Source organism: Manihot esculenta, chromosome 2 (genome assembly GCF_001659605.2).
Source record: "Manihot esculenta cultivar AM560-2 chromosome 2, M.esculenta_v8, whole genome shotgun sequence".
NCBI classification, from domain to species: domain Eukaryota; kingdom Viridiplantae; phylum Streptophyta; class Magnoliopsida; order Malpighiales; family Euphorbiaceae; genus Manihot; species Manihot esculenta.
In genome coordinates, this window is record NC_035162.2 from 13,205,416 (window position 1) to 13,265,752 (window position 60,337).

Consider the following 60,337-nt stretch of genomic DNA (forward strand, 5'->3'; position numbering starts at 1 on the left):
GCGTATATAACGAGAATGCTCGTTGTTAATTTAATAATATTCATCAATAAATAATATGTCGCACATGTCACTTAGTTTCATACTTCAGATAAACAATTTATAAAATACTATGCTTGAACATGTAAAATATTGTGAAAAGTGTAAGTATTATTTACACTTTATAATTCTGAAATCAATAATAACTGCAAAACCATAAAGTGAAAGTAAAGTAGAAGATTTTTTATCTTAAATTTTGTCTGGTTGTGACGATGATTAGTAATTAATTATTTGCAGGAGGAGTAGATTGTGGGTAAGCTAATTTTAGAGAATCATTTACAATGGCATTGTTGTAATATTTATAAAGGATTTGGGTACCTACCTCCCGGTGATCAAAAGCCACATCGACCACTTTTGCATGGATTGTGTGGGCGCGTCACTTTACTCCGATCCCACCAAACTCAATCTTAAAAAATTGACAATTTTGGTGTTTGGCCGACCTGCTGTAGTCTGATCTCCTAACTCGTGTTCTTCTGCAGTTTTCCATCGACCTTTCCCACAGGATTTCCTTCTAGAGGTTGTGGGATAATTCTCTAGCACATTAGGATCGGAAGGTGCTGAGCTGGCTGCCGCACCCCCAGGTAGATCATGCTCAATAATTTCATTTGCAAACTCTGTCTGCCCAGATAATGACCTTGAATTTGAAGTAAGCAAGTGATCATTTGAAAAACTTAATGAGGTTGGTATGCGATGAACATTTGAATGGAATTTGAAAACAGTAGATCTTGCAGATCTTTCAACCTTAGCATCTCTCACAGTAGTTTGGCCACCAAATCCCCTTCTTCAGCAATTTGAGACTTCCCATTAATCCCATTGTTACTTAAATCCAAAAATCTCCAGACTCCTAAATAGTCCAATCACCTCTGCTTTCAAGAACCCACCGGTCAACTTATTTCTGCTGAAGTTTGATGAAACGCACCGTATTAGCCAAACCGGACACGTTCTCCACACTAAGGCCACCAAGCTCACCATGGAACTCATTATCGCTCAAATCCCAATAATCCAAATTAATCAATTCACTTAACACCTCACGAACATTTCCTCTAAACTTATTGGAATGCAAATCCAATACTCTCAATTGCTGTGAATTTCTGAACGGGACTGGCAACCCAACCGGAAATCCATCTTCAAAACCATTTCTTGATAAATTTATGCACTTCAAGTTCCATAACTCAGCGATCCGACCCGGGATCGGACCAGAAAATTGGTTATCTGACAGATCCACGTGCTGGAGTGAGCTTATGGAACCCAATGTGGGTACGAGTCGACCAGTGAAGTGGTTACCAGAGAGAGACAAGTTCTGAAGAGACTCAAAGTTGAGCAAAGTAGAAAACTTGAGGTCACCGGAAAGACTCAGGCGGTCGAGGATAATGCCGGTGACTGAATTGGTGGTCCCAGAGCTTTCTATGATCTCGCCCAGAAGTTTGCCCAGAAATATTTCTTTGCAGAACATTGATTCCAGAAGCCAAAACCCAGGAAGAAAGGTAACGCTTCAAACACGGATCCGACCTCGACGAGTAATCTAATGCTGTGGTCGTTGGATTTGCCGAGCTCCTCTCTATCTTGCTATTCCGACCAACCATCTCGCTAATTCAAATCTTGAGGGCGGTCTGGCCATCTAGCCTGGAACGCGGGATTGACCTCAAACATGACTTCAACCTCAGGCGTACACCTATCCGACTTCGCGATTTCAATCCCGAGCTTGAGTCCGTCGACTATTATGCATGAGCTGATTTCTTCATGTGGTTCAATGTCCAGCCGAGCCTTGCGTAAGAAGTCGACCATCTTTGCCCAGTTCGTGGCGATCGATTCTCCCCTGGCAATTTCGCCAACTCTTGCAGCCGCGGGAGCCACTGATTTCTCAGGGATGCAAATTTAGAAACATGATTAGAAATAAATAGAGCCGCGACGACAGCGAGAACCCTAGTGTGGTGCCTGTGAAGCCAATCCCTCTCAAGAATCCCGGCAGTAATACTCGAGGATGGATCGAGAGGCGGAAGGGAGTTCTTATCAACGGAGGATAAGAGGAGAGAGATCTTAGCGATGTTAGGCAAGGCGAGGGTGTTGCTTGGGGACTGCTCAGAGAGTGAAGACTAAGAGGCTGTACTCCTGAATGTAAGAGATAATTCTGCAGCAGATCTAGCCGAGCTCCGACCTCCTGTAACTCTGCAGCAGGTCTTGCCATGCTCGCCGACCTCTTGTAACTCTGCAGCAAATCTTGCCGAGCTCTCCGTCCTCCCACAACTTTGCAACAAATCTCTAAGAAGCTGATCTCCTTTATCGAATGGGAGCACTCCTTCTTCCTTTACTAACACTCTAGCAGGGCTGACAACCTCTTTCATCAGAGAGGAGATGAGTGGTGATGAGGGAGTGGTGCTCCGGACATCCCACCAACACTATCAGGCCGACCGGCGAATAATCTTTCATTTCCTCAATAACCAATTGCGCCACTCATGCAATCTGTTCTTCATAACGTCAGTCACACTAGCCACTGGCACGTCTCTGACTTCATTCAAATTATCTAACCCATTATCCTCACATCGCAAGTTCAAGCGTCTTAGTGCTGCCTCTTCCTGCCTTCTAGATAAATAAGAAACTCCTTCGTGTATGCAGTCGTTCATTTCCATGCCGACCCACAAGGTCGCATTGCTACATGGTCGCGCAGACCTTACTTGTTGGAGCTTGGTCAGACCAGCGACTTCCTCATCAGGTCGATGCATCCTTGCTACCATCACGTCTGCCTATTGGCCCATTTCAGCGTCAAGCCGACCTCACTCGCTGGAGCTTGACCAGACCAGCAACTTCCTCCTTAGGTCGACGCGCCTTTGGCAGCTTCGAGCTCCTTCCACTCTACAGAAAATCTCAATCAAAATTTTTGCCTGGTATAGTTTGAGCTTCTTACTCAGAGCCTTCCATGCTCCTCCTCTCTAATTCATAGCAGATCTGCCCATCTAACTTTTACAACAAATGTACTGTTGATCGCACAGTTTCAACAAATATATTCATCATCTGAAGTTTCACTTCGTGAGATCTCAAAGAAAAAGGTAGTAGTAATAAGATTCAATAAATGTTAAAATAAACTATCTAAAAGACTATCAAGATATTCTTGAACCCGCTGGGTCTTTCTTTTCAGCTAGGTTGTTTAGCTGGGTTATTGTAAATCTCCAGCTTTCTTTTCTCATAAGCTTTCATACCTTCATGTGGATCTCAATGGGTGGATTTAGGAACTCCGGTGACGAAAAGATCTCCTTCGTTCCCACAGACGGCGCCATTTGATAACTCTAAATCTCCCTAGGCTCCATATCCGATAGATCTGGTTCTCCCTCGTCCCTTGTTATATGGATCTGATTCCTTTTTGGGCTCTCTGATAGGTCTGTCAAATGGCTCTCTTCATGTTCTCTTTAAGGAAAGGACCTGCAAAATAAGGGAAAAGGGGGTCAAGGGTCCACCGGGGATGCCCCGGCAGAGACCCTCCGACGCTCAAGTCAGATTTACGAGTTAGAGTAGTGTGGATAAGCAAGAGTTGCAGAGAGAAAATAAAAATGGAGTTAAGGAAGAAGGAGCAGGAGAGAGAGTCCTCCTTGAAGGAGAAGACCCTCCAGTATATAGTGCTTTCCTGTCCTTTTCACTCAGGCCCGTACGTACGGTTGTGTCAGGCCCCTGCTCCATGCGTAACGGCCATTTAATGCTCTTCAGAGCTCATGCGGGTAGGGCTGGTGAGTGATTGGGCTTACTCCCTTATGGGGCTTGTGCTCATATCTGATCCGGATCACCCTTGAGTTGCCGGCCCAGACTCGTGAAGTCGAGCCGCCTCTCGAGCGTATGATCTGATGGGCTTTGGACCTGTGACCTTCTTTTGGACCCAACCGTACTATTGGGCTAGGAAAGATCTAGAAGTTATCAGTATAAAATATAATACTTACGGTTAAATTTGACTAGAATTATTATATGGATAGTATTACAAATTCAATAGAACACCTCCTTACAAATTATATATTACAGGTTTTTTTTTAAAAAAAATTAAAAATAAAAATCTTTGTAAATGACAAAGGTACTAAAATTTTAATTTTTTTTATTATATATTATTTAATATAATAGATTATTTTGAATATTTATTTGAAATTAATACTTTTAATTTAAATTTGAATAATTTTATCTAATAAAATATAATCAATAAAAAAATAAGTGGGATGACCATAGAAAAGTGGAAAGAGAAAATAATAATGATGGATATAGTTAAATTTAGTAATTGTAATTAAATTTTTAATTTAATTAGTTAAAATATTTTTTATTTGAATATAAATTTTATTTTATGAAAAAATATAATTTTAATTAATTAAATATATAATTTTATTATTAAAAAGGATTCTTGCATAATCAAAACTCTAAATATATATTTCTTCTTAACTAACGTTTTCTCTTTTAATATTAAAAAATGTATTTATCATTAATTATCTTATCATATAAATTTAAAAATATTAATAACATTATTGATAGAGCTTTACACAATTAACAATTTCAATAATTTCTATAAAAAAAAATTTGTTGATATTATTTTATAAATTATATAGCTAATAATTATGAAATTCATTTATTTAATATTTATTTTCGATTTATCTATGATTCATTATATTTATTTAGAGTAAAAGATATTTATAATATAAATAAAAGTGAGATAAATATCTATTATTATTATTTTTAAAAAATTATAAAATTTATTATTTTTTAATTATGATAATAAAGTTATTGAATTTTAATGAATACTAACATTTAAAAATTTTAATTGAACTATTATTTAGTAATAATAATAAATTTAATAATGTCAAAATTACCTTTTATTATTGTGCAAAATATTTTAAAATATAATTAATTTAAAATAATTACATTTATATTGATTTTTACTCTGATAAATGTATGAGATAAGTATATAAAATTAAAACTGAGACAAAAATAATTTTAAAAATATTTAAATAAATATTTATTGAAATTAAGATTGAACTAATGATAATTTATGATATTTATTAGCAGGTGTCATTAGTAATCAGGTAAGTATCTAGTAGTTTGGACTCTCATTTCTAATAATTCGGTGAGCTCTTTATTTGCTAAGCTGTATTATATCTTAATTTAGATTATTTATATATTATTAATTCGGATAAAAATATAATTTTGATAAATATTTTAATTTCAAATTAAAAATTAAACTATTATAAAAAATATAAATAATTAATTTGATAATATAAATTATTAGATAATATGTTGTTTTTTCAATTATCAATTATTATATATATTTGAATATTAAAGTGAAAAAATAATATTTATTATAAATAAATATTTAAAGTTTGGTTATATACATTAATAAATAAAAATATCAAAATTAAGATAATATTATTGAAATAAATTTAATTTTGATAATATTAAATTATTAAATAAAAATTTTAAATTAAAAAATATTATAGGATAATAAACGATAATATAATTAAGTCATTGAATAATGATAATTTAATTTTTAATGAAAATATTAAAATATTATTATAATTATTTAATAAAATAGTTAAATTTATGAGATTAAAATTATATAATAGATATTGATATTGCTTTTAAAATTATTAAAAATAATATTTAAATTTTAAAGTGGATAATAATTCAACCAAACTTATAAGATAAAAATTATAAATTATTAAAGTGATAATTTAATAATATAAAATTATTAGATAATGATATAAATAATTTGATAATTAAAAAAATTAAAATATAAATAATTTTATAATATAAAATTTTTAAATAATATAGTTTTATTTTAATTATTAATAATATATTTAATTTTAAAGTAATATCAAAAACTAACCTAAAATTGTTAACCGTTTTAACTAATAACTAATAAAATTATATTTTAAGTGTAATAAAACTCATTCTCTACTCTTAGTAAAAATTTACTATATTAATTTTAAAATTTAATATTATAATATTAAAAAAATAAAATAATGAATATTTATTAAAAATAATTAATAGTATCAATCAATTTATTAAAAGATAATAATAAAATATTAAATAATTTAAATAATAAAAATATTTAATTTATAAAAATATATTAAATATTAAATTATTATAGTTAGTTTTTTATTATAATTTAAATTTATAATATATATAAATAAGTAAAATTTACAAATATTATAATGAATTTAATAACGTACAAATAATATTAGTACTCTTTAAAATTATGAGCTGCATATAAACAATGGGATTCGGTTGAGATGGTAATTAAGAGATTAAAAAGTTTATTTTAAATTACTCTTTCAATAATTACTTGGAATTTTTTTTTTTCAAAAATCAAAAATCTCTCAAACAACATTAAAAATAGGAATAATTAGATTTAATATTTGGAAAATCAGACCTCTGGCCTGTCACCAAGAATATAGAGCTGCGGACGCTGTTTTCGCCTTATCATCAAGCTCTTATAATTCCATTTCATTTTAAATCCATTTAAGCATCTCCATGCTGCCTATCGATATTCCTTACAGGACCCTTGAACCATTTCCTTGCATCCAATGCCCACCAAAGCATTATCAGTGTCAAACACACCCCGAGAGCAACTGGTGCATAGTTGAAAGTTTTCCATCGGATTGGGTAGCTTGTTGGCAATAAGAATGCTGAACAAGTATAGCAAATCCACAGGAAGGCTACCAAGCAAATTGGCCTTCTTGCTCTGCCCAAATAAAATGGTCCAGGTTTGAAGTTCTTCTCATCCATCATCAGCCTCGCTAATATTGGAACAGCGTACCCTCCAACCCATCCAATTGTACTTATTGATATGATGGCTGTGAAAATCACATCAAGCTTCAATATGGGTAGCCCAAGAATGATGCTGATGGCTGCACATAGCCACACTGCATTTCTTGGAACCTTGTATTTTGGATGTATTTTTCTCCATACTGGTGAAAATGGAATCCCATTGTCTCTTGATAGAGCATAGACCTTCAAGTTAAGGAAACAAGTCATTGCTTGAAGAGAAATCAAATGGAGAAGTAAACGTAACTTGTTAATTTCTATTTACCACTCTGCCAGCACTTGTAGTCACTGAAAGTCCACAGAAGAAGAAGGATCCCCAGATGATACATAGGAAAATTACAGCGCCTGCTGAATTATGATACCTTCCATGAAATGCATCATAAATTATCTGTGCTGGAACTAGTGCACCTCCAGTCTCATTGTTCCCATCGTACAAATAGCTAGGATCCTGCAATGAAATCAACTTTTCATGAGTTTCTCAATTGAATTCAAAACAAGATTCAGGCAAAAATTCTATCTCTGTACCTTGATACTGAAAGTAAGAGCTAAATAATAAGCCCATCCAAAAACCGAGATGATGCCAATGCTGGAAAGGATGGCTATAGGACCAGTCCTGTCAGCCCCTTTTGTTTCTTCGGTTAAATGAGCTGCAGCATCGTAGCCGTACAGGCAGTAGTTGCTGAGGAGCACAGACATAATTACTGCATAAGGTTTACTGCTAATCCCAGTTGATTCAGGTGATGTTTCAAAATGAGTGAACACATAAGAAGCGGGCTGTGTGGATTTTGCTACCAGAGGAAGCATTATTATAACAACTAAACCCCCTATCACCTGCAAGATCAATGAAACTGCTCGAAAAGACATATATATTTCAGCTATAAAGTGAGAAAATTCATGGAAAATTATAATTATATAGAAAACCTGCCACCACATGGAGATTATGTCGAGGAATGCAATGACTTCTAAAGCGAAAGTGTTTAGAACTGCCCATATCATAGTAAAGCCTATATACATACACAAGAATACACTTCTTGAAGCAAAATAGCCTCCACCCTTGTTTGTTCCAGTGGACAAAAGAATGATCATCTGCAGTGCCTGTGATCCTGAATATGCCTGAGCACCAATCCCAGAAATTACACCAATGGTCTCGAGCCAGGCACAGCACCAAGATGCAAAAGGCCCCCAACTGGGTCCAGCCAAATGAGCAGCCCAAAAGTAAAGCGAACCTGTGGTCTGTTTACATTAATTTTTCAACAAACCCATATTTATACATGTATCAGCAAACTTTTGACAAACGTAGAAAGATCATATGTAGTCTGAACACTCATGCCAAATTACATGTAAGGGTCATGAGTTGCATGTTCCCTTTAAAAAATATATATATATGAATTAATTAATACGGTCGAATATCAACCCTGCCGTCTACATACGCTACCAATTAATCAATTAGATAAAAATATTTCTAACTTTGACCGGACAGAAGAGCATGTACTACTTTACTAAACATGTTTTGACCAAGACAATGCTCTAAGGTGGATATTTATGGGTAGCCTTCTTAATCAGAAAGGGGGTGTCTAGAGTTGTGAGGTTTCGAGTTGAATATTCTCAGTTACTGTTAGAAGCCAATGAAGAAATAAGTAGTCAACTGAATGAAAAAATAAGATGCACATACTGGAAAAGAGGAACAAATTTCAGCCATGGCTATTCCAACAAACCAGGTGAAGAATGTGACCACCGGCCATCCCCAGATCATGCTTGCAGGTCCTGCATAAAGCAGGCTTTGGCCATATAGAGGTGTTCCAGTAAAAACTGCCATGCTCGAGAATGTAATTGCAAGCGTCTTCAACAAGGTCTGCATGAAATTAAAGCAAGTATTTCATTACCGTAAAAATATTCGAGAGTTGAGAAAACGAAAGCTGATCATCAAATCACCATTTCTCTTCTGAGTTCTTGCTTGTATCCGAGCTCATTTAGACGTTTCTCTCCAGAATCAATTTCCAGAACTGTAGGAGGCGAGCCAGCATGTACACTTGGAGCCATGAAGCAAGAAGATCAATAGAGAAAGAGAGAGAGAGAGTAGAAACTCTGCAACAGCCGCTGTATAGAAACGTTTCCCATGTTTGTCAGATGATTTATAGAAGAAGTGAGGCTAATTGTTTAAACGAGTCATTGTCACAAGTCAACCAGGCAACCCTAATTGTTGCAATAGTCATGAAGCTGTGAGCTATAGTGGCTTGAAAACAGGATCATTGTGGATTATTTTAATGGGTATGCGCTGTGGGACTTTCTTCTTGCCTTTACTCGGACAAGTCGTAATTCAAAAACCAAATGAAGCCTCATCAGTTGAAAAGTTAATTACTTTTTTAGTAATCACAAGTCTCAGCAGTTGGCAAATTTGAATTTAATCAAATGGACCATTTCTACAATAAAAAACAGAAGAAAAGAATTTGAATTAGGCAGTGTTTGGAAACTTTATTTCTATATTATTGGTTTTCGGATTCGATGCTTGGAGAATCTGATTAACTAAGTCAGTCAACCTGTTGAGAATCCTGCTTCAAATTGCAAAGGGTTAAAAAAAAAAAAAAATCTTTTCAGAATCCTTTGCTATATATTACCACTATCCTTGGCTAGGATCAGATTTTAATGTCAAGTAAAATTTTGTTATAATGAATTTAAATAATATACAATTGAATTTGTAAAATTTTATCTGATTTTATATCAGACTTTTTTTTTCTAACAAAGATATCATACTTAAGTTCTATGTGCGAAATATCTTACTGAATATTTATTAAATATATTTTTATATATTTATACAATTATGTTTATAATTTTTTACACATATTATATATTGAATAAATGAATTTGATTATTTTACATAATTATTAAAATTTTAAAATATGAATTAATTTTTTAGAATATTTATTATTTATATTTTTAAATTAAAATTTATAAAATCAAATATTTTTTTTAAATATAATAACTTTAAATAAATTGGAATTACAATTATAGCAAAAAGAACTAAATTCAATCTAAAAAATTAATATAAATTATAATATAATTCTTAAAATTTATATATTAATAAAATATATAATTCTTTCATTTAAATTTTATATTGAAATTAAATATGTTTTATATTTATTATATGTAATATTAAATTTATTATATTGAATAAATTCTTATTATATAAAATATTACGTATAAATAATATATATTAAAATATTTAATTAAATATTTATACTTAATATTATAAATTATGCAAATATTTTTTATATTTAAAAAATTTTACTCTTTATTAATAATATTTTAAATAAAATAAAATATTATATATTTTAAATTATAAAATTTTATTTTTTATATTTTTTTAATTATAATATATGATATTATATAAAAGTGAGAATAAGGAGTAAATAATATAATTAACAAAAAAAATAATATTATTGTAATAAAAATATATATATTTAAACATTATTTTATTAGTCAAATAAAATTTGACTATATTATAATTTATTAATAATTTTTTAAAGTTTAATTTATTTCTTTTAATTATAATTGTGATAAATTAAAAAAATTAAATTTATTATTTAAAAATTAAAACGTTGAATATAAATATAAATTCTTGTAAATATTTAAATTTTTTTATTAATATACCTAATTTTTATATAACTTAAAAATTAAAAAGTATTTTATTCAATTTAAAATTGGCTATATTTCGTTAAACTTCTGTATCAATATTGTGTCTGTTGTGAGGACCGGACAAGTTTTATACAACTTCTTGTGGCCTGAAAATAGCTTCGGCCAGTTTCATGTCTGTCCACTTCTTGTGGGCCCAAACAAAAAACCTTCCTTTCATGTTTAATATCTATAAAATAGGTAATATCAACAAATATCTAAAAAAAATAGGGTATTCTTTAAAAAAAAAACTTTCATCACTAAAATTAAATTTCATTATTTTCTTTTTTCTCAAAAATTAATTTCTTTAAAGTTTTTTTTTATGTGCAATTAATCTATAGAGATTGAATGGTCAATACTTCATAATATATATATATATATTTTCAAAAAGAGGGAGATCTAGAGAGAGGAAGACAGAAAGCATAAAGAAAATGGAAGTGCAGGCACTCTGGACCAGTTTTTTGATTGTGTTGGCTTGTTAAAAACTCCATTATTCAGTGAGCAGCATGTGAGACTTCTTCAAATGGAAGAAAGGGACTCGCACATTTGGACAACTCCGTGCATGAATATTACCCAATCACAACACAAATTAATTAATTAATTATATAAATCTATCTAAAATGAAATTTTAATTAATAGAAAATTGGGTTGACTTTTAAACATTAATGTTCAAAATTTAACTTAATTATTACCTTAAGTAGAACTTATCTTCACTCATTTATAAAAATTTAATTGAATTGATTTTTTAAATAATTTTTTTATTTGAAAAGAATGGATTTAATTTTTTTAAAAAAATTATTTTAAAATAAATAAAAATTTTACAATAATTTTATAAAAATTTATTGAAAGTTTGGTCATCAATCATACAAGCTTTATTTTCGTAAGCATCAAAACTGATTCTGCAAATCACAACCCTTACATATCTCTTTTGTCTCAGCACTCATCAGGCCCAGTATACAGCTCTGATGAAAGCAACACCAAATCTTTTCCTGTATGCCACTAATAGAAAGCATCCCCAAAATTATTTTTCTCTATTTTTTTTTCCTTTTCCTCATCATTTCCTAACTGGAGCATAATTAAGTGAAACTGTGATTTAAGTGATCTAATATAATTTATCAGAAATTAAATTTAAAATAGGGATAACTATAATTAAGTGAAACTGTGATTTAAGTGATCTAATGCATTTCTTGTAATTCAACGAGGTAAGAGATGAATTAAATTTTACACTCACATAGTCTGTTGGTAAATACATCTGAGTAAATATGAAAAATATCAAGTTTTACTCCTTCAATCCCAATCCCATTTCAAAAATAAAAAATTAATTAAATTTAAACGATAATAATTAATGTTGTATGAATGAGTATGAACATACACGGAGTGTGTTGATGTAAATTTTTACTAATTAAACATTTTAATTTTAATTGTAATCTAATAAATACTTAAATTTTAAAAAACGTTGCATGCGCTATTTTCAGTGCATGTATTAAGCCTTTGCAATCGGTCAATTCAGTTTTGAACTGAATCGTATTGAAAAAATTAAAAATTGAATTTTAAAAATATTAAAAATCAAATCAAATTGATTATTAATATATAATTAAACTGAAATAAACCGATAAAAATCAGTTCAATTCAATTGTATTAAAACAGAAATTTGTAAATTTAACACGATTAGACTTAAATTGCTGATTGGATTGAATAAGAGAGGGAATGAAAGAGATTGAGTTTGGACTGATGGCTGAGTTAGTTAAGAGTTAATATAATAATATATAGTAAAATTGGTTAATTCGATTACTCAGTTATTTAATACATTTAAATCGAACTGAACTGAAAATTGAATAATCTAAAAAATACTAATCGAACCAAATTGAATGTTTCGATTAGTCGAATTATTAAACCAAAATCGATCGATTTGATTCAATTAAAAGTGCACATACACGTGATACTTAATGTCTAATTAATTAGGCAAATAATACACAATATAATATAATAAGATGAAAATAGAGCAGCAGATCAACAAAAATGATGGGATCTGGCATGGAAACATGCCAATTATGCAGCAACCGACCATTAGATTTGTTAAGTACAACAAACATGTACAGCAATGAAACAAGATTGCCTTTCTAACATGATCATTCCTACAAATACAGCAATTTTGTAGTGATTAACATAAAATCATTTGTTTTCTAGCATCGTCACTTGTTCATCAGACGGTCAATATTGTCTGTTCTCTTCAGAAAATGTACCCTAACATTCAGACACTCTTACAATCAAAATCACAAGGCCAACTATACACATGCACTACAATGTATATACATAGCTGGTTGAGTTTACAGATCATTTTTCATAATAAAAATGCATAACTAATTCATTATTGGACTCCACAATTTATTAATATATTTTATTATAAACTAAATAATAAATTTTCTTAATTTTTATTTACTATTCATAATTAAATTCAAATATAATTTGACCTTTTGCTTTTTTACTTAGCCCTCAAACTACGCCTGCAAATCAGTGTGGTGTATAATTCAAACTTGTCCTAAAAGAGGTAGAATTTCGAGGTCAAAAGGGATTAGGGTTTACGAGATAATATATTTTATAAAGAGAGTGGTCAACAAGATTAATCGGTAGTCGGTAGAGATTTCAGTTATAAGTAAATAAATGGGTTTTTTTAAAATTTATTTATTTTGGATGAATATATGGGAATACTGCACATGCTTTGGTTTAGGATACATGCCACTGCAAGTTAAGCACGTTAATTAGGTTTAATTTGTTAATGGTAATTAGCAATTTAGTATTGATACTGATCCCATCAAGATCTGTGCAGCAGAGAGGTGACTAGTGAGAAATTGGAATATTTTGAAACATGTTTATGCTATATTTGGATAATAATATTTGAAATTAATTAATTATTAGCACTGAATTTTTTTAGTAATATAGGGGACTGTTCTGGTTCTACCAACTGCACTAATATCGTTTCGGCTTTGACTATCTTGATCCCCTTCATCGTAGGGTTGGATTAAGGTTAATATTAACGCCTCTTTAAGTTCACAGCGAAATTCGCTAGGCTTCATTTGTGTAGTCCAAAATGCTAATGGCAGATTTATGGAGGTTAAAACAGACTGTTTTTATAGCCAGATGGAGGTTAAGTGTGTTGAGATAGTGGCTTTTCAAGAGACGTTGCTGGAATAAAGAGTGCGGATGGAATCGAATTTTTTTCGAATCGGATGCTCAGATTCTTGCTGTGTCCATTAATAATGTTTTGTTAGATTACTTATCACCTTTTGGTCTTTTAGTTCAAAATTGTAAATTAATTCTATCCAATTATGAGGAACAAGATGTATTTTTATTCCAGATCTGCGAATGACGTCGCTAATATTCTAGCAATATCGGCTCATTTTGAATTAGGTTAAAAAATTTGGGTTCATGTTCCTCCTTCTCGTATAATTTCGTTAATTGCTTTGAATTAATAATATTTCTCTCCCTTTCAAATAAAAAATTGCAACATTTTACTTATTAAAAATATTAAGCAGAATGCTTATGTTGTGGGTAAGCACTAATTAAGCAGTGGTTCAGTTATTTGGTGTGGCTAATTAATTAATTAACGAAAGCTAATCAAGCATTGACTTTCACCTTGTGTTTATGAGTGTTATTTAATCAAACTTTAAACAGAAATTAAAAGAAAAAAGTTAACGGCTACTTTATAAAAAAGGAAATAATAAAAGGTAGTTGTAGCAGTTGACGGTGAATGGCGGCAAATTTATCTATAAATACACCTCTTCATCCCTCATTTGGCATCAATCGTTGTTCACTCTCTCTCTCTCTGAGCTTAAGTATTTTTCTTTGCTGCAATGGCAATTCCAGTGATTGATTTCTCTAAGGTGAATGGTTCTGGTGAGGAGAGAGCCGAGGCAATGGCTCAGATCGCTAATGGCTGCGAGGAATGGGGGTTCTTCCAGGTTTTATATATATATATATAAGAAAAAGTATTATTAATAACAAGGAAATATTTAGTATGATAAATCTATCTAAACCCGAAAACTGAAAAGGGTTTCTAAGATTTGTATCATTTTTATGATTTTTGTGGTGTAGCTGGTGAACCATGGAATTGCAGAAGAGCTCCTGGAGAGGGTGAAGAAGGTTTGCTCAGAATGCTATAAGCTGGAAAGGGAGGAAAATTTCAAGAACTCGAAAATGATGAACTCATTGAAGGATTTGGCAGAGAAAAAAAATGGTGAGAAATTGGAGAATGTGGACTGGGAAGATGTCTTCATTCTCCTAGATGATAACCAATGGCCACCAGAAACCCCTGGGTTCAAGTAAGCACCTATAACTATTACTTTTCCTGATAAATTTAGTCCTTGAAACCTTTCAATGTGTGATCTAAATTTCTGATATCCATGACAGGGAAACCATGGCTGAATACCGAGCTGAACTGAAGAAACTGGCTGAGAGGGTCATGGAAGTAATGGATGAGAACTTAGGGTTACACAAAGGATACATCAAGAAGGTATTAAATGGTGGAGAAGAAGACGATTGCTTTTTTGGTACTAAAGTTAGCCACTATCCACCATGTCCTCATCCTGAGCTAGTGAACGGCCTTCGAGCTCACACAGATGCTGGGGGTGTCATCTTACTCTTCCAAGACGACGAGGTGGGAGGTCTTCAAATCCTCAAGGATGGGCAATGGATCGACGTGCAGCCACTGAAAAACACTATCATCATAAACACCGGCGATCAGATTGAGGTAATAAGCAATGGCAGGTACAAGAGTACCTGGCACAGGGTTCTGGTCAGCCATAGAGGCAACAGAAGGTCAATTGCTTCATTTTATAACCCATCTCTCAAAGCTACAATAGCTCCGGCGACAAAACTGGTAGAGAAAGCCAATCAGGAGAAGATGAATCATCAAGAATACCCCAAGTTTGTGTTTGGTGATTACATGTCTATTTATGCAGAGCAGAAGTTCCTCCCCAAGGAGCCGAGGTTCAATGCTGTGAGGGCCGTGTGATAATGCAATTTCATTTTTAGAAGATTACAAGTATTATTAATTCGTTTCCTTGATGTTTTCCTCAAAGCTTATGAAGGCTTCTTTCTCTAAACTATACACAGAAGAAGAGAAAATAAATCTGGATATCAGTGTGTTTGTTTTCGAATTTTTTTTTCTTTTCTACTTAATGATCAAGTTATTGATTATATGGGCTTGCCAAGGTTTGCTTTCTACAATTGTTTTACTTCTCAGAAATTATTAGTTCTTCCTTTTTATCTTACCATCTTGAGCTGAGAGTTAGGGAAGTGATGTATGTGAGAATACTAGTTTCCTGTCAGATGGAGATCACAAAATTTTAAGCAAGAGAAAGAGATTTACCTCTTTAAAGTTTATCAGATGCGTAATGGGACTAGCAAATTTCTATAATGAGTCAAATATTATTTTCTGTCTGTCCAACAAAAAACTCATTGTCAAATAATTCAAACTTTTAATTTGTCACTCCTTCAATTTTGTTATTATAGATCAATTAGATCAACGAGTTTCACAGAATGAAAAGTAAAACACTTTTCTTTGTCATAAATAAAATTAAGAGTTTGATTTTCATAAATAGATTAAAATTTCGCTAGAAGCACTTTATTAAATGGGTCTAATATGAATAAAATTTAATTTCAGTTCAATGGATCGAAGATATCTATGTTTATATACAAAAAAAGAAAGCAATTGGAGAGAAAGATGTAGGGTTGAAATCCCACATCTCAAATTCACTAGTATGAGAGAAAAGTTCCAAAGGGCCAACCAAGATAAGAAAAGCAAGACACAAGACATCAGTTGTACATATAAGAAAATCAACTTGGTCACTTGACTCACGTGTCCTACTGTGCCTTCACACCCCTCAATTTCTTGTATGAAGGACCTAGACATTCGCACGACAATAAATTAAAATATCACGTGGAAATAAAAATAAATATAGTACCACATATACTAGGACAATAAACCAAGCATTGATCAGTCAAATTTAGATCTAAAATGAAGTTTGAAGATTATATTTTATAACCAGCAATAATTGAGGGGACTTAGTATAGAGGGGGTAATTTTGATGAGTCTGTGAATAATACTCTTGTTACTTTTATCCCAGGAGGATGAACCTTCAACCTTTATTCAGTTCAGACTGTGTTTTATAAGATTGTCACCAAGATTATTTTATACAGATTGAAAAATATTCTGCCCTCTATCATTGGTTCGATCTCGTCTAACTATGTCCGAGGTTGTCATATTATTAATAATATTATTATTACCTAGATAGTTATTCACTCTATGAAATCCAAACAGGGTAAGAAAGACTTCATGGCCATAAAAGCGGATTTAAAAAAGGCCAATCATAGGCCTAATTGGAATTTTCTCTACGATTCTTTGTTTGATATTGGTATCCCCGACTCCCTTATCTCGGTTATTATAAATCGTGTTTCTATTATTTCTAAATAAGTTATCTTATTTTCAAAATAAGTTATCTGTAACGATATTAAAAGATTTTTTTTTTTTTTGTCAAAATGGTTTAGACAAGAAGATCCTTAATCTTCATAATTGTTTGTGCATTGATGGAGCGCTTAGCTTATGAAATTCAGAGGGTGGTAGAGCATAACAAGTGGAAAATCTATCCAACTCAATAAGGGAGGTCCAAGTATTAGTCATCATTTCTTTGCTGACAACTTAGTTTCCTTTGCAGAAACTAGTATGGAGCAAGCAAATATTATAAGTGGTGTTCTGAAAGATTTCAATATTTGTTCTGGCTTAAGTGAACACAGCTAAATCCCAAGTCTTTTTCTCTAAAAATGTGCCTAGCAGCGCAGGAGGCAAGTGTGCAACATATATATTTGGGATCAAAGAGACTGATAATCTTGGGAGATATTTGAGTGCTCCCCTTATCCACTCTTGTGTTAACAAAACAACTTATCAATACATTGTGGAAAAAGTTAAAAAGCGTCTTAGCTAGGTGGAAAGTTTCCTAGATTTGCATGGCCGGTAGAATCGCTTTGGTCCAATCAGTTCTTTCAGCCATTTCTATTTTAACATGCAGACTGCTAGCTTGCCTAAGTCTATTTGTTATAAGGTTGAGAAAGCTATCAATTCTAAAGCAAGGGACCTAGGCTCAGTTACAGTTTTTGCATGTGACGGATCCGGCAATCCTTGTGGGTGGAGTTGTAGGCGTTTTACAGCCATAACAGATCCTTTAACCATTTAAGCGTTAGGACCTCAGGAGGCTCTTGTCTTGGCGAAAGAGAGGGTTTTGTCATTCAATACTTAAATGTTAGCCCACCACCGGATATCAAAGGAATCATCGAAGATGTTCAGGTTTTGGCCAGTGATTTTCATGAAATCAGTTTCTGCTGGGCAAACAAAGATTGCAATGTAACTGCTTATAGTTTAGCCGCCAGAGCCCTTAGGTGAGGACCCTCTCATATGTAATCCTCCGATGCAACTTAACTTTGTTAATGGCATGTGTTTCTAGTTGAATGAAATGATTTATCTTTCGTTGAAATAAGTCTTAAAAATAAAAACATTTTACACATTTAAGTATTTTTCTGCAATCATAGCAACTAGGAAGATTGGCCATGGCTACTTCTGCTTCCATCTTCCACAGTTGCTTCATGTATTCTTCACTAATTCTTTATTTATGCCTTTTCTTCTCTTTAGAAAAGGGTTCTTTTGCTTTTGAAGCAAGAAAATAGCAGAAAGCCAACATCTTCAACTTTTCCATACCATTCAAGTTAGCGATTTGCTTCAATCAACTTCCTGCGAGAACTCTACCAAAGAAAACACGGGAGTCTTGAAGGTGGTTCACAGGCACGGGCCATGCTCCCAGCTGAATCAAGGCAATGCAAATGCTCCCGATCTCGAGAAAATCCTTGCTGAAGATCAATCCAGAGTGGATTCAATTCACTCAAAGCTCTCCATAACCTCCGGAGGCAGCGATGTCAAGCAGACGGATGGTACTAGACTTCCAGCCAATAAAGGTCTCTCCCTTGGCACAGGCAATTACTTTGTCACCGACACCGTGGGACTTGGCACTCCTAGAAAGAATGTCCGACTCATCTTCGACACTGGAAGTGACCTCACTTGGGCGAAATGCAAGCGTGGCGTCGATGCCTATGACCCTACTAAATCCACTTCCCATTTCAACATTTCTTGCACTTCAGAAATTTGCCCTTATGTCACTTCCGCTACAGGTATCCTTCCTGATTGTGTCTCCTCAACATGTGTGTACGGCCTCCAATACGGTGACGGATCATTCTCTGTTGGATTCTTGGCCAAAGAAAGGCTAAGCATTGGATCTACCGAGTTTTTGACAATTTCTACTTCGGTTGTGGCCAGAGAAATGGAGGACTGTTCGGGAAAGTTGGCGGCCTGATTGGTCTTGGCCGAGCTAAGTTGTCCATCGTCACACAAACCGCTTCAAAATACAATAAGCTTTTTTCCTACTGTCTCCCAGCTTCTGGCAAAACCGGCTTTCTCAGTTTCGGTGCCTCACAATCAAAATCTGCTAAATTCATCCCTCTATCTTCTGATGCAAACTTTTATGGCCTCGAACTCATTGGAATGATCGTCGGCGGCCAGAAGCTTCTAATCTCCATAACGGTGTTTTCTAGAGCAGGAACAATCATAGACTCTGGCACTGTAATCACACGGGCTTACTCTGCTCTCCGTTCAGCATTCGAGAAAGCAATGTCCAAGTATCCAAAGGCTAAGCCACTGTCAATACTGGACACTTGCTATGATTTTAGCAAGTACGAAACAGTTAGTGTGCCGAAGATTGTGTTGTCGTTTAATGGAGGTGACGTAGAAATCGATCAAGCGGGAATCTTTGTTGCAAATGGGAAAGCGCAAGTGTGTTTATCGTTTGCTGGAAACAGCGACGCGAGGGATGTAGCGATTTTTGGGAACACGCAACAACAGAATTTTGAGGTGGTGTATAATGTGAATGGAGGGAAGGTCCGGTTTGCTCCAGGGGAATGCTAATTTAGGCTTTAGCTACTAAAAATTATGGGTAATCAAGAGTTTAATAGCTTGAGTAAAGAAATTAAATAAGTTAATTTTCAAAAAAAAAAGTATTTTCTGCAATCAAATGTACAAATAAATAACTAGTTATTTGTATATTTCTTCTTTTTTTAATTTTATTTGTACAATAATAAAAATGTTAATTCATGACCGTGATACTAAAAAATATATATATATAAATAATGAGTCGCATAATATATAAAGATAAAAGATAAACACAACTACATATATCGAGAGCCAGAATTAAGATTTTGCAAAGTGAGAGTGCAGTCTCTTCTCCCAAATCCGAATCCCAGCTACTTTTCCCCATCCCTGACCCATGTAAGGAAACTGGGTAAAAGAGCCGTCACATTTAGCAATCAAACTAAAATCAGTCAGCTCAGAACAGTTTAAAATGATCATCAATGCTTACATAACTCGGCCTTACTTAGGAGTCCATATCCCCATCTCTCCCATCCATCTTCATGCCATCACCTGAAAAGTAGTCCAAAACCCTAGAATGTAGCATCCTTGCTCACTCAGGGAAGGAAACAATGCTAACAATAACATCGTTCATAATGAATAAGCTCATGATGTTACCATGGAATCAACTGCTTTCACCTTTGATTCCATAATCTGCCAGTTGTGGCATTCAGATGAGAATGCAAAAGTTGAGTTTTTAATTCCAGTTTTGTCCCCTGTATGTTCATTTGAGCTTAGCAGAATGGAGTAGTCTCACGTTTAAAAAACTACTTGCGATTATCTGAACCAATGCATCACATTTAAAATTACATCAGGTATTTCAGCTAAAATCCTAGATGAATTTCACAGCCTAATTATATAAAATGTTACTTCACAAGCTGCATTAATCATATTATATTGGTTAATTACTCGAATCTATCCAGGGATACATATTACAATTGCTATCAAACCCTACTGTCTAATCTTGACCACCCATCTTAGCAAGGTTGATAATTGAATTGATGCAGGGCGCTAAACTTTACCTTGATAGGCCAAGAAACTTTAGATTTGCCATCAAACCTTCATCTCGGTATACAGTGTTGTCAACTGCCAAATAAATTTTACAGAGGCTATGGTTCTAACTCAGGCCATGCTACTTCGAGTTCGAACCCTATCTATAAGCATTTGCCTGCCCGACAAATCTTCTTCATAGCCAACAACCTACATTGTCAATGTGAAGCACCATCAGCAGAGTGGAATTCCATCCACCTAAAGGCAATACGCTAATATAAACACATTATAGCCATGCAATAAGCAAATTTATATCTTCATGAAACAACCAACCAACAAATTGCCAATGAGTGAGAGCATAAACCTGCGACTCTGTTTGAGTTTCACTGAACCCATCATACATTCCTCTATTTACATCTGAAGAAGGATTAGGTAGCTCATCTCTTTTCCCAGTTCTGAAAAGAACCAAAAGCATAAAATAAAGGTTAAAAGGGGTTAAAAAAGAACTACATGAAATAAAAAGAGAGAAGCAAAACACCCCAAAAAGCCAAAATAAGAAATAAGTAAAAAAGAAAATTATATTTGTCAACTGGAAAGATCAATCAAGCTATTTACAGTAATAAATTTATCCAGGTAAAAAGAAAGTATTAGAACTCATACATGTCGGATGGTGAAATAAGTTTATGCTTATAAAGTAGGGACTCATTATCATAAATCTACAGGACTAAACAGAAAAATTCAATGGCTGAGCAAACATTTGAATAAATAAAATTCAAGAATTACAAACGATAGCAATTAAAATAAATAACATCACTACCTATTTAACCAATGCTTAGGTAACCCAAGGACATGGTGAGAGCCATGGTCTTCACCAAGTACTGTATCAGATGAATAAAGCTGTTTTCCCATCAAGGATTAGACAGAAGCAGAGATAGAATAATTATATGAAGAAAAATAATAATCAAAATATAGGATACATTTTTGTCACACCCATTCCTCCCTGGTGACTTCTGATCGTGAATCTGAAATTAAATCAGACAGCATAAAGTAATCTATAAACTAAACATCAAAAAAGCAATTGAAGAGTCATCAATGGTATAACCTTGCTTGTCTGCTCTAGTAAGTCTTCAATAGCAGCTGCTACATCAGGAACACTATGAGAAGGTTCTCCATTATCATTTTTATTGTTTCCTCCAACGAGATCTATCTTGCAGATTGAATCATCTAAATGAACTCCAGAAGAAAGCAGCTCCTTTTGAACATCACTTTCCGAAAGCCTTGCCTTTTTACAATAGTCACTGGATTCTTGGAGTTCTTCCCCAAGGCTGTTAATTCTACTACCACCTGTCAGACTTGGCGCATTTCTAAGGTTTTGTGACTGGCTTTCAAATTGAGATGGATTCTCTCCAGATATCATTCGATCAGCTTGAGTAGGAAACTGGCTCACAGTGCATACTCCTGCATCCTGGTCTTGAGAAGTAACTTCTCTTGGACGAAAGTGATCCACTGTGACAACTTCATTCTGCAGCAGGTGTAGGTTGTATGCAAATATATTGAGAGGTCAACAATAAATGGTCACACAGATACACACAGCAAACATCATAAATATACCTGCCTGACACACTCATAAATCCACTCAGAAGTAATCGAGCATATGCCCCACTTACAAGCAGCCTCATATTTTGGCCCACTGGTAAACTTGCATAGTAGATGAGTGACTTTTCTCGTCAGTTTCTCCACAAATTTAGCTCCAAGAACAAAGCACAAGTTTCTTAGGAGTAGTCTATCTTTCTCTTCATACTGTGAGATGCAAAATCGGAAGCTTTCAAAACCAGGCAAAGGAATCCGGCAAGGAAGTGGAGAATACATAATATGACCACCAACATCCAGCAAGCATCCATCCTTCAATAGCAATAATATTTAGTACAATTTTCAGTGTACTGGATTAGTGGATTATCAGATATTTAAACAAATAAAATAACCATTCAACTTAAACTATAAATTAAGGAGATGATCAAGTTAAACATAGAAATAGAAACAATAGATGCAGCAGCAGCAGCAACTAAGACAAGAATACATCATTCTGGTTCTACTTCAGCTGTTAATCTTGAAACACAAGCATATTTGATGCATAACCCAAAGAATGCTCCTAGGACATATCAAATGCAAATTGAAGTTCCCTATCTCCACTCCTTTCAATGCATACTCGATATAAAGCATAAGCCAAGACTAAGAAGAGTTCCAATAGAAGTCCCAAATTTTAGCCATTGCTCTCACATCTTGCATTAGAGTTTTTACAAATTCCCATTATAAGTTCCATCAATAAATAATCATGCAAAAATAAGAAAAACAATACTGAAAAACGTGTCATTAATTATTCAAAGGAGCATACCTCTAAACAAGATCTGACCCAATGACTGGATACATAAGTAGTTCGGGGGACATCTACAGACCTTGGTACCACACCATGGCATTCAATGGTAAAGTGCACATTCTGTTTTACATGATCTTCCACCATATCCCCTCCCCCTTGACTCACCCACTGAACAATTTCAGCTCTCTGAAAGGGTGAAAAAAGGTAGATGTAAAAAACAACTTAATATAGTTGGGAAACATTGCACAGAATGTTTAAAATGAGACCCTGGACTTGAAGCATGAAACCAAATAAAAACTATTAAAATAATAAGAAGAAGAAAAAGAAAGGAGAGTACATATCCTCTCCTTAACTTGCCCACCAAACAATTTCAGCTTTCTGAAAGGGAAAAAGGTCAATGAAACATAAAAAGAGAATATATTTGGCAAAAATTGCGCAAAATGTTTTAAAAACTAAGAATGTGGACCTGCTGCATGAAACCAAATAAAAATAGAAGTAGAGAAGAAAAGACAAAGAATGCATGGTTAAAGCATAAGCAATTCAAGCTAACAGGCATCAAAAGTAGACTTTATCTAAAATTTAAACAATTAGTGCATCAGAGAATCAACTGAATCTGTCACAACATACAGTATCCACTTAACTATAGATGTAGAAAATCACAAGTGACAAAAACTTTAATTTGAAGTGCTTACCCTATCTTCAGGAAAGGAATCTGAAAAGTGAAATGTTTTTCCCTTGAAAACAGGAAATGGCTTCTGATTTTGATCCCTGGAATCATGCTGCTTTCCATTCTTCTTTCGATTGTCAACAACAGATAACAGGTTCTGTTGAGACTGTCTCAAGGTTGTGTCCACAGTTATTCTGTTCAGGTTGATTTCTGGTTTCTCTTCCTTGTCTTTCTCCAAAAATGAGGCCTTCCCATTGCCAAAGTTTGTACCACCCATTAAATGATCAGAGTGAAGGCTTGAATGGGTACTGGAGACTCTACCTTGATTCATGCTAGCCATGCCAACTAGTGCTCCTTTAATGGAGTTTGCAGAATCTATGTAATCAGGACATAGAGTTAAGAGAACAAAACGAAAAGCAAGACAGAAATTCCTAAATAATGAGAATAATCAAGCCCATGAAAATAAAAACAACACACATCATATCTCCAGCACAAACATGAATTGAAAAGGAAGAAAGAAAAAGGAAAAGGAAAAACAAAACAAAGAGAACCAGAAATGATCATGATAAAGTAATACGAAAACCTTTAGGAAGAAGTAAATCATAGGCAATATGTTTCCTGAGAACAGGGGTTTCTTTCCTTTCACGATCACAATCTTCAAGCCAGGTTGGTCTAACCACATTAATAACACCCAAGGCAGCAAGGCCCCTCAGCTCCTTTTTTTCACTGGGAGAAAACATATAACCACATGTGAAACCAAGAGTGTAGGAATCCAAATAAGATGATCCTCAAATACCAACCCAAAAGCAGAGAGAAATAATGAAACATAAAACATCATCAGATAGAGATCACAAGTTAGCAAGTCGAGGCATTTCTGAAAATTCACCCGATGTAAATGAGAAGATAACCAAGCAATGCATTTAAATACTTTGATAGTGCCGTTAATTCAGAGCAGACTTACACCTCTGTTGGAGCCCCAACTACAATGTGTGTTAATTTATCGTTGAATGACATATACCGAGAACCCCCACCTCTTCGCACCATATTAACTAATTTACGCAGCTCAGAAGCTTCAAAGCCAACAAGTGATATCCTACACTCTGACAAGTAGAGTTCACTATCTTCAGACTGAGAGTCATTGGCTATACAACTATCAAGGTTTGTTTCATTTGTGGGGTTCTCTGCAGGGATTTCATCATCTCCTGCTTTCATAAAGACAGGAGGATCTGAAAACATGGAAGACATGTTCTGCGAGAGGGTAGCTTCTAAATCTGACTCAGGAAACACTGCACAAGGAAAATCTGGGGAACTAGATTCTGCAGCAATGGAGGACTGCACAGATAGTGAATTTACAATATTGTTGTCTTGGATAGGCTGTGCCACTGAGGGACACTTCAAATTTTTATTTGAAGATATAGAACCACCTTGAACAGGATAAGACTCCTCGTTAAGACATGCTACTCATCAAAGAATAAAAATTCAAAGTCAGCACAACCCATACAAATGAGGTGAATAATTAAAGCTGATATATTATAAATGCTAAGTGAACCAGAATTTGCATGATACGGTTAGTGTTAGCATTACCTCGTCTAGCAACAGATTGATCAAACCATTTCCGGGTTACAATATGAATATGGCCCCACCTTCGAGCAACCTTGTACTTATCACCTTCAGGAGCTTATGGGCAGTCAAGAAAACAAATAAAGCCATCCTTAATTAATGCTTCAGAAACCTTTAGGAGACAAATTTTGTCAGGAAACACAGATTTGCAGGAAAATGGTTCTATAAAGGGGAAATTTTTTTTCTTTTTAAAATTCTTATAATTTTAGTGAAACTCTTTTCAAAATGCAGACAAGGCATTTTGGGAACTAATTATCTGTCATCTCAAAGCATGCAAGAAGCAGCACTAGCTTGAGTGCTTCACCATTAGATAATGTTACAACTTCCACATCCAACAGTTGCAAAGGTAGATAGATTACTATAGTTAATAGTCTAACCTAACACGTATCACACAGGAAGCTTGGGCAACTTTGGTCACTAGGAAAACCTACATATACATTAAAATATTTATATCATACTTTCCGTTATCAGGATTATAAAATTTAAGAAAGGAATTTTACAATTTTCTAGATCAGGAAACACACGATTTTGTAAGCCCTAAAAGTTCAATTGCACAGCACATGAAAATGCAAGTGTGTGTGTGTGTATGAGAGAGAGAGAGAGAGAGAGAGAGAGAGAGAGCATCATTGATAAGGCAGTCTAAGATAGGCAATTAAAAGTAATTGGAAGATTCCATAAAAAAATGCACCTTTGCAATATAAGGATGATGAAGGTTTATGCAATAAACCATATATTCCAAGGATTTGTTATTTCTAAGAAAAACATTGAAAAGGAAGAGAGTGGAACAAATGAATGAACCAAAACCAGATAAATGTCTTAATGAAAAGGATATATCACAGATCAAATGTGTGCACTTCTTCGTCAGCTCAGCAGAGTATTTCCCACCATTTTGCGTGATAATTTTTTCAATTTCCTTCCGCTCATCTGAAAAGGGCCAATAAACCAGTTATAAAATCAGAATTGTTTATTAGAAACAAGTAATAGCCACAAACAACAACTGGCTTGTATCAAAACCTGCAGGTATCCTGGTAACACATATCATTAATCCAGAAAAGGGAAGGACCCGGTATGATTCTTGAGGAACAACACGATGCTCGCTCCAGCATTGATATAACCAATTAATAGTTACAATTGGTTTCTTCAGAACATTTAGAGCCCACTGCAAAAAAGAGGGACATTACAAAAAGGCAGCACTTACTCATTGAAGTACATAATACATGATCCAAAAATATCCTGAATCTCCTCATCAAGGATATTAAAGCTTCAACTGTAATAAAGCAGATGGTGGTGATGATTGTTTGGTGCTGTGGTGAAAGGTTTCTCCAAAGTCCTAAAGGCATGTTATTAAGGAGCTAAAATTTTGTGGATGAGCCACCTTGTGCACAAATCTTAACCTTACGGCCACGTCTAGAAAACCTAGAATCTGACTTTCCAAAGACTAACACTAGCTTAACAACCACTATCCAATGAGGAACAAAACTTTCAAAGGAACCAAATCAGCTTTCCTACATAACTTAATTCACCATTATTAGATCCATAGGTAGAAACATCAACTTCAGACTCAAATCCAAAGAGATGTCCTAATATGCATTGGAAGTATCCAAGACACTAAAGTGGATTCCTCCTAGGGCTGAGCAGTATTCGGTTCAAACCGAAAAAACCGACCGAATCGAATTAATTTCAAAATTCGGTTCGGTTTTTTATTCAATTCGGTTCGGTTCGGTTTTTAATTTTAAAAATTTCGGTTATTTCGGTTCGATTCGGTTTTGATCAGAAAAAAATTGAAAAAACCAAACTGAATCTATTAGTGATAATAATATATTATTTTCAATAATATAGAGAAATTAAATTATATTAAGATTAAAATATTTTAATTAAATTTTAAAATATTAAAAATAAAGTGTAAAAAATAAAAAAAAATTATTAAAAATCGAAACTGATCAAACCGAATCGAATTGAACCGAATCAGACCGGTTCGGTTCGATTCGGTTCCTGACCAAAATCGGTTCGGTTCAGTTTTCATAAATACTAAAATTTCGGTTTTCGGTTTATTTGGTTCGGTTCGGTTTTGAACCGAACCGACCGAATGCTCACCCCTAATTCCTCCATAACACTCTAAACCAATTTAGTCTTATTAACACTCACATGCATACCTCATGGCAGATGGAGAAAAAGAGAGAAATCATGGATATTAAATGGATCACTCCTATATGAAGCAAAATAATTTATAAGAATGTGAATTAACAATAGCTTTCAAGGGCAGTGCTAGACCTTGTACTTTGCAGCCAAAACATTCTTTACAATGACGAAACTAACATCCAAAGATGCCTTTGCAAGCAACTGACCACCCATTGCTGTTACCAACTTTTCTATCTTGTCCTGTTTCATAATTATAAGCATTGGAAAAAATCAGCAACAAAAGCTCCCATTTGGTGGAGGGGAAAGGGGGAGTAAGAGAGTGATAGAGAAAAGCAATAGGTACTCCAAAGAACAATGTAACTTGACCTTTAAGGCATCCAATATACCCACACAGACACATACATAGTTCCAGTTAAAGCAATCTTCCTTGTAATGGAGCTGAGGCCTTATTGTCTAGTAAGATATTACAATTCTTTTACCTTTTATATCTCCTTTTATAAAAAGAATACCTTTTCAACCATTTCAAAGCCGGATGCCAGAACTTTGACACCATCCATTGCAAGACAACATGTGAAGCCTTGTTTAGGCAGTGCTCTATGCTCTTTTGCACATGAAAGCACACACTGAGGACCTGCCCAATATTACATGAGCCCAAAAATAAGAACAATGTTAGCAATATGTGCACAAAATACAAGACAAAAGCTAGAGCACTGAGTTAATTTCAGTCACAATTCATCACTCTTGCTATGCCTCCTGATTAATTGACCTTTTTTCATTGCCTACATATATAACTCAAAAATACGGGAAACTGATTGCATCTTTTTAACCACCTATTTATTTAAGAATATATATAGTAGAAAACAATCTTCAATGAGGAAAAAATAAAAAAAGATCAGGATGTATCCTAAATAAGAGAATGAACTGAGATTTATCACATTAATCCCGTCTTTTTGCCATTTCTTTATTTATAAACTAATTAATTTTGTGATATTCCAGTATAGAAACTTCAGAATAAACTAAGGGATGATCACAAGCTATTATCAGAAACGAAATTCCATAAATTACATTAACAACACGACAAAAAAAAATATCACAAAAAAAAAAAAGTAAAAACAAAAGAAGGTAACAGTACCTAGCAAATTACAGCCTCTAGCTCTGAGATCCTCGAATTTCTCCTGAAAACAATAGGGAAAAAAATTGAAAAACCTAATTGAAGCAAACTAAACTAGAAATGGCAGGAACTATGTTAATTGCAATTACTTACGTGATCAGGAGAGGAGATGATGTGATAATCATTGGGGCCATTCCTTGAAGGATCGCAGCAGAGAAAGACTTCGGCACCGTTGAGCTTGAGAGCATCAAGAAGAGTGTCGAAGACTTCCGGCGGCACCAGGTTCCTGGACATGAAGACATTCGCTCCTTTGAATGTCTTCGCCTTCAACATCTTCTATAGGGAGACAGACGGTCTTCACGGAGCTTTCCTGCTTCAATTGCACCAATTGTACGGTGAAGGAGAGCGGTGGCGAGTGCAGGTGAGTTAGGTTTTTTGTGCGTCTGGAGAGTGATAGTTTTTGAATTCAGGAGATTATGTGAATAAAAAGGGGGAAAGAAAATAATTAAAAGACGCGGGAATAATATAATACTGAAAGATGCTGATAAGGTGCATCGATCGTATTCGTAATGGACCCTTTTTCATGTAGACAAAAAATAAAAAAATAGTCTAAACGGCATGCCGTGCCTGTAATTTTTTTTTTTTTCATTAAGTAGAGCTCATAAGGTTTAATATTAAATTCTTTTTAACTTGGATTTTAGAAAGAAATATCAATAAATACAAATGTGAAAATTGTAATTTTAACTAGATTATTTCCCCCATTTAAAAAAAAAAACTAGATTATTTCCATAAGTAAATAAGCTGCATATCTCATTACAAAGCAGACTTAAGTAGAGATTAGGCCGGAATTAATAAAAGAATAAATCAATGCTATATGTAGCAAATATAAATTTCATAAGGTTTAATATTAAATTCTTTTTAATTTGGATTTTAAAAAGAAAGAACAACCGTCCAGTTTTGTTTATTAAACCGTTTTTAAATTTTATGAGAAAAATTATTATTTAATATTTATTAAATTTATTCATATTTAAACTCCATTAATTTATAAAAAATAATTTATTTTTAAAAAATATTTTCACGAAAATATTCTCCTTAAAAAAAGTTATTTTTCTTAAAATAAAAAAATTTAATGTTTATCCATAATTTAAATTTCTTGAAAAATAAATTCCCTCAGTTCACTAGCCAATATTCAAAGGAGAATTAATCTAAATATATTCGATGACCGTCGATTTCTTCTACTCTGAACCAGACCGGATTCAAGAGGAGAATAATGACCCAAAATCTATTCAGCCCTTCTTAGACTTAGACTGACCAACTTAGCATCTCGGATCTCGACCCAGACACGCCGGGCCGGATGGATTACCCGCGAGTCCAGATTCAGCAGAAAGAAGCTCAATCCGATGATATGATGTGAGGGAGAGGAGCTGGTCCAATCACTTCACAGCCTAGCCCGCACGCGTGCCGAGAAAATTAAATAGCCGCCTAGCATAGAGAGATCTGACACATCCGTACGTACGGGTCTTAGTAATATAAATAGGTAGCACAATAACAGAGAGGTGGAAGACATCAGAGACATGTAAAAAAGGAGAAGGTATCTTCTTTAGGGGGTTATCTTTTTTAGGGGGTTTTCTTCTTCCGACTTCCTTTTAGGATCCATATTTTTTATTTTATTTTTCTCTGCAACTCTGCCGTATTTATACTACACTGGTTCATGAATCTGACTTAAACGTTGGAGGGTCTCTACCGGGACATCCCCAGTATACTCATGACCATCTTTTTTTATTTTGCAGATCATTTCATTAAATTGAATATTAAGAGACCCATATGATGGATCAAGAAAAAAACTAGACATATCATAGAATAAAAGGAAAATCAGATTTATCAGTATCAAATAAATTACTCATTTAGTTTCATTCGATTTAAAAATTTTTGAAAATAATTTTATTTCATTAAATTATAGGAGAAATTATTTTTTTACTATTTACTCTTATTAATATTAGAAATAACCAATAGTTTACACTTATCCATTATCATTAATTAATCTTAACGGTATTATTACTTTTCTACCTTTGTGCGCAATAACGGCATTGCATAGGCACCAAAATTAAACATAAAAATAATAGGAGAAAGAAAAGGAAAAACAATAAAGATTCAAAGTTAGACGTTAACTAGAATAATTAGTAGAAAGAGAAAATCCTCTCATTCTCTTCTTCTTTCTTGGCGTTGGACCTTTCTTATTGTCAGTGTGCATTCAGCCTTCCTCAGCCACATCATGGGGCTGTAAGTCTCCTCTTCTCATTGCCTAATTGGAGTTGTAGTTATTATTCTTTTATTGTTGCTTTATTCCTTTGGGGCAATGGTACTTGTGTGGTTTAAGAGTTTTTCTTTTAGGTATTCAATAGTTGGTTTGATTAAATTTAGATCCAAATCATTTTCACACTCGTTATAATACATAATTTATTGATTTTATAACTAAATTCAATTCAAACCATATTTATTTTCATTGGTTAATCAATGATTAATATTTAAATCATCTACTACCTTCACACCACATCAATTATTAAAATTAATTTATTAATTAATAGTATAGTAATAATGAAATATTATATTTTTAATAATAATAGAGATAAAAAAATATATAATTAGTATTATATTCAAAATAAACATAAAAATTAAAAAAGAAGGTAAAGTTAGAATTTGAGATATGTAATTGAATATAAAATGATTTTATTGATTAACTAATCAAATTAATAAAAAAATTTAAATTAAATATTCAAATCAATTCAGCATAACTAATTAACTAAATTTATTGATTCTGATTGATTTGGTTGAATGTCATAAATTGAACCGATTTATGAACACTCTATTCATTAATTATTTTATTTTATTGCGTTGTTAGTGTTGGTTCCGGCAATATTATGTATATTACTATTCCATATCCCTCTCCATCATCCTTTTTCTTTATAAAATTGAATAGAAGGATTCACAAATTATGATGCTAATTTTGCTACAACTATCCATAAATAGTTAAAACTTTTATATAAGCTAAACTAAGCAATAAAGTAACTCTTTCCCTCTGCCTCAAGTTGTCTTGCAGTAGCTTTCATAGCTTGACCTACGGTAGTACGTCGACCAATCTCAAGTCCAACAAAAGCAAGTCGAATAGGTGTCAACTGCTTCAAATTTGTTCTTTTTTATGTTTTGGGAAGACAAAGGTCCCTAGCAGCTATTCCTTTCAAACGACCAATCTTGAAGATGCAATAAAGTGTAGAAGTTCTGCTTGGCTTCCTCCTTTGAACACTGACGATGATTTTGGCTTGGCTTGCTTCTCGGATTATAAACCTTTTTTTCACCTAGTATGCTTAGATCTATGTTTGGTACAAGTTCCCAACTCTTTAGTATGTGGTTAACCATGACTTGAATAATGACCACTCCCCATCTCATCGTGCTACAACCTTGTTGCTTTTTTTTAGGATTTGTGGTCATCTCACTGTGCTACAGCTGTTTCTGTTTTTTTTTAAAAGGATTTGCGTTCAATTATAAGAAAACCTAATATTGCATGTTTGCGCCTTGATGAACTGGATCTTTCCAGAGATCTATTTTTCTCGTTTTCGGTGTTTCTGAGCCTACGGGGTTGGCCCGAGTTCAATAGCAACAGTGGAGTTTCTTCCTTAGCTGCTAGGGTTTCGTGTTGGATGTCTTAGGCCGGGACCGGGATCAAAATCTAAAATTGGGCTGAGCCCATCTCTTTTAATGCAATACAATCTATCTTCCAACCAAAAAGAAAAAGAGTTGCACGTCAAAGCAATGCTTTAATCGCATTAAGAAAATACAGCATTCTGCCATCCCCAATTTCCAGTCAGAAATCTAACAACGCACCATTCAACACTTAATTACAAAAATGGTAGCAAGCGGCTGGTCAGAATTAATAAAGCCTGCTGAAGACAAAATAAAGAAGAAACATTTTGTTACACAATTACTTCTGTGGTGTAAACTTCCTAATCCAACTATATTGCGTCAGCTAGACTGTTCGAAACTTGAGGTAGTAAACTGAAGGTTTAACTTTTGGGGAAGACCTGAAGCTTGCTTAAGGGACTTGTGTCTTTCTTCACTAGATTGGGATTGCAACTTCTCAGAACGGAAATGAGTTTCATTCAACTCTTGTTCTGACTTCCTCTTTACCTTTTTCTTTGTCAATGCAACATCTACTGCCATCTTTGCCTCATCGATGGCATTGCTTGAACTTCCTTTTGGCTTCTCCTGTTTCAGCCTGTCCCAGTTTGGTATGTTCCTTGACGGACTTGGTAATCGAACAGCTGCCATCAATGAATTGGGAAGTGACTTGCTAGCTAAAGCCAAAACAGGACCACCTGTATCAGTAAGCAACCTCTCTCGCATATATTGTTGTCGAGCAGCAGAACTAAATATAATTGAACTATCATCACCATCACCATCATCCAATCTGGGTGCCAACATCTTTTTTCTCTTGATCTTCTCTTGATCCTAAAACAATAAATAGAAGTGTAAAACCAGACACCAATACCTTCAAGCCACATCCCCAGAGAAAAAAAGATGATAAATGCCATTTCAGGATGTTCCGTAAAGATGTGATGGTCCTAACAATCATGAAATTTTCAATGTTAAACAGCATTTATCAGTGATTCAAATAACGCCAACAATCCTAATGGGAAGAAAAAAACATCAGATGCCATAGATGGATCACAGATGTAAGACACTTCATTCCTGATTCATCTTAACTTTACCTCATTGTCAAGACCCAGGTTCCAGAATTTGATTCTACATTAGAGCAACTGCTGTCAAAACTAGGCAGATATGAAGGAGAAATTACTGTTCACTAACATTTAATGGATTCTACTTAAAGTCAATCAATACAATCAGCACCTAATTATTAAAGGAGAGTATTTAGGGTGAAAACTTCAGTGTTCCAAACATAAATGTCTCATCAGGAGCCATCCAGCAATTATGATAGCATGACCATTCACCCAAGCGAAGGAAAAAAAGGAGAAGTGGGCGGGTGAGTGAACATTACTTACCTTATGTCTAACATACAAGGACCTCCGTCTCTCTTTTGCCCTACAAATTGCACGCTTGATCCCATGATTGTCCATGAAACCTCTTGGCCACAACTGTGCAAGCTGATTCAGGGATGGTAATTCAGTGCCAAAGGCATATAGGCAAAAAAGTTAAGAACATTTGAACTTTTTCTCCCCTCCTTTTTCATAAGTAGGAATGAAAGAAGGGTAAAGAGATGAGTAAATGGAGGACCTTAAAGGGGCAATGGATTTCATATATGAATGCGGACTGGTCAGAAAGAAAGAGGGAGAGAAGGGCACAGGAGGACAAAGTTTGGACCTATAGTTAAATAAACTAGTAACAAAGTTTCAGCATGGAAAGGACAAGAGTAAGGAGTCACTTGCACCATTCCATTTCAAGTTTTCAACTCATAGGCTACTAAGAAAAACAGAAAATACCTCTAAATACAACTTCCTGACTTGTGGTCCAGCATCTTCATCCAGTCCCTAAAATCAACAGGTAAAGATTAAATAAGATAATTAAAACAGTTTCAAATATGTAAGAATTTTTCAAGCATGGGCACTGCAAGTAGGTAATAATATCAGTACATCAACAAAGAGGTCATAGAGATCACAAATTTTGTCCTCCAACACAGTATCCATGCTAAATTTTCTTCTAAAGGCTCCTTTTTCCTCAGAAGCAATTTCTTGCAGATCACCAGATGCTCCGGCTTGTTGCTCCAATGTCTGAGAAAATGCTAAAAAATTATTCAGACATTCATCACTGACATGCCAGTAATAATCAATATAACTTTTACCAGTCATTAAGATTTCAAAACTAATAAATGCAACAGCATATGATATAGAAACGGCCCTTTAACATTTAGGATGGCTCATAAGTACCAAACCGTTGGTTAAAGAAAAACTAGAGAAACACAGGTCAAGACAGCAACCAAAGGCTGTTAGCTTAATAATCAGGTTGCTCAATCATCAGAACAAAGAAAGAGATTCAGGTAGCTCATTGAAGTCATAAAAAAGGGCTCTCTAACAAGTTCATTCCAATTGAAGCATTACACAGAAAATGATGACCAATTATGAGAAAAAGGAAGGTGGGGAAGGGGGGGGGGAACTCATCCATCACTAATTTTCAGTTCAAATTTGTCCATGTAACCTAAAGGTCCTAAACAATAGCTTTCTTCAATGCCACTGCCAATAAGTGAGAGAGAAATAGAGGGATAAGCTTCAACCAACACACCTTGGACTCTGAAGAAGGGACACATATCTTAACCATCTCAGCAACTTCTTTCTTTATTTGTTGGAACCTATCATCTTTCTCCTGCTTAGCAGACATGCCCATGTTAATCATTACTTTTAAGTTTCTCTGCAAAAAAAAAAAAAGAAAAGAAAAGGAAGCCTCATGTTATGGTAAAATATTTGATATCAGCCACAAAAAGGTAAATGCAATACACAAACACAACATTCCCAATGTTGTTTTACTTCGTTGTCAATGAATAAAAAGCAATATTGATTATAAAAACTTCATTTTCAATTAAACTAACAATATTCCAAATGTTTCATGAGACCAGCACAGACAGTTCTGTTAGGAAAACAAATTTGATCTGGAAAACTGTGGTAATATCATCGAAATATTAGAAGGTTGGGTTATGCGATTCAAGAGCCAACATTCAAATAAGCTACAAATTAGGGTTATACAAACAATTAATTGCTTATTTTATTCAGACAATTATCTTAATGAGTTCAAACATCTGAAAAATAATGAGAGACACATCAATAGCCTTTTGGTAAAGATACTCGTAGAAAACTTTAAAGGTCATTCCATAGTCATTAAAAGATGTTAATTGAACTCATCGACAGGTTCAATTCTACACTGGTTAGTACAAATAAGAAATAGAAAAAGATAATTGCCAAAAATGCACCTGTACATCCAGAAAAGTGAGGAGAAAAATAAAGAGAACTATCAAATTGAAAGTGCAAACAAAATGCTACCTCAAAAGAAGCAATTACACCCATCTTGTTGAAGCAATAATAGAATTCAGATGGCAGTGAGAAAGAAAGAGAACTGATGTAATAGCAGAGGATGGTATTCTTCATTTTTCTATAAAAAGGTACCTTGAGTGTTCTGAGCTGTATTAAGTGACCAAGAATGCTCATAAGGCGATTGAGCAACTCCTTTGATACTTTCCCTTGGCTGGCCTGCTGCACCGTCATGGGAAAAAAAATCTTATATTTTATTGGGAGCTCAATTATAACAATCAAAACCAAGAGTTAAGAACAAGAGAAAAAGAAGTTCTATCAAAGAACAAATTCAAGGACCAAAAATTCATGAAAGTGTTAACAATCTAGAGTACCGCTAGTCTTGCAACTTTAGCAAGCTTTAGCTTTATTTCTCTGGGCAATCTCCTCTTAATTGCCTGGGATGAGATATCAGCCTCTTGATTTTCCAAAGCTGGTGGCCTTGCTGTGACATTTTACAAAAGAAAAAAAATTGAATTTATAACAAAATTCCACAAAACCATATTACTAGGAATGGAAGTTCTACAAGAACTTTGGAGTTTACATTCAGCAACCATCTTCTCCAATTCCCTGATGGCATTTTCCAGCATTGAACTTTTGGCTTTAACACTAGAACCATCCTTTTTGTGAACATGTGAAGGTTTCTGCACCAACATTATATTCTCAGTCAAATGTAGACAACAAAGAGGGAAATGAACCATGTTTGAATCATTGGACCTATATGATTCAAGGATTAGTTTCAAATGCACATAACAATTCTTGTCTTCTCAAAACCAAATATCGTTCTACCAACTTTCTACTCTAAGAGATATGCATGTGTGTGTTTGATACAGTGAGTTCAAACTTCCTTGAGTCCAGATTTTGCAGAATAGCAATGCATAGCATTGTGTTCAAGCTGACAATCTGTCTCTGTCAATGCAAAAGAAAACTGAAAGAAATTTAAGAGGACTTACTGTTACTTGCATGGACATCTTGGCATCTGGCATGTTAAGATCAGGCAGTTCACGGACTCCGTTCCTTTCTTTTGATCTAACTGATGGTTCAAGCTCATCAACGCTGGTAACTGACTTAGCAGCGTGAAACTTGGATTGTGGGTAAGCACTTTTATCATGATATTTCTGATGTGAAACATCCAATGATCCACCTACATCTTTCGATTTGTTCGTCATGTTCTTTGCTAGGAGCCCTCCAGTCTTTGGATTTTCTATATCTTTAGCCTCCGCTGGAGATACAGAAGTATCGCCATTTGAAATTTGTATCAGAGAAGATGGATCTGTATTCATTTTAGTTTCAGCAGATTTCTTCTTAGAAGAAATTCCAGGTGCATGTGATAGATTCTGAGACCTCACGTCCTCACAGTGTTCGCTTGTCACAACCAAACTTTGAGAGAAATTAGAAGAGTTCTTTCCAAGTGGTGATGCTATCTTCCCAGCCGCTGACTTAACCAGCTTTACATGTTTATTTGACACAGAGCCATCATCACTCTCACCAGAGGCCTTAGTTAATTCTTTTCTTCGTCTTTTCTTTGCTTGCTGATTAGGTAAAACAGTAGGCTCATTTCTTGCAAAATGGAAACAACCAAATCAGTGAACAGAGATCCGGAAGACTGATCTTACTACATAAATAGAAACATGCAAATATGACTTCACTCTTAAAATAAATCAGATACAAAGCATCTGTACTGCAAAACAAACAGTAATAATACAATTGTAACCAAGAGTTGACCTATAAGTTCAGATGCTGAAGCTAGCAAAGGTTTTGATGTCACCAAGACATTAATTGAATAGAGGCACCATAAAACATATAATCAATAATGATCGCTTTGCAGATCACAATGACAACAGAAAGAACTCTTAGATCAATAATTATTTGTGTAATCAGATGGAAAATAGCAAGAGGGTTTGATGATGCTAGTGAAGAACACAAGATAAATTTCACAAACTCAGGGTTGATTTTGGATGTGCTTGACCGTAATGTCTAAGTTGTAAATACACAATCAAATGAAAGGTTGAAAGATAACTTACATGCGTTCCAGCTTCCCCCTGTTAACAAAAAACCCATCATGTTTTATTGCTGAATTATCCACTTCAAAATATTCATCCTGCATAATTGTTTTTAAAGAACATTGCAAACCCAGTTAAATCCTTTTAAACTATAGGATTAGTGTAAATTACAGCTGCAAAAGTCCAAATATAGAAAACAACAGAACATAGAAGCAACGGATTGAGACCCAACCAGCTCAGCATCATCAATAAAGGAGTCATCTGTATCGTATTGATCATCATCAGGAACATCCTTTAGATCTTCCTCATCACTACTATCTTTACCCTGTTATGGATTCAGTCACGTCACCACATGCAATTCCAATTATATGTGCTTAGTTCCATGCACATCAAATATAATCAAAGGCAAAGGGAAATAAACTGCATGAGAAGAAGTATAACAAACCATGTAAAGACGTTCAATCTTCTCAATCACAGCACTGAAACGATTTGGATGAGGTGCATCCTTCTCTTCATTTTCAGCTGGTTGTCCCTAAGGAATGTCAAGCACAACTAAGAATTCACACAGCATAAAACTAATTTATTTATCATGTACAAAAAAAAAAAAAAATTCACGGGCAAAGTATACATATCCCAACAAAGGGCACCCTGCATTTCCTCAGCATCAAAAGAAAACTTACCAACTCAAGAATGCCCATAATTAAGTAGGATATAAAACTAAATAAAGCTTAAGGTCGCGCGGAACTACTATTTATTCAACATTACAACTTTACCAATAATTAAGGTGAACAAACCATTACACATATATGCATTAGTCAATACACATGCATATCAGATTGGATGGGCTTACAGGAGCGAGGCGAGACTCAAGGTTGGGGTGAGCGTTGGCGGGAGGTAGGTCCAAAGCCGGCGCGGATCTACTATTGACCTTGTTTGCGTCTTTCATCAGCTTCTTCCATGACACGAATGTTGTCTCACCAGGTCGAAGCTCCACCGTGAATATTTGCCGGTCTCCTAATTTCACATACGTCGGCGTTGTCCTTGACGATGATTCCGCTCCAGCACCCCCACTAGTTCCTTCCTCCATTTTCCGGTTCACAGTTCTAGGGTATGGAATTGAGAATTCGAGAATTTAAGATTTGACAGACAGATAGAGAAGAGGAAATTCAGGAAACCCTAGATATTTATTGAGAGAGAAGTAGAAAGAGTGTGTTTAAAACAGTTCTTGAGGAGACAGAGATGGAAAGAACTAAAGGGAGAGCTGGGCGGGATGAGAAACGGTTTTCGGGGGTTTAACTGGAAAAGTGAATTTTCTGTTTTAATTTTCTTGCGTTTTCTTTCCCGAGAAAATTTGAGGGAGGGAAGGGAAAAGGGCGGGTTAGTCATGCCCCGTTTTAACTATTCTCTTCTTCAGCCCGACCCGGGATTTTAGCCCAGTCCTTTTATAGATTTGGCTTTCCTTTTGCAGGCTTAAGTCCGGATGAATGCCTACCTTCAACACTGACCATTCATGAACTGACACCTGACAAGTTGCAAATAATTAAAAAAACTTTCACATGCACGTGATTCCAACTGCCAAAACCCAATCCAAAACCCCCGAGCAGAAGACAGACATTTTCCTCCTTTCTCGCCTCTTGAACGTTGCTACGCCATGGCCACCTCCGCCACTCTGCACCTCTTCTCTCCACCACCGTTCACAATTAAACCCTTAAGCTTAATTACCACCAACGCCACCACTATCCCATTCTTCTCCTCCTCCAAGTTCAAACCCATTTCTTATCATTTCCCCAAACCTTTCAAAACCCCTACGACATTTATTCCTAAGGCCGACGATGGTGATGCAGATGAAGTTGGGCCCGACGACTATGACATGGACGAGGAAGAGGTGGAGGAGGTGGACAACAAGAAGGACTACGACCTCGATTACGACCCTTCAGTTGCTGCTGCAGCGAATGCCGGTGGAGATGAGGTCATTGCTATGGTGGATAGCAAGAATTTCGTCTCCACACAGGGTTGGGATTCGGAGAAGATTGTTGATTACCGGATTGATGAGGAAGAGTTTCATAAACTTAGCTTGATGGATTGTGATTTCTTCATAAGGAAGCCGCCTGACCCAGATAATGATGTCTATGATTTTAGAGAGGTAAGTAGAGCTCGAGTGTTGGCTGCTGTTAGAACTTGTGTTTATCTCTGCACTGTTGTTGATTTTATTATCAGGGTTTATTCCTTTTAAAAAAATTTTTTTCCTCTTTTTCCTCTTTGCTGTAGATGTATGTTACTCCACCGGATACTGATGTTTATGCTATACCCAGGGTCCTCGCTCCAATGCCACAAAAGGTGATACAATATATAGTTGGTTAATTTTGCCATTCATCAAGTGCACAGTGATAATCAATTTCTATTATATAATGAGGGAAACTTTCGCTGCTTATAGCTTTAAATAAAGGCTTAGTTCTTGGAATAGACAATAGGATTATGAGCGGACATGGGTTTTTTTTCTCATATATGATGTATTGTCAGATCATTAACATGGTAGCAGTTTATTTGAACCCCCTCTTTTTGCTAAATTAGTGAACTGCACATTTCACTAGATGAAGCAGCAAGCCTTATTTATCTGACGTTCTTATGAATGTTGTTTCTTCAATGGAAATAATGCAGTATATTCGCTGTGCAATGAGTGATTATGGACGTTACAATGTAACAGAACCGCCTATTGATGCACCTCGAGGTCCTATGTATAAATCTGAGAGAGAGATTTTGAAGGTATGAGGACATATGCCATCATTAACTCATTCACATATACAGGTGTGTTGCAAGAGTTTCCAACTTTTCCCCCTGCCCTATGCTATTAATAAAATATATACAATAGTACTCCGTAATGTATACTTTGATGTTTTTTTATCCAAATATAGTGATTGATGGGCTAACCTAGCCTTACTTTAAAATATTAACAATTCTAATAGGCTGGTTATTGCATTTATCCTGGTATCTGCAAAAATTCTCAACTTTTGTGAACTTAATATTGTTATCCACATGTAATTGAGCAATCATTTTGGAGTGATGAACAGACAGTTTCTAAGATAGGGTCCAGTGATTCCCTGGATTTGTACCCAAATTTATCTCTAAGTATTTTGTTCTCAATGCATAATACTTGAAACCCATTTGGTCTTCCAGTCTCTTGTGCCTATGAAACCTCTAAATTTCTTTGGTACAGAAGGCAAAGGACTAAAGTTTGTTTGGAGATTTCAACGCATAATACTACATCTCACCCTAGTTGTATGTTGGCTTTGCCCCTTTTGCTTAAAAATTACTTGAAGCAACTGCAGCCTTCTGTATTTCATTTTCAACTTAGCTAGAAGGTTATTTGTAATCACTAAAAGGAAATTACAAGGAAAAAGATTATAACTAATTTTTATAAAACTATGTTTGAAGATATGTATGTATAAAGGAATTAGCAGACTGCATATCTTTAAATTATATATTGACAGAAAAATAGAGCTACCAGTAAAACACAGAAAAGAAACGAGCCATGTGGTTGCAAAAGAACACCTGAGCCTAAAGGGAAACAAGCAATTTAAATGGGTACCTCAACCTAGCAACTTTTCTTTTCAACTTGAACCATGAGAAGTGTGGTTGTTTGCTTAAGCCATGTTATATGTTGAATGCAACAAAAATGTTAGCTGCTGCCATTATTCAAAGAATTATAATCTGTCTATTTGGAGATCAAATGCATGTGAAGATTCAAGTTATGGATTTCAATATAAAATTATCACATATTAAGATTGATTTTGATCTTTTTTTTCTGCACAGATTTTGTGATTGATTTTGATTTTGTTGATGTCTGCACCAAGTTCCCTAGTTTTCAAGAGAAGTGTTATATCTGTAGTGTGATATATAGTCATTATGGTGCTAAAGTGCAGAAGTTTTAACTACCTCGAATATTTTGGGAGATTTTTTGATAGTGGAATTATGATTGGTTATCATTTTTTAACAAGCATGGGTGTATCTTCAGATTGTTTTACAGCACATAGATAACCCGAAGGGTTGCAAACACAGGAACTAAAGATACCTCAAGAGCATCATTCATTTAATTTTCTGTTGCAGATCTTCTTGACGAAGCACTACAGGAATCGAAGATTAGGTGACCCAGAATTTGTGCTAGATTTTGAGGAGATATATGTCATTGATTCCAAAACAAAGTCAATAACCAGAGCAAGAGTCATGGTAATCAATTTATTTTATGGCTTTTTTATCTAATAATTGTAAACATATCCTCTATCAAATTAGTCATTTTGATTCTGTTAAATCATGCTGCTTTTGCAGTCATATTGGGTGATACCAATAATTTCAAAAGTTGCTTCATAAGTTCACCTTTGTATACTTTATTATGGAATGTTCATTTAGATGTGTGGAGAGTTGCAGAGGAATTCTCAGTTGTGAAAATTTCCTTAGCAAGTGATGTAGTGCCGCCCTTTGGCCACATTTGACTGCCTCCAAACTGTGGGTTTATACAGCTTGTCGAGACAATTCCTGGCACTATGGTCAAAACATCTGGTCCACTGATTGTTTAACAACACTACACAATACTTGATGCTATCAGATTTTGTTGCAAATACTTGTGGATACTTAAGACGCTTCATGTATTCATTATCATGATGACAGTATACATTTTTTCAATGTGCAATATAAGCTATTTTATTTTAACCATGTTTTATGGTTGATGTGCCTAGGTTACAGTTCCTGGAGGAAGAAACAGGGATAGAAAGAGTGACTTGCTTGTAATACGGGACAATGGAACCTCCTTCAAAATAGTTCATGCGGTAACGATCACTTCGATCTCTCAATATAAGTTTATCTGTTATGTATTGCCTGACTGATTTCCTCTAAATGATTTTAGAGTGAAAAAGATGATCCAACCACAGTAATAGAGAGAGAAGAATGGACCAAGACTAGACAAGACATGGAGAAACATCTGAGAAAGCTACGAGACTTCCATGTTTCAAATTGGTTCTAAACTTCTAATCATTTGTCACATTGTTGGAGACTGCTTCATCGAGATAAATTTGCAAGGGAACCTGGCATGGTTAAAACGTGTCCAGATATAGGGCCTGGTCATTTCATGTGCAGTTATATTAAAGCTTCAAGTCTGAGCTCACGTCCTGCTTTTGACTAAAATTCCGACCATGCTGAAACGTTGGTTGTTCACATGAGATCGTTGATAGTCTGGTCAGAATCGCTTCCATTTTGTAAGTACAGGGTAAATTTACTTAACTTAGCAATCCATTTCTATGTTGTATTCCAAACCAACGATCTTTTTATCAAAATGAGAATGACAATGTGTTTTAACTCGGAAGAATAACACTTTCTTTGTGAGCTGGTATTTAGAGAACAAATTAGTTGAGAAGGTAATCTTAGTCGCGCAACACTATTTCGTCAGCAGAAACTGCATGGAACTGAAGGATGGAGAACAAGCTCAGAGAAGCTCATCGGGGAGCAAGAGAGTTTCATGCCTTCTTAATCTTTTATAGGCTGTTAAGGGACCAAATGCAGAAACCAATAGCACTGTGTCCCATAGATGTGAAGATAAAAAATAACACCATAAGGTCATATCTGCTGTGTGAGATACAATTACATATCTAGTCTTGGTATTAGCCCTAATTAGTAACTAGAGACCACCCATACAACAAAAGAAATATATATTATGTATAAAATATTTTTATTAATTTTAATAAATAAAATTCATTGATATATATATATAGGGGTCAAATTTATTTTTATTTATACATATAAAAAGAGTTCAAATTTTTAATATTTTTTTAACAATGATATACGTTGCTTTCTGAAGTGAATTATGAGACATTTAAAAAAAAAAAAATATTTACAATAATATTTTCACATCGTGGATGGTTACAGATTTAAAATAATAATGATTATAATTTATTATTTTATGAACTTATTTTTCTTTTTGACTCCATTATTATTACATACTAATCACTATATGCATTATGTTTTTTCTCAGTCGATAGTTCATTTTTTCTTTTAAAATAGGCAAAATATTTTTTTTTTAAACCATACTCGTTCAATTTACTGGCTCCACCCATGACGCTGACGTGTTCCCTCCATTAAAACTCAATTCTCTAATAACATATTTACCCTTCATTTAACGCGAATAATTTTGTAGAAAAAAATTTAAATAAATTCTAATAAAATTTTGCTTAATTTTATCCATAAAAAATTTTTAAATTAAAAATAATTAAACTTTTTATTTAAAAAAATTAATTAAATTAAATTTTTATAAAATTCTTCTGTTAACCCACGGATGTCTCTCAAAAATAAGCTCGAAGATCTGCAAACCACTGTCCGGCGGGAGAAGAGAGAGCTCCGTCAAATGGCAGGGTAAACTTAATCTCTCTAAAAGAAACTATCAATGAGCAGAGGGTATGGTCCACCGACAGACACACTCGGCTCCTGGAAAGGGTAGTTCTGAGTAATGTCTCTTTCTTTCTTACGGTAACAAGTTGGAGATGTAGAACTGCATGATTTTTCCCTTTTTTTTTCCTGGGTTATAAAAGAAAGCTTAGAATCTCCTCTTCCTTCTTTCTCCCTTCTCTCTCCTTCTCTCTCCATCCACTGTTACCCAATAGATATTCTTATTATTAATTATATATATGATAAAATGATAATTATTATTATAATTGATATTTTTTATATGAATTTCTAAGCTTCAAAATTAAAATTTTATATTATTTTTAATAAATAACTTTTATAAATGCATGAAAAATATAGAGAGAATACAAATTTTGTTTATTATATATACTAAATAAAATGAATATCAAATTTTATTTGATTAAAAAATAAAATATTTATTTTAACTAATTTAAATTAAAATTAGTTAGTTGAATATAACTAAAATAAAATTTTAAAATTAAGCTGATAAAAATGAAAATCTTTAAATATTTTTATAATTATACTTTATACCACACTGCGCAACAATTGAAAAAATAAGTTGAGATCCTTTAAAAAATATTCAAAAAATATATTAATAAAATTTTAATTTATTAGTGTTATAGTTCTATCTGACAAACATTATTTTTTTCTTTATAAAATAAAAAAAAATAATAATTACAAATAGAAAGATTTATTATTTAATTATTGAATATTATTATTATTTATAAATCAATTCTTATATTTTTAAAAATTTATTAAAACATTTTTAGTTTTTCTAATATAATAAAAAATCAAATTATCCCTCTTTTTTATTCAATTTTTTTTCTTTTTCATTTTTTTTTCTTCTTCTCATTCTCCTTTTTCTATTCTTCTTTTCGTTTTGCTCCTCTCCTCTTTCTTCTTTTTATTTAACGAGAAGAGAAAGGAGCATTTTATTGACATAAAGAAAAAATAAAAATATTTTAATAGATTTTTGAAAATATAAAAACTGAATAATAACAATACTCGGTGACTAAATAAAGGGTTTATTGAATACAAAATTAGATTTAAAAAATTTTCTCAGTCATTTTCATCTATTTTTAATAAAAAATAAAAAATAATAACTATTTTATTGATAAAAAAAAATATTTTAATAAATTTTTAAAAATACAGAACTACGATTAAATCTCTCGTGAAAATAAGGAAAATGACACATGAATGGTATTCTTAGTGAGAGCAAATCAGCTCTCAAATGAGAGTTGAAGCTAAGACAAGAAAGGACATAAAAAATAGATGTTGAGCACATTTGTGTAATAAAGGGTGAAATTGATTGGCAGTTGAGGTGAGTGCCAAACAATAAGTGGGGTTTGCAAGCAGAATGGATTTATGTTACAAATTCAATCATGGAGAGACACCAACCTACATAATATCAAATCTTCTCAGACTTTACACACCAACAGCAATGCTTAGTCCTTTTATCTCTTCCTCCAGCTTCTGCTTAAACTCTCATAAAAAAGTACCCCCTACATACAAGTCACCTCAACTGCATGCATAATGCTTTCTGCTCTTACCTAAAATATTTTTGGCAACTTTTTATATTAAAAATTAATCATTAAAAAATATTAACTCGATCAAAGAAACATTCACAGACTTAACCTGATAATAAGTATATCTGAGATAATAAGTATATCTGAGTAAATTTAAAAAGTCTTGAGTTCTACTCCCCAATTATCAATCTCCATTTTTAAAAAATTCGATCAAAGAAAAATTTATATATATATATATTTTTATTTTTTAATCAGCGCCCAGCCTTTTAAATTAATAATCTAATACATGAATTATACCTATTTTTCTATAGGGAAATTTGCGGACATAATTTTTTTATAAAATAAGAAATTAAATAAAACCTATTTATTTATATTTTAAATTTATAATAAAATAAATGTAAATAAAAATTTCTCGTTTTTCAGAGTCTTCATATATATTATGTAATTTGATTTACATTCGTTGAATATGGATAAGAATTTTCGTATTCAATAATTGTAAGCAAACTGTTGACTGATTGAGGCAGAATTTTATACTAAAGAGGAAACGACATCAAGAAAGAAACTAGAATCTTTTCTAATATGGCATTTTCTTAGTTTTGAAAATATTCAAAACTTGTTTTTTTTTTTTTTAAAAAAATTCTCTATATAAGTAGATATAGGCACACATTAAGATTTTAAAAATAATATTAATCTTTTTTAAAAAATATAAATGAATTCTTACGTAAATATATTTTTAATTATTTTTTAAAGTTAAAGTAAATAAATTATCTGGATATTAGTTTTTTTAAATATAAAAATTAATAAAAGTGATTAATTAAATTAAATTATATTAAATTCTTACAAAAATTTAAATTATACTTATTTGTGAAATTAATATTTAATTTTTTATTTTCCAAATTTTTTATTCATTACAGAAGACAAAGAAAAATATATAAAAAAAATCAACTATTACTAATAAAGAATAATTTTATAATTATAAAGAATTATTCATATACGTTATAATATTTAAATCTGTTAGAATTCAGTCGGTTCGATTTAAAATTAAATCGAATAGAATATATTAAAATTTTAATATTTATAAAAATCGAATTGATTTTAATTAAAAATTAAATAAAATCGAACAGATCAAATTTGATTTGATTTAATTTGATTGTTTAAACTTTTAATAAATTTTTAAATTTTTATACCGTATTTATAATATTTTAAAAATTAATTAAATTATAATTTAATCTCTATATATTCATCCGCATCATAAATAGTTTATCGTCCTGAGCCTTCTACTACCATCATAGACTTCATATAACATTTTTAAGGATCACAATGAAAATTAACAAATAGACTCTTATTAATTTTCCAAACAGGCTGTAAGTAAACTTTGTATTTCTCAATATGAAAAGCATATTACGCGACTCTTTACATGGTATTGGCAAGACATGTTCCCAAGTTTGAATTCAATGTAGAATCTAGTATATGTAAGATTACACACTGTACAAAAAGAAGAATTTAATCTATAGACAACCTATTTGCTAGCTAGGTTAATGTTCATCAAGGCACCAACACTACAAGGCTCAACCTTTAGGCACTCTGTTTCATGAGCTTGACAGTTTTGACTCTGAAAATCATATTTTTTACTTAGAAAAAAAAATAAAAAATTGAGTTCTTTTTTGACAATTTATTGAGAAGATAAAATAAAAAATATTTTGAATTTTGATTTGATGGTTTAGGTCAATTATTATACTAAATTTAGTTCCCATGAATTGAAACCCTAGACATTGAAGAGTCTAAAGCATGACAAGTGTCCAGTACGACATGCACAATACTCATTTTACGTATAAAATTCAACATAGTGATTCTCTTGCCCTACCTATAATGTCTTGTCCAATATTTTCTAAATTAATAAAAGAATAAATTATTATTTAATCTTTATAAAAAATTTATTAATTTTAAAAAATATATTAAAATATTTTTAATATTAAAAAAAATTATTAATTAATTTCATTAAATTTTAATGGTTAAATATTTTATTATTTAATTTTTATGATTTTAAAAATCACTTAGATTATTAATAAATATATTAATTAATCTTTCTGTATTATAAATATTTTAAATATTTTAAATATTTATTGATTAAAATTAATAAAAAATTAATTAATAAATTTTTTATAATATAGTAATTAAATAGTAAATTTTCTTTAATAAAACCCTAAACCTAAACTGCTATCTTCAATTAGCATCACTCTCATTACCACATAGGGAAGAGAGAAAAGACCAGTGGTTAAGAAGGTGAAACAAAACTACCAAAGCTAAATCAAAAACATCAGATAAAAAGCAGTTGCCTTGCCTCTGTCCATAGCCCACAAACAAACCCTTCCCTTCTGTGCCACTAAGAAAGATTCATATCTTCAAACCCATAATAGTAAGCTTCTCTATTTACTTTCTACCTCTCTCTTTATAACATCTTTAATTCCTCTTCTCTCCTTCACATGTTCCTCCATTAATTATTTTGAAAGCAAGAAAGAAGAAGAAGAAGAAGAGATGGGGAGAGGCAAGATTGAGATCAAAAGGATCGAGAACTCAAGCAACAGGCAAGTGACCTACTCCAAGAGAAGAAATGGGATCATCAAAAAAGCTAAGGAAATCACAGTTTTGTGTGATGCTCAGGTTTCTTTGGTTATCTTTGCTAGTTCTGGGAAGATGCATGAGTACTGTAGCCCTTCTACCACGTATGATATATTTCTTCCCTTTTTTTTTTTCTCTTGTTTTTTTGTTTGTTTCTGAGTTTGAATTGGTTTCTGATAGTTGTGAATCTTTGCTTTTGAAGGTTGATTGATATTCTGGACAGGTATCACAAGCAATCTGGTAAAAGCCGGCTGTGGGATGCTAAACATGAGGTTCATTTTCCTTGTGTTTCTGTCTCTCTCTCGTCTGATAGTAGTTTGATTCAACCCTTTTGTCCATCGTTTTTCTTGTAAGGCATCTGGAATCCCAGTGGAAAATGACATGGGTTTCTTTTTGCTAAAAATATGATAGGAGACACAGTCTATGAATTCTATGAACAGATCTACAAATGGGATCCTCTCCCTCTGTGATTGTCTCTCTGTGTATGTGCATAGATATGTTACTGTCTTTAATTGTTGACTAAGAAAACTAAAAATGGTATGAACTGCAGCATGTGTGTATGAGTAGATCTGGTAAAAGTGTCTTCTACGCTTCCATTTCCTTGAAAATTTTGAAAGAACCTTTTAGATGAGAAGCAAATGAAAAATATATCAGTCTCTCTTTCTCTCTGTCTGTCTGTCTACAAACTTCAAGATGAGGCCTCAGCTAGGGTTTCTTAAACTTCTTGTTTCTGGAGATTAACCATTTACGTAGTACAAGCTATTATAAGAACAGATCTGCTCATTGTTTATCATTCATTTTCCCGGATTTTCTTTTGAATTATTCACAAGATATATAAATTTGACATTTTTAGGGTTTTGTTAATGTAACAGAACCTCAGCAATGAGATTGACAGAATCAAGAAAGAGAATGACAACATGCAGATTGAGCTCAGGTAAATTCCTCCCTCTCTCTCTATTATCTCTTTGTCCCTCTGATGTTTAAGCATGTTTCAGGCATCTGAAAGGGGAGGATATCACTTCTTTGCATCACCAAGAGCTGATGGTCATAGAGGAAGCCCTTGACAATGGCCTGGCCAGCGTTCGTGACAAAATGGCTAGTGAAGAACTCTAATCTTCTGGGGCTTCATGGCTTGATATTTATGTACAGAATTTTCAGACAAGTTCTAATTTTTCTTGCTTTGTTTCTTTTTTTTTTTTTTTGCTGGTCACAGATGGAGTACTACAATATGAAGAAGACAAATGTAAGTGTACTTGTATTTGTATCAGACCAGAAATTGATATATATGACATCTTTTCAAGTGAAAAAATTGAAGATGTTGTCTGCCTCAGACTTAATACACTTACTCTTTGCCCAATTACATTCAGGACGAGATTTTGGAAGACATGAACAAGCGCCTGAGATTCTTTTGGGTAACCTTATCTTCTTCATTGCATACTGTAAATAATTTATTTTGCTATTTCTTGATTGGGTAACCTTATCTTCAATCACACAGTCATTATTATGTCTTGATCTGATAATCATTACCCAAGTCAACATTATTTTGTCTCTTCTTTTTTCACAATATTAGCAACAACAAGAGATGGCCATGGAAGAGAATGTGAGGGAGATGGAAAATCCTTACCATCAACAGAGGGTGAGGGACTACAATTCCCAGATGCCCTTCGCCTTCAGGGTGCAGCCAATTCAGCCAAATTTGCAAGAGAGGATGTAAAACATATTATCATGTTATATATGCACATGGCATCCAAAATCCTCTAGCTTAATTTTGATTTCTTAGCATGCAACTCTCTCTTCAGAATCCAGTAGGTTCTATTCTGTATGAGATATATGATCTCAAGCTTCTAAAGCATCTGCCACTGCTAAATCATGTATTAAGTGTTTGTGTGAACTTGTTTCGGTAACAAAATTGCTCTATATTTATTTTTATTTAAATTGAATTTAGATAAATTCGTAGAACAAATATATAAAATTTAATAAAAATTTCATATTATTTTTTAGTCTGAATAAATATTTTTTAGAAAAGGAAAAGAGGAGAGTAACATGTTGTTTAATTCTATTTATTGCAGAGTAAGTAATTATTGGATATGAAAAATGTTTTTAATAAAAAAAAATAAAATGATGCTAAAAATATTTATGTAGAAAAAATGTAAAGTTATTAATAAAATTCCTAAATACAAAAGATAACATTCTCTTTCATTCTTTTCCTAGAAAAGTCTAAATTTTTTCTTTTAAATATGAAAATTTAGTGCCTTAAATGCCAATCATTTTTTAAAAATGTATAAAAATATTATTTTAGGAATAAATGGAAGCTTATATACAGAAATGTATTGAAAATATGAAAAAAAAAGGAAAAAAGAAAAAAAGTTGAATATAAGAGAAAGTGAAAATAAGTTTATATATTTGTTTTTCTTTTTTCCATAAACGGAAAATATGCTTCCGATTCTTACCTTTTTCTGTCATATGCACAAAAAGCACATTTGGCTCTAAATTCTACTTTAATTTAATTTCATTTACATAAAAATATTTATTATTAATTAAATACGAATTGTTTTGCTTGTGGGATTTATAGATTATTTTATTATTTTATTTATATATATTGCGGATTATTTGTTATATTTTTAATTATATAATATATTTAAATTTTATTGATAATTAATTTACTTGTTAAAACTAACTTTATTTCAATTGGTAATGGAAATTTTCTGACGGTAATTTATATAATTGATATATTTTTGTTGTAATTGAATATTTAAATAATTATTATTGTTGATAAGATAAGATTTTAGTATTTAAAATTTAAAAGTAGTTTATACAAATTACAAATCTGAAAGTAAAAAAAAAAAAGAAAAAAAAAAGAGAGAATTCCACGTTCACCTTCTAAGTAATATTATTAACGTGGATAGCAAATTACTGTGGAGTGATTTTAAGGTTTAGCTTTGATGTATAGTTATGTTTTTTTCATGTAAAATATTTTTAGTATTTTTTAAAGTTTGAAATATTTAAGGAAAAATATTTCATTTAAATATATATATATATATATATATATATATATATATATATATATCTTCTTTAAAATATTATTATGTTTAAAGTTTTAAAACTTTTTAACGTTAATATTTTTACCTAAAATTATTGACTTTTTTGTTTTTTTAATATTTCAACTAAATTATTAAAATATGAAAAATTACGTAAAAATTGTTAGAATTTTTCATTTCAGAATCTGTGATTCAATCTGTATTAAAGAAATACTCATAATATTACTAGTAAAAAGTGTTATAAAAAATATTGATATAAAAATCATATTACGATATATTAACTTAACATAGTTAAATCATATACATTAAAATGAAAATGAGTGAAATTACAAGTATATTATATATACATATATATAATTAATAATTATATTTTAATTATTATATCAGTATTTTTAATGGTATTAAAAATTATCGATATTTACTATAAATGCTATTTTAACATAAAATTAAATTATAAAGTTTAAAATGAAAATTATCAAAGCACAAATTATTTTTTATATTTTTTTCAAAATTTAAAGCTGAAGGCAAGGAACAATAGGATTGTGAATTACATTGTCACTATTGTTGGGTTGTTAGCAAATTAGTTTTTATTAACTGTTTCGTTATTTTGCCATTTTTTGCAAAAAGGAAAAGCAAGAAAGTAATTGATTTTTGTAACGACCCGGAAATCGACATCCCTCTGTAACGGCCCGAACCGCTACCGGCGCTAGGATCCAGATCGGCTTAAGGCCGCCGGGACCCGTAGCAAGTCAAACATACCTTCTATCACCTGGTCAAATCTCTTACATGATCAAAATTTTAACATAAAAACTGTAACATCTGATGTAAATACCGAACTTGACCTGTATGCAATATAACTGAAAACATAAAAGAACCCCCTATTAGAGCCCTCATCAAAACTCTAGCTGGGTCAACCTAACATACATCAAGCTGGAATTACATCCAAAGAACTAGAACCTAACATGTGCATGCATCAAACCACAAACATAAGACCTCCACTAGGGTCCTCATCAAATACACTAGCGTGGTAAACACTACATGCCACAAGTTTAGTTCAAACACAACTCAACATCTAAACCATAACATACATCATGTACTAAAAAGGGACTAACCAAGTTTTAGGGCCAAGCACAACACTAATCCATAAACATAACTCTACTAACTTGCATTACATTACATTTCATTATCTTACAATCCATTATATCAATTTATATTACATGTCCACACTAAGAGTACTAATCTATTACATACGCACGACCTTAACTCTTGAGACTTCCCGATCGACCTCCTACCTGCAATACTGGGGTTAGGGGAAAGGGGTGAGCTAAAAAGCCCAGTGAGTAGAAACAATAAAAACAGTTCATTAATTACATGCTTTTATGAAATGCGTCATAGCACAAACAATTCACATCACGGATTGGACATGACCTCCAAAGCTCCCTCTGTCGGTGCCCGGCCCCCAAAGGAGCTCACACAAGACTTTCATTACATAACATGGTGCCCGGCCCCCGAAGGAGCTCACACAAGACTTTCTACATGGTGCCCGGCCCTCAAAGGAGCTCCACATGACTTCTCTTGTCATGACAGATCGTGGGCCATTGGGGTCGCCTTGGTCCATCCACATCAACAGTAATTAATGCAATGCGTCATATTAGTGTAACTAGTGCAATCAACATGATGTATGGACATGCTTTAGGCATTTGATTTCGTAAAATAAAAGATTAAGTTCAGTTCTACTCACCTTTGGCAGATGCTGGACTGACTCTACAACAGCTAACACTAATGGCCTCCTCGGTCCCTCGGGTCCGATCCTACACAGGTGGACTCGAATGAGGTGTCAACACACTCTAAACAACTCATAAACAACTCCCCAAAAACCCCCTAAAACATCACTTAAACATGTATAGAAAACAACCATGAAAGGGCTGGACAGGGCACTTTTGGGGGCACCTTCGACGGCCGAAGGTCCCTTCCAGAGACGAAAGTCATGCAGGTTCGGCGGCAGGTTCGGCGGCAGGTTCGGCGGCCTAAGCCTCTCTCCAGATCCGAAAGTCAGGCACTTTCGACGGCCGAACATCACCTTCGCCGGCCGAAAGTCTGCTCCAGATCCGAAACACAACTTTCGGGGGCAAGGTTAGGCGGCCAAACCATGCATACTAAGCAGGTTCGGCGGCCGAAACCACCTTCGGCGGCCGAACCTGAGTTCATCCAAAACTCAGCCTCTTATGCATACAAGCCTCCCAAGCCTTCCAAACACCCCAAACAAGCACCCAACCTTTTAAAAACATGCATAAACCCATAACCATGCACAAAGGAGCTTAAACAAGCTTAAACTCCAACAAAGAACATCATAAAGCATACATAAATAGCTTATGACCCACATAAGCGAAAACCATCAAAACTACTCAAAACCTCACTTGCTCTCTCCCAATCATGCATACACTCTCCCACATGCATAAAGGGGCATAATGTAACATAAACTCCTCAACACAACATCACATAACATACATTGGGCATACAATCCACATAAACCTAAACATGCATAGCTACCCTTACTCAACCATCAAAACATCTTTAAACTTACTTAAAACTTCATTAAAACACAAGGAAAGCAAGGATCTACACTTACCTCGTGAAGATCGAGGGGTGGTACGATCCCTAACTCGGAGGTGTGGAGGATCCAAGCTCCAAAAGCCTCCAAGATCCCAAAACTCCTATTTAAGCTTCAAAACTTCAAAACAATGGTAGAACTCATGAAAACTTGAGGGATGGGTAGAGAAAGCATGAAAACGACCAAAGGAGAGTATAAACTCACCTAAGCTCGAGAATGGGGAGAAAACTCGCCCATTTTCGATCTGAGGGCTCTTTATAGGTGGCCTGGTCAAAGACCTTCGGCAACCTAGCGTGCCCCCTAAACTCATGCATGTTCGGCGGCCGAACTTGAGGTTCGTTCAAACAAAGCTTTCGGAGGCCAAAAGCGCTCCCGAAACCTTCCCATGTTCGGCGGCCGAACCTGGCAAATACCTCCTTGGTCTTTTCTTTTCAAAACTCAATTCTTTTCCATTTAAAACCATAAAATCACGCGAAAACATTTTAGAAACACATTTTACCCCTCTAGAAGCCTCTGGCATCTTCAGAATTCCAGATTCCAACGGAGATTCCGCCGGAAGGTAGGGATTCCGATGCCGGAATCTAACCGGGTATTACATTCTTCCCCCCTTTAAGAACATTCGTCCCTGAATGTTCAACAAAGAAACAGGCATTCTTAAAACATAGCATCAAGCATACATAAACAAGCAAGCAAAACCTAAAAACCTCTCTCCTAAAAGAGAGACACAGGTACTGCTGGAGTACAAACTCCCGGTCTCCTAGGCCCTCACTACCAACCAGTGGTGATTTCCACAAACCTTTCACCATCGAGATTTCCTAGTTCCTCTGCTTCTTGACTTATGTGTCTATGATCCGCACTAACTGCTCAACATAGGTGAGACCTCCAAGATCTCCACCTCTGGTTCTTTAAGAACCCTACTAGGACCTAACACAAACTTCCATAACGTAGGAACATGGAAATCTGAATGGATTTTCTCCATAAAGAATCACCCTTCCCAAAGAGACACCTTAGCAATACCCAACCTTCACCTGAAACTCAACACGTTTCCACTGCGCTACTCCGATCCAAACTCCTCTCTCTTCTCTACTAAACTATACTATCCCTAACTCTCAACAGGTAGTATCCGGATTTCAGATCTATCTAGGAAAACAACTAGCTCCTGCTAGTTGATCCAATAGGTCACCAATCCTAAGGGTTACCTGTCCTTGGTAGCATCCTTGTTCAACTGCTTACAGTCGTTACAAAGTCTCAAGGATCCATCCTTCATTTCCCACAACAACACTGGAACACTCCAGGGTGAGGTACTAGGTCAGATAAAACCCTTGTCTACCAAGTCTCGCCACTACTCTGACTACTACCTCTCTCTACAACTGGCACTGAGGCTGGTTTCCCGACCTGACTGCTAAACTCTCAACAAGAGCTCGATCCCTCTGACAACCCCTCCTACGCACCCTACGAACCTGACAGGCTGACATCAAACCTCTAGGCATACCTACACTGTCCCCTCAGAAAACTACCTCTGACCCATCCTGTCCTCTAAGCCTGACTACCTTGTCTCTGCAGACCAAGATAGCACCACAAGCAGAAAAACCCAGTCCAACCCTAAACTGACGTCCAGACAGTCAAGTCTAGGACCTCAAAGTAGGGTGGAAGGCATCTACCCTCAACTGATACAGAACTGAACCGACAGACTGACTCTGCCACAGATGGATCACACTTGGGTCCACTGACCCAAAGAGAACACTCTAGGCCCAGAAGTTATCAACTCAACCTCTCAACGGCTCCTAGAGCAACTAAAAAAAGAGAAGCACCAGGGCTCACAAAACATACACATCAGAACATTCGAAAGTGAGCGTACCTGACACCACCATGTTCAATGTGTCTGCCTCCTGCTGAGCTTGGGTGAAGATCCGAGCTGGAGCTGACGGACCTTCTCCACGGAAACCAGCTGAAGAAGAGGCTGCCCCTCTTCCTCCGCCTCGACCACCAACCTGAGACATGGCTGGAGCTACTGGCTGAGCCGCTCTACCTGAAGCTACCTGCTGAGACTGTGCCAACCAGGGCGCAATGGGACACTCACGTACCATGTGCCCTTCCTGACCGTATCTAAAACATAGATTAGTCCCAATCAGACAGACCCCCTTGTGCGGCCTACCGCACCGCAAGCATCTTGAACTGCATGAGCCAGAGCTCGAACCACCACCTAATCCCAGACTAGACTTCAAATTCTTTCAAAACTTCTTCCTCTTCCCCCTCAGGGTTCTTCCCCATTTCTTACTTTTCGTGGAGGCTGTACTCAGAGTGGAGGGATCAATTCCTCCTGAACCTGAGATTCTGGAATCCTGAGTCTGAGCATCCTCCTGAGAATCTCCCATACCTTCTTCTGGCACTCTGATTCCCAACCTGACATCTCTTCTCTGAACATCCAACTCTACTTCCCTTATACTAGCTGACATCCTTCTTGGAGCCATTCCTTCTCTGCTTGCATCAAAAGACTTTCCAGGGTCCCTTGATGTTCCCCATCTGCTGACTCCCCATGACTGCGCTCTTGACAGAGCAGGGGGAAAGGTGTCCAAACCTTCCCTCTCAGATGGAACTCCAGTCGATTCCACAGATCGACGAAAGCCTCGCATCCTAGCTCCTCTGAAGAACAACACACAAGCAAACAAACAAGCATTAGCATCATACGGTTCATATGAAAACACATGAACCTACAACATACATAGCATTCATAGCATATCATACATAACATTAATGCACATGCATAAAATCATGGCATTTCACATCAATATTCAAGACAGGACTCCACATCCTATCCTTGTGGACATGATTTTTCCTATTGTGCTTGCCCTTCTATGACCTCTAAACCAACCTCTTTCTGATGTGGGATATCTCTAACCCATGAGCATTTTTGCTCAGCACACCGTACTGATGAGGCCCTATGCTCTGATACTAATCTGTAACGACCCGAAAACCGATACCCCTCTGTAACGGCCCGAACCGCTATCGGCGCTAGGATCCAGATCGGCTTAAGGTCGCCGGGACCCGTAGCAAGCCAAACATACCTCCTATCACCTGGTCAAATCCCATACATGATCAAAACTTTAACATAAAAACTGTAACATCTGATGTAAATACCGAGCTTGACGTGTATGCAACATAACTGAAAACATAAAAGAACCCCCTACTAGAGCCCTCATCAAAACTCTAGCTGGGTCAACCTAACATACATCAAGCTGGGATTACATCCAAAGAACTAGAACCTAACCTGTGCATGCATCAAACCACAAACATAAGACCTCCACTAGGGTCCTCATCAAATAACACTAGCGTGGTAAACACTACATGCCACAAGTTTAGTTCAAACACAACTCAACATCTAAACCATAACATACATCATGTACTAAAAAGGGACTAACAAAGTCTTAGGGCCAAGCACAACACTAATCCATAAACATAACTCTACTAACTTGCATTACATTACATTTCATTATCTTACAATCCATTATATCAATTTATATTACATGTCCACACTAAGAGTACTAATCTATTACATACGCACGACCTTAACTCTTGAGACTTCCCGATCGACCTCCTACCTGCAACACTGGGGTTAGGGGAAAGGGGTGAGCTAAAAAGCCCAGTGAGTAGAAACAATAAAAACAGTTCATTAATTACATGCTTTTATGAAATGCGTCATAGCACAAACAATTCACATCACGTATTGGACATGACCTCCAAAGCTCCCTCTGTCAGTGCCCAGCCCCCAAAGGAGCTCACACAGGACTTTCATTACATAACATGGTGCCCGGCCCCCGAAGGAGCTCACACAGGACTTTCTACATGGTGCCCGGCCCTCAAAGGAGCTCCACAGGACTTCTCTTGTCATGACAGATCGTGGGCCATTGGGGTCGCCTTGGTCCATCCACATCAACAGTAATTAATGCAATGCGTCATATTCGTGTAACTAGTGTAATCAACCTATTACATATAAACATGATGCATGAACATGCTTTAGGCATTTAATTTCGTAAAATAAAAGATTAAGTTCAGTTCTACTCACCTCTGGCAGACGCTGGACTGACTCTGCAACAGCTAACACTGATGGCCTCCTCGGTCCCTCAGATCCGATCCTACACAGGTGGACTCGAATGAGGTGCCAACACACTCTAAACAACTCCCCAAAAATCCCCTAAAAGATCACTTAAACATGCATAGAAAACAACCATGAAAGGGCTGGACAGGGCACTTTCGGTGGCACCTTCGGCGGCCGAAGGTCCCTTCCAGAGACGAAAGTCATGCAGGTTCGGCGGCAGGTTTGGCGGCCTAAGCCTCTCTCCAGATCCGAAAGTCTGCTCCAGATCCGAAACACAACTTTCGGGGGCAAAGTTAGGCGGCCAAACCATGCATCCTAGGCAGGTTCGGCGGCCGAAACCACCTTCGGCGGCCGAAACCACCTTCGGCGGCCGAACCTGAGTTCATCCAAAACTCAGCCTCTTATGCATACAAGCCTCCCAAGCCTTCCAAACACCCCAAACAAGCACCCAACCTTTTAAAAACATGCATAAACCCATAACCATGCACAAAGGAGCTTAAACAAGCTTAAACTCCAACAAAGAACATCATAAAGCATACATAAATAGCTTATGACCCACATAAGCGAAAACCATCAAAACTACTCAAAACCTCACTTGCTCTCTCCCAATCATGCATACACTCTCCCACATGCATAAAGGGGCATAATGTAACATAAACTCCTCAACACAACATCACATAACATACATTGGGCATACAATCCACATAAACCTAAACATGCATAGCTACCCTTACTCAACCATCAAAACATCTTTAAACTTACTTAAAACTTCATTAAAACACAAGGAAAGCAAGGATCTACACTTACCTCGTGAAGATCGAGGGGTGGTACGATCCCTAACTCGGAGGTGTGGAGGATCCAAGCTCCAAAAGCCTCCAAGCTCCCAAAACTCCTATTTAAGCTTCAAAACTTCAAAACAAGGGTAGAACTCATGAAAACTTAAGGGATGGGTAGAGAAAGCATGAAAACGACTAAAGGAGAGTATAACTCACCTGAGCTCGAGAATGGGGAGAAAACTCGCCCATTTCCGATCTGAGGGCTCTTTATAGGTGGCCTGGTCAAAGACCTTCGGCAGCCTAACGTGCCCCCTAAACTCATGCATGTTCGGCGGCCGAACTTGAGGTTCGTTCAAACAAAGCTTTCGGAGGCCAAAAGCGCTCCCGAAACCTTCCCATGTTCGGCGGCCGAACCTGGCAAATACCTCCTTGGTCTTTTCTTTTCAAAACTCAATTCTTTTTCATTTAAAACCATAAAATCACGCGAAAACATTTTAGAAACACATTTTACCCCTCTAGAAGCCTCTGACATCTTCAGAATTCCAGATTCCAACAGAGATTCCGCCGGAAGGTAGGGATTTCGATGCCGGAATCTAGCCGGGTATTACAATTTTACTGAATTTATAAACCGTCAATAGTTTTAAAAGAAAATATAAAAAGAATTATATGATTTCACTTATTTTTATTTTAAATTTTATAATTTAATTCTTATTAAAATAGTATATAATCATATTGTTATTTTACAATTTAATTTTTATTAAAATAATACATAATTATATTGTTAGTAAATAGTAGTAATTTTTTAACGCTATTAAAAAGTGCTGATACGATAATTAAAATATAGTAAAAGTATAAATAAATAAATAGTAGTTTTATTTATTTTTATTTTAAAATTTGTGATTTAATTTATATTAAATTAATATTTTATTATATAATTTTTATATCAATAATTTTAACAACATTTAACAGCAAAATATCATATATATTATTTTAATATAAATTAAATACATGTTTTTTTTTACTTTTCCTAAATATTTAACTACAGGATATAGGGTTTCCAGTTAAAAATTTAGACAGTTGATTTTATGCAAAATAATTTTATTTATTGGTGAAAATATTTTACAAAATAATAATTTATTTTATTTTTAATGTTTTACTTTGAAATTTGTATTTCAATTTATGTCAAAATAATATATATAATATTATTATTAATGTTAATTTTTAAATATCATTAAGAATATTAATATAAAAATTATATTACAATATGCTAATTAAATATAAATTGAAATACATACTTTTAAAATGAAAATAAGTAAAATTATAAAATATTTTTTTATATATATTTTTTTTAAATTAATATTTATTTTTACTTATAATATTAAGAAATAGTATCAAAAAATCATCGTTATTTACTAACAATACGATATTATAGATATTATTTTAATACAAATTAAAGTATAAACTTTAAAAAATACTGTGTGCTGAGATGTCCATCAAGTTTTTAATTAATATTATGGATCAATAAAGAGACAGGTAGATATAGATTCATAAATTTAAATTAATTTATATTTACAATAATTAGTATATAATTAATGATAAGAAATTTGAAAATTTACAATTAATAGACCAACGGGTTTAGTAAAAATATATCTGAAATTAATAAATTTTATTTATAAATTGAATTTTATTGGCTTAGTTTTATTTATCTAATTAGATTTAGTGCTTATTTTTTCACATATTCTACTGAAAAATATTTTT

General features: G+C 34.2%; 6 protein-coding genes and 1 pseudogene across 14 annotated transcripts; 4 read left to right on the forward strand and 3 right to left on the reverse strand.

The window, feature by feature from the left end:
* Window positions 1-6,320: 6,320 nt before the first annotated feature.
* LOC110609816 (amino-acid permease BAT1 homolog) lies at window positions 6,321-9,074 on the reverse strand. 2 transcript variants are annotated; one of them, XM_021749638.2, is made up of 6 exons: window positions 8,755-9,071; window positions 8,495-8,674; window positions 7,744-8,055; window positions 7,348-7,653; window positions 7,088-7,270; window positions 6,321-7,008 (listed from the first exon to the last, which is right to left on the reverse strand). In XM_021749638.2, the coding sequence occupies exons 1-6, from the start codon at window positions 8,860-8,862 to the stop codon at window positions 6,517-6,519; spliced, it is 1,581 nt and encodes a 526-aa protein (XP_021605330.1). In that variant the 5' UTR covers window positions 8,863-9,071; the 3' UTR covers window positions 6,321-6,516. The 2 variants fall into 2 exon arrangements, with proteins under 2 accessions (XP_021605330.1, XP_021605328.1); XM_021749636.2 differs by having other exon boundaries at window positions 7,348-8,055; window positions 8,755-9,074.
* A 5,231-nt stretch (window positions 9,075-14,305) lies between these two features.
* LOC110609941 (1-aminocyclopropane-1-carboxylate oxidase) lies at window positions 14,306-15,715 on the forward strand. The gene is made up of 3 exons (XM_021749784.2): window positions 14,306-14,450; window positions 14,584-14,810; window positions 14,899-15,715. The coding sequence occupies exons 1-3, from the start codon at window positions 14,343-14,345 to the stop codon at window positions 15,500-15,502; spliced, it is 939 nt and encodes a 312-aa protein (XP_021605476.1). The 5' UTR covers window positions 14,306-14,342; the 3' UTR covers window positions 15,503-15,715.
* Window positions 15,716-18,050: 2,335 nt separating this feature from the next.
* LOC110609827 lies at window positions 18,051-19,495 on the forward strand (annotated as a pseudogene).
* Window positions 19,496-19,688: 193 nt separating this feature from the next.
* LOC110604446 (DNA topoisomerase 2-binding protein 1) lies at window positions 19,689-28,894 on the reverse strand. 5 transcript variants are annotated; one of them, XR_006350047.1, is made up of 19 exons: window positions 28,550-28,894; window positions 28,418-28,460; window positions 27,795-27,916; window positions 27,418-27,525; window positions 26,161-26,305; window positions 25,979-26,070; window positions 25,111-25,204; window positions 24,488-24,983; window positions 24,110-24,252; window positions 23,552-23,901; window positions 22,878-23,045; window positions 22,097-22,387; window positions 21,588-22,007; window positions 21,463-21,507; window positions 21,303-21,382; window positions 20,850-20,940; window positions 20,114-20,695; window positions 19,947-20,008; window positions 19,689-19,846 (listed from the first exon to the last, which is right to left on the reverse strand). XR_006350047.1 is itself a non-coding variant. In XM_021742608.2 (17 exons), exons 1-17 carry the CDS (start codon window positions 28,727-28,729, stop codon window positions 20,618-20,620), a joined length of 2,946 nt encoding a protein of 981 aa, XP_021598300.1. In that variant the 5' UTR covers window positions 28,730-28,894; the 3' UTR covers window positions 19,689-20,617. The 5 variants fall into 5 exon arrangements, 2 of the variants coding, with proteins under 2 accessions (XP_021598300.1, XP_021598332.1); XR_006350046.1 differs by having other exon boundaries at window positions 19,689-20,008; XR_006350045.1 differs by having other exon boundaries at window positions 19,947-20,695.
* Window positions 28,895-32,188: 3,294 nt separating this feature from the next.
* LOC110604473 (ubinuclein-1) lies at window positions 32,189-38,843 on the reverse strand. 4 transcript variants are annotated; one of them, XM_021742667.2, is made up of 14 exons: window positions 38,317-38,843; window positions 37,912-37,998; window positions 37,699-37,791; window positions 37,488-37,564; window positions 36,417-37,023; window positions 36,008-36,107; window positions 35,799-35,908; window positions 35,560-35,646; window positions 34,685-34,810; window positions 34,039-34,176; window positions 33,889-33,936; window positions 33,451-33,552; window positions 33,160-33,193; window positions 32,760-32,899 (listed from the first exon to the last, which is right to left on the reverse strand). In XM_021742667.2, the coding sequence occupies exons 1-13, from the start codon at window positions 38,551-38,553 to the stop codon at window positions 33,167-33,169; spliced, it is 1,839 nt and encodes a 612-aa protein (XP_021598359.1). In that variant the 5' UTR covers window positions 38,554-38,843; the 3' UTR covers window positions 32,760-32,899; window positions 33,160-33,166. The 4 variants fall into 4 exon arrangements, with proteins under 4 accessions (XP_021598351.1, XP_021598343.1, XP_043810214.1 ...); XM_021742659.2 differs by lacking the exon at window positions 33,160-33,193 and having other exon boundaries at window positions 32,189-32,899; window positions 35,560-35,643; window positions 38,317-38,841; XM_021742651.2 differs by lacking the exon at window positions 33,160-33,193 and having other exon boundaries at window positions 32,189-32,899; window positions 38,317-38,840.
* Window positions 38,844-39,044: 201 nt separating this feature from the next.
* Window positions 39,045-42,822, forward strand: LOC110604499 (PLASTID TRANSCRIPTIONALLY ACTIVE protein 6, chloroplastic). The gene is made up of 6 exons (XM_021742683.2): window positions 39,045-39,609; window positions 39,735-39,803; window positions 40,125-40,229; window positions 41,571-41,690; window positions 42,197-42,286; window positions 42,364-42,822. Exons 1-6 carry the CDS (start codon window positions 39,118-39,120, stop codon window positions 42,478-42,480), a joined length of 993 nt encoding a protein of 330 aa, XP_021598375.1. The 5' UTR covers window positions 39,045-39,117; the 3' UTR covers window positions 42,481-42,822.
* A 4,984-nt stretch (window positions 42,823-47,806) lies between these two features.
* Window positions 47,807-49,954, forward strand: LOC110610171 (agamous-like MADS-box protein MADS9). The gene is made up of 7 exons (XM_021750054.2): window positions 47,807-48,162; window positions 48,261-48,330; window positions 48,931-48,992; window positions 49,054-49,153; window positions 49,272-49,301; window positions 49,426-49,470; window positions 49,629-49,954. The coding sequence occupies exons 1-7, from the start codon at window positions 47,975-47,977 to the stop codon at window positions 49,770-49,772; spliced, it is 639 nt and encodes a 212-aa protein (XP_021605746.1). The 5' UTR covers window positions 47,807-47,974; the 3' UTR covers window positions 49,773-49,954.
* Window positions 49,955-60,337: the final 10,383 nt, after the last annotated feature.

Coding starts and splice junctions, on each gene's coding strand:
- LOC110609816 (XM_021749636.2), bottom strand. CDS start 8,862: ATGGCTCCAAGTGTACATGCTGGCTCGCCTCCTACAGTTCTGGAAATT. Junction 8,675..8,754: donor AAGAACTCAGAAGAGAAATG/GTGATTTGATGA, acceptor AATTTCATGCAG/ACCTTGTTGAAGACGCTTGC. Junction 7,009..7,087: donor CTACAAGTGCTGGCAGAGTG/GTAAATAGAAAT, acceptor CTTAACTTGAAG/GTCTATGCTCTATCAAGAGA.
- LOC110609941 (XM_021749784.2), top strand. CDS start 14,343: ATGGCAATTCCAGTGATTGATTTCTCTAAGGTGAATGGTTCTGGTGAG. Junction 14,451..14,583: donor AGGAATGGGGGTTCTTCCAG/GTTTTATATATA, acceptor TTTGTGGTGTAG/CTGGTGAACCATGGAATTGC. Junction 14,811..14,898: donor CCAGAAACCCCTGGGTTCAA/GTAAGCACCTAT, acceptor TATCCATGACAG/GGAAACCATGGCTGAATACC.
- LOC110604446 (XM_021742608.2), bottom strand. CDS start 28,729: ATGTTGAAGGCGAAGACATTCAAAGGAGCGAATGTCTTCATGTCCAGG. Junction 28,461..28,549: donor TCATCTCCTCTCCTGATCAC/GTAAGTAATTGC, acceptor TATTGTTTTCAG/GAGAAATTCGAGGATCTCAG. Junction 23,046..23,551: donor ATTCCTTTCCTGAAGATAGG/GTAAGCACTTCA, acceptor TCACCCTTTCAG/AGAGCTGAAATTGTTCAGTG.
- LOC110604473 (XM_021742651.2), bottom strand. CDS start 38,553: ATGGAGGAAGGAACTAGTGGGGGTGCTGGAGCGGAATCATCGTCAAGG. Junction 35,909..36,007: donor GGAGAAGATGGTTGCTGAAT/GTAAACTCCAAA, acceptor AAAATGTCACAG/CAAGGCCACCAGCTTTGGAA. Junction 34,177..34,684: donor TCCCTTCTTCAGAGTCCAAG/GTGTGTTGGTTG, acceptor GCATTTTCTCAG/ACATTGGAGCAACAAGCCGG.
- LOC110604499 (XM_021742683.2), top strand. CDS start 39,118: ATGGCCACCTCCGCCACTCTGCACCTCTTCTCTCCACCACCGTTCACA. Junction 39,804..40,124: donor TCGCTCCAATGCCACAAAAG/GTGATACAATAT, acceptor GAAATAATGCAG/TATATTCGCTGTGCAATGAG. Junction 41,691..42,196: donor TAACCAGAGCAAGAGTCATG/GTAATCAATTTA, acceptor TGATGTGCCTAG/GTTACAGTTCCTGGAGGAAG.
- LOC110610171 (XM_021750054.2), top strand. CDS start 47,975: ATGGGGAGAGGCAAGATTGAGATCAAAAGGATCGAGAACTCAAGCAAC. Junction 48,163..48,260: donor TACTGTAGCCCTTCTACCAC/GTATGATATATT, acceptor TTGCTTTTGAAG/GTTGATTGATATTCTGGACA. Junction 49,302..49,425: donor ACAATATGAAGAAGACAAAT/GTAAGTGTACTT, acceptor AATTACATTCAG/GACGAGATTTTGGAAGACAT.